Genomic DNA, 60948 nt, shown 5'->3' with positions numbered 1-60948 from the left:
CTGATGTAGTCTGTAGTCCTCTAGAATCATCCCGACATTTTAGTTTAGTGTAACAAATTTATAAATCAGTAGTGTTAAGTTTCTTAAATCAGAAAGAGACGAGTTTCTAATACATGATATGATTTTCTGAGGATTTTATGGTTGCTAGTATCGGTAAAATCATCATTGAATTATTCATTCACCAGTATTGTTTCTAGTTACAAACGTTTTGCTGAAATAAACTACAATTCACTGACATTTCCTTCCTTAAGAGATTAGACTAGTGTGGAGTTTTCTTTTCTTTTTTGTTAACTTTTGAAAATGGAAATGGTGTACTTCTTCGTATCTACTGATTTATGTTGTATAAAGGTATTTACCCTTTGCGAGTTGGACATTATCTTCTTAATTAACTATGAGGGTATATTAGGAATGCTAAGAATTCAAACTCGTTTCACAATGTGATTCTATGGAACCTAGTTATACTAAGTAACAACCATGATATATTATTGTGGGTTGCCTGATGATTTTGAGTATATCAACAGGAGCAATTTAGAATATAATTCTGGTCACATCATTTGCTCGGATGACGAGAAAGATATACAAGAACATGATGACACGGGTGAAAAGATTTAGTCAGTTCCAAGGCCACTGCAATCGACTTTGAGTGTGATTCCTTTTGGTCTTGTGGACTCTTAACAATGGCGACTTTGTAACCCGCAGCAAGGTTAGAGAGACTCTTTGTTTATTTCAAGCAATGCTCTGGAAGATGTTACAAGACGAGGAATCAGAATTCAAGGTGCCTGGAACTCTGTTCAAGAGGATTGATTTGGTAATCTCAAAGAGATGAAGAAACAGGAGAAGGTGTACTAGGGGTTGAGGTTCGAGACGAGTTCCATTACAGGGTGGAGCTTTCTGTCGTTGGTCTTCATGGACCTTTTCAGAGTGGTATTGATCATGATGGAAAGATGGTAAAATTGTGGCACCAAGTTTTATGGCTTCCGGGTGTTATGATGAGTTATGATTTTGATGCCTTGGTGTACTCTGGTCAAGACCCTTGTTTATGAATGTGGCCCTCTTTGTAAGTGTCCTCCATCGTGTCATAATAGAGTAATCCAACACGGCATGAAGCTTTTATTTGGAGATCTCCGAAACTAAGTCAAGGGGATGGGGAGTTAAGTTCTTGAAGACAATACCCTCTGGAAGCTTCATTTGTGAGTACAAGTGGAAGCTCGTCGCGGAAAAGGAAGCTGATCAAAGGACTGGAAATCACGGATATCTTTTTGATCTTGGCAGGAGTAAAAATAGCAACCAAAGTATGGGGGCTAGTATCTCTTGGGGAAATGTGGAAGATGAGGGGTTCACCATTGACGCTCTTGAGTACAGAGGTGTTGATAAATTTATAAACCATATTTGTTCAATAGCCCAAAATGTCCTGATGACAAGAGGATGCAACACATAATGCTATTTGCTGCTGTAGACATCCCTCTATTACAAGAGTTGATATACGACTCCAACTATGTGGTAGACACAGTTCATGGTTCTGTAGAGTGCACTGGAAGGATATATCACGGCATATTGCGCGAAATGGAGTATGCATGAATGAAACGTGGAAATGGCGGTGGACCTCGCATGAAAAGGAGGTGTGTATCTTGCTGCGAAGCAGAGAGCCCCTATACCAATTTCACCCTTGAGAGTTCTAAATCCATGGTATTGTTCTCTTCTTAAAGGTGCATATTGCACGTTAGTTGTTGCTTTCATGGGAATATGGCATATTGGGTTCACGTTTCCAGTTTTAACACCTCAATATATAGTCACTGTAGAAATGTTTGTCTTTTGGTTGTTCAATTGGTAGAAATTAGTATGGTAATTGATACTCCAACCTTGTTTAGTGAAATTAAACTGCCGCTAGGGTTATCATTATTACAATTGAATTTCTTTTGCCGCTCAATTTTATTGATACAACGGATATATTGATAATTGGAGCAAGGCTCCCTCTGCTCTGTCAATCCCATCTTAGAAATCTTAAATTAACGGCATCATTGGTTAGGTAATTTGATAAATTTCTAATCAAATCGAGAGTTAGGATCTGTATGCTGGGACTGTATGGTGCATATATATAATAATATCTGTGACACTTGTATGGTGCAGCTGCACATTCACATGTCTCTATTTCGTTGGTTATTTGATCGAAAACATGTGAGTTTGTGTTATATACTGCGAATTGTTTGCCAGTTTGTAAAGAACAGACTCAGCCCGTTTCTTCAAGAAGTTTCACATATTTGTGCATAAAATCAACTTGGCGACTTGGATTTGTTGGAAACAGTTGTAATATACGTTTGATGGTGGTTGCTTCTTTGTAAATGGTTATCTAACTTCTCTAACTACTGATGGAGGCATATAAACTGAAACTTCATGGAGAAAAATAATAGCTCTTTTTATTCATTCTTATATCTGTATTATGATTATCATACATATGACTTATATAAAACATTTGCTTTAGCATACATCATATTGTACTATAGAAGTTACATCCTGCGAAATCTTGATCTTTTTAGTTGATATTGTGACCATTTTATTTTGTTGTGCAGAAACCAACGGTTATCAGCTATGACAGCTCTGCGTCAACCACCATTTCCGCTTTAATTTCCTTCAGGAGAAGTGTTATAGCCACTCCCAGTGCTGTGATCACCACCATGACCTCCACTACCAGACCCTGATCCTGATCCTGATCCACTTCCAGTTCCTGCTCCAAACCCGTAGCCTGCACCATAACCCCATCCACCTGCCGGACCGTTCGGAGATCTACCTGAACCTGAACCATAACCCCATCCACCTGCAGGAGTTGATCCCCACCCCCAATTGTAGTTCCAGTTTCTACCATGACCAGAACCGCTACCCCCAGCACCAACACCTGCTGGGTTTTTAGCACTAGGTGCTGACGCCGCCCCTGATAAGTCTGTTGGGCGAGCCATGGAGGCATAGGTTAGTGAGAGGAGTAACAGCAAAATAAGATGAGCTCTGTTGGGTTTCATTTCCATTTGCGCACAAGTTCTTGATATACTTTGTATTTGTAGATTGTTTTTCCAGCTTAGTTATCGTTGTTGTTAATTGCGTTTTGTATTTATAAGTAGTTGTGTTGGTGATTGATGCCAGTCAGTGACAACAACATTTATTTTGCTCCTTAGTTGTTTGTAGGGAAGAAAAAGAATAAACCTGATATTGCCCTCCCCCACCAGATTTTTTTACCCACCGCCCCAGCCTTTATCGACACCCTTATCCACAACTTTCATAGATTTTTTACAGAAAACTTCTGAATGGCTCGATGTCTGGACATGTCAAATGCTGGAAGCTATAAAAATAGACTTTTACCGACTTCAATTCTGTTGCATGGGTTTAATGGGGAGTGGGGTCATGAAGCTCCGAGTGGAAAATCATAGTTGGGAAGTCGGCAAAAGTTTATTTTTCTTCTTTCACCATCAAAAGAAGATGTTCCTGCCTTTAGAAGTTGACTGAAAGATCCTCCCATTATCCTCTCGTGAAAGTGATATGTTACAAAACATTCCTCTCTTTTCAATCCTGTTATCCATACTACTTTTGGTTTGGCTTGAGACATTTGTGAGCTTATTTATGGTTCCATAAAAAATATCCTCAGGTAGTGGGTATTACTCGTCTTCGCATAGTGGAGTTGGCTGTTGATACTGTCTTCTCCCAGGCCCATTGTTATTGTGGTCCTTATAGACCTGCTATACAAAAATAATCATGGTGTTATCTCTCGTCTCAAACCGTTGATGGCTCACTGCCTCACAGTTACCAGGATATGCTTTTGCTAAACATATGTAGATTTCTGCAGATATGGTATCAAGTATAGGTAAACCGCAAAATTAGATTATGTACTTGAGATTGTAAAGAACATAATTATTAATTCACCTGTTTCTCTTTTTAGTTATATTCTTCTTCAAATTTCGAGTGATTTTTCTTCTTCCCACTGCAGTAGTAGAGTGGAGTCTAACCAAGCTTTCACTATAGTTCACTGCTCCTTCCACATCTAAGCCAAGCAATTTTCTTTCTTCAGTAGTTCCATACTTTGGGTCATATAAATCTGGGTTACGTGCCACTCGTTCCATGAACAAAATCTCACCATGCAAAACTCTAAAACTGGGACAACTGTTATTGTCCAGATATGGGACAATGAATGTAGACCTTTAATCATTATCTTCACCCCACTACTAACATTCCCCTCCATTGAGATTGTGCCACCTCATGTCCAAGATTTGGACCATCCTCTATTGTCCCAGCTCTAGGCGGTAGATTCTTTAAAGACCCGATAAACTTCACACGCATTGCTCTCGCAGTGGTGTAAAGTTTAGTCAAGATTCTGGAACCCCGTGATCTTGCATTACCCATACTTCATAGGTCTCTTTATTATAAGCAGGCACACAGAGGCACCCTTGCAGAATTCCCATATTCATATCCCAAGATGCTGCCTAGAGTCACTGGAAGTTGCAATTCGTCAGTTCGTCGAAACTCTCTGCACATATATCCATTGAGACTATAAAGCACGCATTACCAGATGGAAAATTTACAATCGGTCCTAACCAACGAAGAGCTCCATTAATTGAAATGCACCCCAGACGGTTTAAGAAGATCAAACTCTACTTGACTGATTGCAAGATTTTCCATGAGTTTGATTTTAAAGAATACACTTGCACTATATAACTCATCTTTTTGTCTCGATTAATCATTACCAATTTGTAATCATCCATCTTCTAATCATAACCAAAACCATGCAAATTACGGTAGCCATCATATGCATCTTCCGATAGGGGCAATCTCTTGTATTCCTTCCACAGAAAAAAGAATTCCAATTGATAATTCCAGCCATATATCAAGCCATTACATGAACCCAACTATTCGATCTCAACCTCATGTTTTGAAAGTTTGCATGGGAAATCAATTTCGACAGCATCAACAGATTTATTCCATGACGATAATGAATCATAACTTATGGAATAAAAACCATGCCCGTCACGACCTTCAAGCATTAGATTATAGTTGTTCTTTGGGGCATTAAGATTAAGCTGGTTTTTAATAAAACTAGGGCTAGAAATTATGCAAAACCAGGTTTTGCAAACACACTTACATACAGCAGTTAATTTCACTGGTACCTTTAGAAGGATCTCGATGTAGATATCCTTCGGAATACTTGACATTGCTCGAGAATGGAGAATTAGGGTTTATCTCAAACCATAAGTTGCACTTAACTTATGAACATATGTCCTTCAGAAGTATTGTCAAAAAAGAAGAAAACTTAAGGTGTATGCTCCTAAAAATGGTTGCAGCTTAGCAAACTCTGTCTCCCCTTACAAGGTATATATCTCCTCTTTCTTCTTCTCTTTTCTATCGCTGGTATATCGCATTTTTGCTTAATAGTTATTCTTATCTATTATTTTTGTGTGATGGCATGACAAAATCGTCGGCCACTACAATCGCGAATTGCGAGAATGAAATATGGAGGCCCAAACCAAACATATATTTTGGGTTCCACTTGCTGCTCTGGTAAGAGCGTGCGTGTAAACATGGGGAGACCTTTCAGAGGAAAAATTGGTTAATGCATATGAACCGCAAGTAATGAGATTAGTTTTATAAATTCTATGAGTCTATACTAGTGTGCATCACTCTGAAGTTTGGTGTTATCAGTAGTTGTCAAGACGCCTCCCATCAACTCTAAGAAAAGCCTGTTTCTGTAACATGCAACCATCTTTGGGATGACCTTTTTTTTTTTTGAAACAGAAAATTATATTGAAAAATAAAGGTTATCCCAGAACATGAGAACACTCCACAGCAACTTGATCAACAATTGCAGGTGGAGGAGAGTTATCCCAAATAAAAGAAATTCTATCTTTTCTTGCCAGATTGGCTAAGAGATCAACTACTTTATTTCTCTCTTTTGGAACATAGGAGAGTTTCCAGGAAGAAAAACTTAAGAAAAAACTTTTAATGTCTAGAACAGTATTGAGAAGTCTCCAATCAATGGCACTATTGTCAGTGTTGACAGCGTCTACAACCAATTTAGCGTCCATTTCGAAGTGTACTCGTTCAAGCTTTAAATCCTTTGCTCATTGCACCGCATTCCACAATCCCATGCATTCAACCTGTTCTGCACTTCTAGCTCTGTTCATGCTAATGCACCTTGCTGCTTGCTTGTTGCATACCTGCAAAATTTCTTAATATTAGACCAATTCCACCTAACTGCGTATTAGCATCAAAAGAACCATCACAATTTAAGGTTAAGAAGCCCATTGGGGGAGGAATCCAACAAACATTTTGACGATTAATTCTAGGAGTTAATTGAAAGGGAATAATGATCCCGTTTGAATGTTCAGAAATCACGTTCTTGCATTTCTGAATAATCACATCTGGAGAAGCCGTGCTGCTGTTGAAAACTTTTTCGCATCTTTCCGTCCAAATATTCCAGGTTATGATTGCTATATTAACTAAATCCTTTTCTGTGATGGAACCATTGTACAGACTGTCAAACCAGCTTAATATCCATTCCGAGAGAGATCCATTGTTGTCAGAAGTCCAACCTAACACTGCAAACCATACTGCTCTAGAAAAGTTACAGTGCAGTATTAGATGAGTTGCAGTTTCCTCATGCGATAGACATATCGGACATAATGTGTCATCACCCACAATTACAGTACCCAGAACGTCTTTGGTGGATAGAAGATTGGAGATGGCTTTCCACAGGAACTGGCAGATTCTAGGCAGAGTTGGAAGTTTCCATAATCTATTGAATATTTTCCTCATACTTATGTCCACTAGTGGTATGCTTGAGCTTTCCTGGTACATCTTTTTATAACAGGATTTTACAATGAATCTACCATTCTTCTCTAGAAGCCATACCAATCTATCTGCCTGAGAAGGATGGATGGTAATCTGAAGAATGTGCTGCACTAACACTGGATTAAATAACTGGTCCAACAATGAAGAATTCCATTCTACAGATCCAAGTAGAAACAGCTGCTTCACGTATGTATAGTCAAGAGCAGAAGAACACCCTATTTTTGGTTGTGGCGGACTTTGCAATTCAGGGATCCAACGATGATTCCAGATAAGGATTGAATCCCCATTACCTAAGTTCCAACAGCTGTGTTGTTTAATAAATTGAAGCTCAGAGCTAATGCTGCGCCAAGACCAAGTGGTGTTGGATTTCTTCTGAAGTTCAAAGAGATTCCCGTCCGGATAATATTTCTCCCTAAGAGATTTCGCCATGATTGATTCTTGATCTGTGCATATCCTCCATGCAGACTTTGCTAGCAAAGATCTTTTGAAGGTTTCCATGTTGCGAAAACCTAACCCACCCTCATATTTTGGATGACAGACCTTTCTCCATTGAATGATTTTCCTTCCTTTTGAACTCTTTTTGTTTCTCCAGTTGTTGAGCTCTATCCAACTTGTTTATTGTAGCATCCGGGAGCTTAAAACTCTGCATATGATGTATAGGGAGTGCATTCGAGACGTTTTTAAGCATTAATGAACGAGCCGCTTCTGACATATTGCTTGCATTCCAAGCCGAGAAACGACTATTCATCTTCTCATGTAAAACACCAAAAGACACTTGTCTGTTACGACCAACAAAAAATGGCAGACCCAAATAACGTTCTTCCTTTGGATTCATCTCACGGACTTGAAGTATACCACAAATAGATTGGCATTCTGATGGCGATAGATTGGAGCTGAAATAGAAGGCCGATTTGTTGAAGTTAATTAATCGTCCAGAACAGGCGATGAACTCTTCAATAACTTGGAGAAGTTTATTGCATTGATCAAGATTAGCCTTACAGAACAAAAGACAATCATTCGCGAAGAGAAGATGATTGATCTTAGGGGCTGATCTAGATATTTTCATCCCAGTGAGTTATTTTTTCCTTTCGCAATGGGCTAATACTCTTGAAAAAGACTCCACTGCAATAATGAACAAATATGAGGATAATGGATCCCCTTGGCGAATCCCTCGAGTTGGAGTGAAAGCTGTAGTCGGGCTGCCATTCAGAAGTACTTCAATTTGAGTTGTACTGATGCACTGTTGGATTAACTGACAAAAATTTTCCCCAAAGCCAAATTTTTTGAGAACATCAAGAAGAAAACTCCACTCTAATCTGTCGAAAGCTTTCGACATATCCATCTTAAGGGATAAGTGGCCACTGCGACCAAATTTCTTCATCATGGCCTGTACTATCTCTTGAACCAAACGCACATTCTATGAGATTAAGCGCCCTGGAACATATGTTGTCTTCATTGGGGAGATAATTTTTGTAATATGCTTCTTCATCCTCAGTGATATAACCTTGGAGATAATCTTATAAACCGTATTACACAAAGCTATGGGTCGAAAATCTTCCGGTTTACTTGGTATTTCACTTTAGGAATAAGAGATATTCTTGTTCTGTTAAGTTCTTTGAGAAGATACCCAGATTGGAAAAACGACTTAACCATCTTGCAAACTCATCTTTTACCACTGACCATTGGGTTTGATAGAACCCTGGTGGAAAACCGTACGGGCCTGGACTGGTCCATGGATCCATGGTCATCAGCGCCTTATATATTTCCTCGTCAGTTGGGATTGATTCAAGTTCGAGATTATCTGCTTCATTCAACAACAATGGGATATGTTCCATAAAGCAAGAACTATTTCTTGGAGAAGAAGAAGACATTATCTTTTGGAAGTGATTTCGAAGAAGAATTTCCAATGAAGCTTTATCAGAACACCAGTTACCATTAGAATCAAGAAGTGCATCTACCCTATTACGAGATCTTCTCCTGTTTGCCCTTAAATGAAAATACTTGGAATTCTTATCCATATCATTCAAATAATGGCCTTTAGATTTTTGCTTATTAGAGCTTGCTAGGATTTCTTCAAGATAATATATTTCTTTCTCAATTGCTAGCACCTCATTGGTATTAGTGCCTTCTTTATCTGTTGCCTGAAGCTGAGTAATAAAGGATTGAGCCCTTATAATTTTACCTTCAATATCACCAAAAGTCGCTTTACTCCACTGCGACAAAACATGTCTTGTGTTGGATTGTTTTTTTGTCAAAACAAAAGCATTTGAGCCTTGAAAAGAAGAGGACCAGGCCTTTGTAATCTCCTCAGTGCACTGATTATTTTGGAGCCAGTGCTCCCAAAATTTCTAGTTTCTTCCTGTACAACTGTTAGGTTTATACAAATCTAACAAAATGGGACAATGATCCGAACCACGTTGATCTAAATGAGACAATAGAGAATCAGGATAAGTTAGAGACCAATCGGCATTTTTTAAATCTCTATCAATCCTAGACTTGTATTTATCGGTTCCATACTTGTTACTAGACCAAGTGAATGGATTACCACTGAATTTAAGGTCTACTAAACCATCCTTATTAATAGAATCTATAACTTCTTGAGGGGTAGAATTCTGTGAAATAGAGTTTCTATCTTGAGGATCAAAAGTGATGTTAAGGTCTCCTATAATAACCCAAGGAATTTTAACTGCTTTACTAAGGTCTAAGATATGAGACCATTGCGCTGGATGATCTTTCTTATACAGGGTACCATAGACACAGGAGAGAAACCACTCACCTGTACTAGGGTCATTCGAAACTATAGCATGTATCATATTATCAGTCGAGTCCATGATATCCAAAGAAAAGTCATCCTTACATAGGAGAAGAAGACCTCCACCTAATCCCACAGAGGGTACAAAAAGTTTATTAGGGAAGTTTAAATAACTAGAAAGTTTAAGGATCCTGTTATCGTTGATTTTAGTCTCAGACAAAAAAACAATGTCTGGAGAATAAATCCTATTTAGATGTTGTAAATGTTCTCTAGTATCCTTGCCTAAGAAACCTTGGCATTTCCAGCCAAGAACTTTCATCTTGAAGAAAGAATGAGTAAAAGAAAAGGAAAAGTAAAACGAACTATTAAAAGAGGTTAACACATAAAACTGTAAAACAGATAAGTAGGTAGGGTAGGATTTATAAAAGAATTTTATCGCAACAGCAGAGGATACGTCCGGATCATGAAAATTCTCCTTCTCAGCCAGCTCCCCTTCCTCAACCATATCGTGCTCCATCACATCAGTCTCAGTAGAATGACCCTTTTCAGCATTATTATGAATCATTTCAGACTTATCTTCCTCCTCTAAAAGAGTATCTTCTGACTCGTCGCTTCTAGATCTTTTAAGTTTCCGGCTAGCTTCCACATCCTCATCATCTTTCTCTTGTGATCTTTGCTGACAGGATTCACATGTTTTCTGCACTAGAAGATTAAGATCTTCCACAATATCCACTCCATATTCTTGAGCTAAACCGCGAATGTAAGCTACATATTCCTCATTTGTGTAACGCCTTAGTTTTAGGTCATGTTCTATATTAGCACATTCATCGTCAACATGATCAAAAACATAACAATGCTTACATAGATTGTGAGTTTGTCGTTCCCAGTGATATCGAACCCAAGATACACCACCTGCTGCTGTGCTCCACCAACCACCTCGATGAAGTGGTTTAGAAAGATCTATTTTTACTCTTTCTGTTATGGTTCCACCAGCACCAGCTGGCCTACATTTTTCAGGATCAATCTTTATCTTTACACCAAGTTCATTTACAACATCATTAACCAGTGAAGGAGAATGATGCTCTAAGAGGAGTTTCTGGAATTGTACACTCCATTCTTGATGAGGAAACTTTTGGTCTTGAACTGCTATAAAAGGATCGTAAATTTTGAGATTAAGGAGACACTTGAAGACATTCCATGGTCCCTTCTTGAGAACTGCTCCCATCGTGTCTTCTGAATAGAATTTGAATAAGAAAATATTTCTATCAAGTCCTCTAACCTCTTTTACCTTATACCTTTTCCAAAGAGATATAGTTGCTTTCCTTACATCTTCAGTATCAATGGGATCTATAGAAAACAGTTTTCCAATAAGGGTGTTTTTCCATTCACTGGAAGCTTCAACAACAATGGTTTGCTTTGACCCTAGAGGACGTATCATTTGTCTGGCACAGAGATCCCGAATAGAAGAGTTTTGCATCTTGTGAGTGATTGCAGAAATCTGATTGTTAGAAGAGGAAGAAGCCATTTCGCTGTGAAGAACTAGAAGAAGTTTCAAATGAAGCAAGTAGGGTTTCTTTTTCTCTTGAGAATTTCTTTTATAGTTTTGGAGAAGGAGAATATGAAATTCATAACTGCAAATAATACTATCATCAATGAGAACAGTTGAGAATACCATATTAGCAGAGATACCCGCAGGATAATTGTTATCTTTTAGATATTGCATGGTCAACTGAGAAATAGTCGGAAGACAGCTAGAGTAATTGAGATAAAAATGGACCCTTAATGAGGAAAAAAAGCATAAAAACGAAAGAATACAAATCTCATCAACTCTTTGTTGATTGAAAACAAAAAATGCACTTCGGAATTACTATCTTCGTTCCTAAAAAAACAAAAAAAAAAAAAATTGTGTTTGCACAATTTTTAAGAGGAGTTCCTATGAACTCGACAAAATAAGGATTTGCTCATTTTGATCCCACTATGGACTCAACAGATATGAAAAACGGATGGACAAACCAACAAATTTGTTGGTTTGTCGAGTGAGTTGGAAGAACAAGCGCGTGCTCGATGGAAGGCCGGGCTGGCGTTTTTGCCAAAAACGCTGGCTGTACAAAATTCGCTCACGTCCCTACATATTTGTATTATTCAATTTTGTCTAGGAATTTGGTCTAGGCTGGACAGAGTCACAGACCTTTACTACCTAACATAATTTGGATCTGGAGCACTAGTACTACTGAATCTAATAGTTGAATGCAAACAAACACAGCAAGTTAAGAAATATAACTGGATATAGAATAGTTTCCTGCAGACGCGATATCACCCAAAATTCACTTACATATATTACGTGATGTATATCAGGTACTACACATGGAACAGAACGTAAATGAAAGAGAGTTCACTAAAGAACTACATAGAATGTAAATTAAGGAAAAGGGACTAAATAGCATATTCACTCGATTTTGTTCGTAGTCTTACTACTAAAGCCAATAGTAGAATGCCAAGAAAACACAGCAACTGCAGATGCGATATCACCCAAAATTCACTTCCATATATTACGTGATGCATCTCAGGTACTAACATAAAAAGAGTTCACTGAAGAATCACACAAAATGTAAATTAAGAAAAAGGGACTAGATAGCATATTCACCCGATTTTCTTCTTAGTCTTTCTCTTCTTCAAAATTTGAGTGATTTCTTTCTTTTTCCTTCTTCCAACAGCAAAAGTAGAACTTAATGCAACTAAGCTTTCATAATAATCCACTGCTCCTTCCACATCTAAACCAGGCATTTCTGTTTTTCTTTGAGTTCCATACTTCGGGTCATATAAAATTACGTTGCACGTCATTCGGTCCTTGAACAGAATCTCACCATTCTTAAAAGAGCCGATAAGCTTCACACGCACTGCCCTCTCAAATGCAATGGTATAAAGTTTAGTCCAAGATTCCTTAACTCCATGATCTTGCGTTACCCATATTTCATAAGTCTTCCCATCATAATCAAGTACACAAAGGCATCCTTCTACCACTCCCATATTTAAAAAGCAATTGTGAGTCGTTGGTAATTGCAGTTCTTCAATCTCTCTTCACTAATATCCATTGAGACTATCACCTTTGAGGATACTTTACCCGAAGGAAATTGGACAATCGGCCCCAACCAACGAAGAGCTCCATTAAAAAGTACTCCAGACGGTTGATTAAGATCAAACCCATACTCGATGGACTGCAAGTTTTTCCATGAGTTTGATTTTAAAGAAATGACTTGAACTGAATAACTCTCCTTACTTTGAAGTCTCTGTACCATAATGTCTTTGTCACTCCGAAAAATCTTTACCAACTTGTAATCGTCATTCTTGCAATCATAACCAAAACCATGTAATCCATTGTAGCCGCCATTATATGCATCACATGATATTTCATCATATGGTGTTCCTAATCTCTTGTATTCCTTTGTGGTTGGGTTCCATATAAAAAGAGAAGGATAGCGACTGATGAACCCACCCATATACTAAGCCATTACATGGACCCAGCGAATCAATATCACGTCTCGAAGTTTTGTAGGGGGGATCCATTTCAACAGGAACAACATCATCAGATAACAATGAATCATAAGTTATTTTATAAAAACCATACTCGCATGAACTTTTAAGCATTAGACTGTAGTTGTTCCTTTGGGTAGTAAGATTAAGATGGTTATTGACAAAACTAGGGTTAGAAATTATGTAAAACCAAGTCTTGGAAACACACTTACATACAAACGTTGATTTCACTGGTACCTTTAAAAGGATCTCGAGATAGATCTCCTCTGGAATACTAGACATTGCTCCTAGTTTCTGGAAGAACGAGAGAACGAAGAATTAGGGTTTGTCCAGAATTTCATTAGGCGGACTCATAGTTAATGGCTAGAACAAATGCCATGGTTTTCTTAAAATCCGAATCCACCAAAAGTGGAGAAATGGGTCTCAGAGTTATCCAGTGGATCTCTTCGGTTACTTTTTTTTCTTTTCATTACGCCCTTTTTGAATCGTTGTTGTGTAAATCAAAAATTAAAAGGCATTTATGTCGAGTTATTTTGCATTCCGTTTTTACAAAATTTCGACCTTCCATATTCATGCATGCACATAATATGATAATAATGAATATGAACCTAAAAATCTTTTTATCTTCCATATCAATCAAGATTCTATCTCTATAAATATTCATCCACAAAATCCTCATCATCATCATCACATTTAGTCTCTTCTTCTTCTTCTCGATTACCATGGCAACAGTTCATCATTTCTCTCTTCTCGTAATTCTTTTCCTTTCAGTTTCAATTTCTGTCCATGGAAATGGTTTTAGTATTAACATGATCCATCGCGATTCTCCTGACTCACCTTTTTACAACCCATTAGACACATTCACTGATCGATTTCAAAAAGCCGTTCATCGTTCTATGCACCGTGCAAATTACTTATCATCGGCTTTTTCTGCAGCTGGCGGGCCTGGCAACGGTCATGACACTATCAGAGCAAGTGTGATTCCTAATAATGGTGAATTTCTATTGAATATTTCATTAGGAACACCTCCTCGTCAAGTACTTGCTATAATGGATACCGGTAGTGATCTTACTTGGGTTCAATGTAAACCTTGTTCACAATGCTATAAGCAAACTACTCCAATCTTTGATCCAAAAAAATCATCAACCTACACAAACGTTCCTTGTGCTTCACAAACTTGTGAAAGATTTCACGATGTCACTTGTCAAGGGAAGCTATGCCAGTATGGTGTTGCTTATGGAGATCAATCTTACTCTGAAGGAAACCTTGCATTTGAAACCTTATCATTTGATTCAACAAGTGGTCGATCCGTTAAACTTCCGAGAATCGCAATTGGTTGTGGTCATAACAATGCAGGAACCTTTAGCCACCATGGGACTGGTATAGTTGGTCTTGGTGGCGGTGGATTTTCTTTAGTATCTCAATTAGGTTCAAGAATTGAATCAAAATTCTCTTATTGTCTAATTCCTTTTGATTCTAGCCGCTCCAGTAAGTTGAATTTTGGTAGTCATGCTGAGATTACAGGAAGAGGTGTGGTTTCAACTCCATTAATCTCTTCATCTGATGAAACAAAACAAACTTTCCATTATTTGTCCCTTGAAGGTATCAGTGTTAACGAAAACAAGGTTCCATTCCAAAGCAGCAGCATAGAGGTTAATAACAAAGGCCGTCACCAGAAACAAGAAGTGGAAGGTAACATTATAATCGATTCCGGAACGACTTTAACTCTTCTACCGTCAACAATGTATACAGAGTTTGAATCAGAGATTATGAAAGCGATCGATGCTGAGCCGATTGCTGCTCCTGAAGGTTTAAGTTTATGCTACGCAGACAGTCCGAGTTTGTCACTCCCCAACATTACCGTTCATTTTACAGATGCAGACCTTGAACTCGAACCAAGAAATGCTTTCGCTTTAGCTGCCGATGGTGTTGTTTGCTTACTGTTCGTTCCTACTGAATCTCAGGCCATTTATGGGAACATTGCTCAGATAAATTTCCTTGTCGAATATGATGTTGAGGGCAGGAAGGTTTCTTTCAAGAAAACTGATTGCACCAAGCAAAGTTAGCTTAGTACGTTATTTTTCTACTTCTCTTGGTATTTCGTATTATAGATCACGTTTGAGTTTGGGTTTCTTAGTATATAAGCTCATGTAATGATCATCTTTGTTTGCTAAATAAATAAATTTCTCTTCTGCCATATAATTCTTCTGTCCCGTCCCTTCATTTTTCCTGCTGATATGGAAATTTGTTTTATTTGGACGAATTTTTTTCTTAAATCTTACAAGAAGAAAGAAATCTTGATAATAGTTAATTCCAGATCCGCTTGAGATTAAGCCTTACAAAACCTCACAGAAATTTCGCATTTATGTTTCATCTTAAACATGGAAAGATGGTTCTAAACAAATCTTACCCCATTAGCAGAGGTGTTTTAGAATCCTCCTACAGAACCTGACATATTTTGGAGAGGCACTCCAAGGTCCATTAATCTCTACTCTTTTTAACCATTTCAAATATACAAGTTTGTTAGGGAGCCATGAATTCGCTGGTTACGTATATGTTATTAGATCAAAAGATATGTACAACAAATGCTTACAACATTACATCTTTTGTTGTTGAAAAAAATTAGAGAACCAAAATTACAAATTCTACATTTCTTCATGGAGTAGATCGAGTTTACTCTAGATGGTCCCTGCCTCACTTGTGGTGTGTCATTGGTTTCATCCTGCAAATTCGCATTCAAAGTGCTTAAGATTTAGCAAAAACAGGCAGGAAAACTTCGCAGAGCAAGAAAAAACAGTAATTAAAATTCTGCATTTTGGTGTCCAAATTGGGTTTCAGGAACAAAAAATCCCACCACTAACAAGGGGGGGTCTTTTGTTCAGATTACAACTGCTTAATAGCAAAGGAGAATCTGGGACTTCATTTTTCACCCACTGGTTTGGCGCAGTGTAGAATGTCAGATGATAAAGCTACATTAGCGGCCGAAACCGTGGGACTCCCGGGACTTAACAAAGCTTAGTTGAAGTGTGAAAAAAAATGTTGCTTACCTTCATATAAGAAATTCAATTTACAAATTTGATTTGGCTACTGGAGGTCGTGGTTTTGCTGCCCTGATTACACCCTCTTGAATCAATGTCACAATAAGCTGTAGATCATAAATTAAGAGTCATTTAACGTTTTCATTTCTGCACAATGTCAACTGAATCAGTGATCAGAGGACGTAATCCATCGCGTGCTAATTCTGAAATATACAGTAGAATATAGTATTAGCAAGTCAATTTACCTCTCCTTGCCTGTTGAACATACGACCTTGGCTGAATCCACGGCCACCACTGGCAGATGGGCCATCAATCTGTTAAAATCACAAATGTTAATGATCCCCATATACTGAAGAACAAGAATGTCTCTGAAGTTTTATATATGCTTACCACAGCTAAAATCCAATCGTCAGCTCTAAATGGCCTGTGAAACCACACCCTGCGCAAAGGAAGCAGAAGAAGGAATTGTTACATTGCCAAATATTTATCATATGAAACCTGAATAAATGGAGGAAAAATAAAGAGACTCACGAATGATCCAAACTGAGTAGTATTGGCTTCAAACCCCTTTTACGATGTGGATTTAAGCTTACTGTAAGACTGATATAATCCGAAATATATGTTACCACACATCTGCAATTCAAAGAATCATGATATCTTTTGCATATTAGAAGTGCATGAAGAAATAGTGCATGAAAGAACTGTTGGCTCATAAGGTTGCTAAGTTGTAAGCTGTCATATCATAAGGTCACTAAGTTGTATCAACTCACCGATGCAAAGCTGGATCATCTGAAAGTTTCCCCCATGCTTTAAACCAAAACATTGTACTGCAATAATTCAGCTTATTTCAGAAAACAAAACAAAGGATGTGTACGGTTAAAAATAAAAATCCAGGCTATAATTTTTGCGACTAGCAGTATCGTTATAGGAAATAAAAATATCTGACCTTGATGGATTTTTTATTTGGTGTGTGTAGGTATGTGGCTCACAAAACCTCATATCCACTGGCATATTCATGTACTTTCTGCCAGCCGCCTTGTTTCTATAATTCTTGGGAAGGCGAGGATCAAAAAGTTGTCTATCCCTCAGCTCTTCCTTCCTTAGAAGCTGCACCAAAATACTGGATGTCAATCATCTACGACGAGTCTATTAAGAGTCTTCGGAACATTAAGCAGAAAATTGAAGTTCAATTACCGTTTCTGGAGCAGGAACACATGGCATTTTTATATCCTGGTGTTCAAACCCACTTTCTTCCTTCTGCAAAACAGATTTTGGCCGTTGATTATTTAGATCTTAAAACATTTTAGGAACACCCAACCATAAATAGGACGAAATTACACGACCAAGACAGTACTCACTTGAAATGAAGCAGTCAATGTGAAAATAATTTTCCCATTTTGTGTGGCATCTACACTTCGAGTTGCGAAGCTATTTCCATCACGTAAACGACGAACCTGATATAAAATTGGCACTGACAATGTACATGGGATGGTTAGATAAGTGTAGATTTGAAGTTTTGACACCATAAAAGAGAGATAGATCGCCAACATCTAAACAGCCAGTGATGCTTAAAACCAGCATTTAACATCAAGTAGATTAGCGACATGAACAACTTTCAGAAAATTTAAAAGACACTGAACGAATAGAGAAAAATTGGGTGGAACAGATGGGAACTAGACTTACTGTTTTGATCCCCGCCAACCAGGAAATAACTGTGCAAACTATGAACAAGTTTAAAATGATCAACGGTCTTTGCTGCTGCAGCCAATGCCTACAAATAGAGACCCCGGTACCAAAAGTCAGGGATATAAAAACACTTAATGCATTATGAATACATGAGAGTAACAAGATCATTTACGCAGTCAGATGCAATTCCAAAATTGAAGGGACTACCATTTGCATTTCATTAGGTAGAAAGTTATAGAACGTACACGTACTTAAACAGCGCTAAGAACAATAAGCATTTATTTGCCCAACTGTGAGTTTCTGACATGTCCAAGGAAGTAAATCATACCTGTGCAATGATCTGGCCTCCGTAACACTTTGCATACTGTGGCGCATCAGGCGGTGTAAATCCACGGAATAAATTTACTTCAACTGGGTCCAACTGCAGTATGCGTTCTATCATGGAGTTCTCTTCAGTTTCAGTGGCACTCCAGATTGACAATGGCTCAAGCAACGTACTATACTCATTGGGCAACACCAAGCAGGTAACCTGTAATAATCAACAATGCATCAGTGATCCACTTGAGACAATACTGGAAGGTGTCTGGTAACGGGACGAACAGTATACATTCAAATTGCCGAACAATTACCTTATCTAAAGCAACTACAGCAGCCTGGTGGTAGGATGTGTCCGTCCCTATAAAAATAAAGTTAGCATGAGTGTTATCCCTTGGTGATAATGCAATACAAATGCTTTCAACAGTTAAAGCTATTTCTTTCCAAAAAAAAAAAAAAGTTAAAAGCTGGGAACAATGCTAATGCACAGAGGTAATTCAATTGGGAAAATTTCAGAACTACTTTTTGTATCTGACCCACAAAACCGCTTGATGTAATGTTGTTTTGTCTTCCTAAAAGAAGAATGAAATTTCGATTTCTCACCGTGGCCAAAACAATCGTGCCGTTTCAATTGAAATTCGGAGCGATCTTCGTGAAATTCTTCGCTATCGTTGATAGATCCTTGAACCTCAGCCTGCCCAAGTTTTAATCAACAATCAAGTTTATAACAATTTCATTTCTAATAGAAGAAAAAAAACGAAAAATATTAACATCAAATTTCATTTCTCTTACCACCCCTTCCCAAATGAAGTAAATTCCATCTCCGGCGTCTCCCACCCTAACGATGAACTCGCCCCGGTCTACATTTCAGATTAACAACAATTCAGATACAACAATAAACCCAATCAAAAATTAGAAAGGAAGAAAAAGAAACAAATCTAAAGACTCACTGTAATGTTTGAACTGTGCTATTTCTGCGATCTTAGCAAAAGATGAACCCGGTAGCCGCTGTAGCAACGGAACATGAGCTAAAAACTCAATGACTGCACTTACAACACCAACAACAACAAGAATCAGAGATTCAAGTATCAGAAATGATCAAATATTATGATATGAGGAAGAGTATGAACTTGATGAGGGTGATTACCTTGTTCAATATCCATTCGCAGGTGGATGAAGAATTCTCGATATCTGCTTTACCAAAGAAACTAGTATTATTCTTCTACTTTAAAGAGATGAAAAAATTGAACTGTTTTTTTATTGACTTGTTTAAGTTTGAATTTTGGGCCAGCAGCGCTTTGGAATTAACTAACGTTCTTTTTTTCCGTTCACGTGTATGAGACAAAATTTATATATTTATAGGTAAACATTTCCAGGACTAGGACTAGGACTAGGAGGTCCAAATCTCTGACTCGGCGAATCTATCACACGGAGGAGTAATTTACAAGCAAAAGATTTGGATATCAAGTCAACATTGACATTATTTCGGTGGTCAGTCATTTCTGCTGTCTAGCAACCACTAGATTGCTGGCTAAGTTCACATCATCTTCTTTTTTACTTTGGATTTCCAGCAGTCCAAACCAGAGTTTGTTTCATCATTTTTTTTTTTTACTATTTTATTTTTGGAGTGCAGCAGCCCATGCTATCATCATTCTTTTTTTTACTTTGGAGTGGTGCAGCCACCGGCACACATTTTTCACCTTTGAACAGAGAAACGAAAATATACCGAATTGCTGAGAAAATAAACTGTCCAAAATGCGTTGATTAATTTTTCAATATTTTAAAAGAAGATCTACCCAACCTGGCATTTGCAATCTAAAAATAATAATAATAATAATAATCTAAGTCAACCAGCTATCATTCAATCTAAGAAAGAGCACCCCTTTTTGCCCTACAAGATAATTCGATACCCATGATGTTCTGGGAAATTTGATTCGCACTCAATTGAAAATCCCCGCAAAATGCGTCATGATTTACCTCACTACTGAACAGTCACGGTTTCAGTCAAGGTGGGAAGGGTTATTTTCTTCTCTTCTTCTATATATGTTTAAATATATAAGAACAAGTCGCAACCTAGGAATCGTCTACGTTCCGGTCTTACTACCAGGAAATTGCTAAGAAAAAACAGGAAAGTCGCAAGGTCAAGATTTCAACATTTTTCAAAATTCTAATTCATTACCTACCACCTATTCAAACCACAACCCAACCACCCCCTTAAATGCAGACACAGAGAAGAGAAGTTTATCAGTACATACCCTGTAATCAAACAGAATGGGAAGAATTTTTACTTCATTCATTTTACAACCACAACTCTTTCAATGCCCATGACATTTAGCAAAATTCAGAACTTTTTAAATATTACATCTCTGACTCACTACCAAAGCTTCCAGCAAATTTGCCCAGTCAAATACAAAAGCTTCCAGAACTTATTCGATATTACAAAAACAAAAGCTTACAATAGACTTGCTCTCTAAACATATTCGCCCAATCAAATACAAAATCGTGAAGCTGGACGTTTTGTAATGAAACAACATTGACGGACCAACCAAGTAACAACACATTGATGTTTTTAATAAGGGAGTTGAATGTTTTTTCCCTTGTTTCTTAGCTATTAGAATGATTTTCCTTTCCAACAACACAAACCACCAAGCAAAAGGCAGTCAAGATCTCGGAAAAAATAAGGGGCTTGATAAATACCTTCGGTTTTCAATTACATTAGAACTCGAGAACAATCATCACCATGCTAATTACAGTTTAGACATGGTTTCCCTAAAGAGTTCCTTAGGCGCTGCAGAAAGAAGGATAATGCAAGTGTTAGGACAAAGTTAAATAGGAAAGAGGAGACAAACAAAAGAACGAGTGGAGATTGGAAATTCACCTGGCAAACCAGTGAACCTTTCATATTGTTCATATGCCTGCCCGATGAACATCTCTACCCCAGTAACTACTGTCGCTCCGGATTCTTCTGCTTCCAGCAAGAGTCTTGTCACTTTTGGTGTGTAAACGGCATCAAAAACCAGTGCATAAGCACCTAGGGCATGCTTTGGTATGGGTGTTTCTTCAATTTTCGGCTGCATCCCTATCGATGTCGTATTTGCAAGAATCATTCCATCCTCTGGACGGAAAGTTTCCAATTGAGCAAGAGTAACTGCTTCTCCTCCGACCAAATCTGCTAGTTCTCTGGCTCGCTCATAAGTGCGGTTGGCTATCACAACTCTTGCTCCCTTTTCCTTTGCACCATAAGCAAGGGCCTTACCTGCACCACCTGCTCCAATGACTACAAACAATTTGCCTGCTAAGGGTGAACCAGTTCCCTGGTAAATTTTATTTGAACCTCTCATCCCATCTTCTATGGCAGAAATAGCACCAATATAGTCCGTGTTGTAACCAATTAACTTCCCATCACTTGGTCTCCTGACAATGGTATTAACAGCTCCTATTAACTTGGCAATTGGATCGACCTCATCACAGCATTGAAGTGCGGCTTCCTTGTGTGGAATCGTACAACTGAATCCAGCAAAATCAGCAGATGCATATGTAGCCAAAAACTTTGCAAGGTCATCCACCAGAAAGGGCACATAAACTCCATTAAAACCAACAGACTTAAAGGCTTTATTAAACAAAAGAGGGCTTTTGCTATGACCCACAGGCTTCCCGATAATTCCAAATACTTTTGTATCAGGACCTATGTGTCTGAGGTTGTATTTATCCAACAAATCCTTGATTGTTGGTTGCCCAGGAGCTGATACTACTCCCTCTTCAAGAGTACCAAAAGTGAGATATCCACCATATTTAGGACAAAGTAACCGTGAGATCAAACCCCTTTCAGTCATTACCAACCCTATAAATGGAACCTGAAATTCCAATCAATCTGTGAGAACAAGTGTGAAAACATTCAAGAAGATACTAAAGTATGGCAAGAATAACTAATAGGATCTTGTAGTTGTCACCTACACTGAGAACGATAAAAAGCGTAAGATTTACTGATATGTGGAGATTTGCCTAAGTGTAAGAGCACATGTTCATGCAAATTTTCTATAGAACCTACATTAAGTGGTGTATCATTAGTTCATTAGTTCATATTAAGTGAGGGAAGAAACATATACGACAGTGAGAGAGTTTTTCACACTTGGCTATATTATAAAAGATTTTCCAATAAAGCATATAAGGAATTACATGGCTTACTTGGGAATGCACTATAATTTGAAACATGCGAGCAACATCTGTGACATCCACAGCAGTTGTTGCAATCTTCACTATGTCAGCACCAGTAGATTGTATTCTGGCCACAAGATCGCCTATTTCCTCAACTGAAGGAGTGGCATGATAGTTATGAGAAGAAACAATAATTTTAGACTTTCCACGCGTCTTCTCATCTAACGAACTAATAAACTCATGCGCAACCTTCAAGACAAAAAGTATCAACCATTATATTGCAATTTAGTAAGTCAGAATGAACATCAGTACATCACAATGGTAAGAGAAAATATTGCTACTAACCTGAAGCTCAACATCAATATAATCAGCTCCCAGTTCCATGGCATATTTAAGTGCCTCGAGCCGAATGCTATCATGACCTTCAAACTCACCACCTTCCCATTTGGGTCTTCATAAAACACAATTATATCAGTTACTAAACTATTTTTCTTTTTTAGCTAAATCATCAAATTTATTTCCAAAGAATAACAGAAACAGATTTACAAAAGTTGGAATCAAAAGAAGAAACTAGCCAGAAAATTACAGAAGCGAACCCAAATAGCTCAACAAAAAGTACACAAATTGAAAAGTAACCTTGATATTTCTGGTTTACAGCAACATGTAAATGAATCTACTTCTGATTCACACAATTTGGAACCGGAATACTCAGCACGCTGAATTTGTGTCAGCAGTTGGTGGTTTATGGAATTGTGCTAATCAGGGTCTATCAGTTTTGCAGCCGAAAGGAATTCGTAGATATAGTGATAGTGGAAGTCTACTTAATTTGAAAGAGATTGTTGTGTTGTATTCAGATGATGACAGATATGATAAAAAAAAACAAAATGCTGCTACTACTACTATGGCCTAGGGGTAGAGGAAATGTGTATGCGGATATCTGGCTGCCAGATGTTCTTCTAACTTAAAATTCAATTTTATTAGGGTGGTGCAGAAAATTTTCAATGTTTGACTCTTGCTGTGGCCATGATAAGGATAGTTTGTTTGTTCCGGAGAATGATAGTTCAAAGTCGAATAAGCTAGCTAGTGTCACAAACAGATGATGAATGGAAATGCTGTTGTTGGTTTGAAAAAATCTGGATACATTGTCCCAGAATTTTAAGTTACTAAACTAAACGGAGAATTTTAAACTCATTCAAACAAATTAGGAAGAGAATCTGTAGTACCTGTATGTGAAAAGAGTCAACATGGTACAATTTTGAATTAGGATTTGAAGATCTTTACGAGGATGGAAAATGGATAAGTAATCTAATCGAATCTCAACAATATCAACTCCAATTTCTTTAGCTTTAGCCATATCAATAAACATCTCATCAATTGTTTTCCCCATTATTGGAGCACATATTAATGTTGAATTTGTTCCCATTCCTCCTCCTCCTCCGTTATTCATTCCAATACCTGATAACTGAAAATTCATCACAAAATCAAAAAAAAAATCCAGAAAAAAAAATCAGAAAAAGTGAGTGGATTAGAGTGAGAGAGATAGAGAAATCTTACAGAGAGACTGGTTGATTCCATTAAGAGAGGAAGGAATTTGAAGATTTTGCAGTAGACTCCGGATTACTGAGTAGTTGGTGAGGGAGATGGAGAGAGGAGGCTGCTACTAGCGAGGGGTTGGTGGATTTTTCATGTAGAAATTGACGTTTAATCCCTTTTTTCAGTAGCGAGGGCTTTGGACACTCTAGTCAATTTAGTCCAAATTTTGTACGAGTTAATCGAAACTCTCACCGATTTATAATTTCCGGAATTTTTCCACTACCAAAATTAGCCTTTAGAATTATGGGAGTTTTTAATTGAATTATAGATCTCTGATTTCGGTAGAGATTCATAGAAAGAGCGAGAGCAATAGAGAGAGACCGAGATAGATTTTGGAGGAGGTTTGTCGAATTAAGTCGTTCTTCTCAGTTGCAAACCCTTAGTCCTTCGATGAGTCTCTATGCTGGATTCATTTTTTAATCTCATTGCTGAACTAGAAAATGCTTCTCATTTGTTAACAGTATTAAGAAATTCCAGAGGAGACAGATTAATTCTAAGAGACATCGTGCTTTTAGTATGAACATTGCCGAGGAACGATTCAGGAATATTGGGTTACAGATATGTGCTTCTTCATTAGGGTTCTTGAGTTGGTTTTGAATTGTTTTAATTAGGATTTCATTTGTATATATATAAGTAATAGACTATTATGTATAATCTTTACTAGGTAGTACTACGATATTAGATGGAAATACCAAGAAAATAAATCATGTGGACAAGCAGTTATTTTGATTGTGAAACTAGGGTTTTTGTTGATGTATTAGTCATGGAAATTTTGGTAGATCTTGTGATTATGTGGTCGATATGTTTCTTTTTAACTGGTTCCAATTTTAGAGCCAGATTTTATTGTCATCTTAGTTTTAGGTTTGCAAAAGTTCAAGTGGGTGATTGTAAGTAATTGATTTTGAGCTTTATACACTGTGTAAGAATCATTGATTTCGTGTTGTACATACCCTTTCAATTCAGCATGGACTTGTTCCTTGAGTATCGATGTCGGAATGAATCCCAATCAAGTATAATCATAATTTCTAATTCAAGTAATTTTGTTTTTGATTTTGAACCTACGCTAATTTCTATTTCTAGTTTGTTTAACATTTGCAAGTAATTGAGTAATACTAATTGCATATTTTTGTTAACCATTGATGATGACTTGTTTCACTCTAATTTTTGGCATATCATTTTTTTTATTAACTTATAATTGATTTGTTTCGGATTGTTTTTACTTTCACAATAATTTGGAGGATTGGGGAGTTTGAATTTGGGGTTTTTCATTTGGTGGTTCTGGGTTGATTAAGAATACTAGTTGTTATCTCTTTCACAGTTACATGAAGTATTTATATGAATTTAGGAATGTTGTTTTGGGATCTTCCTTGGCTTTATGCTTTGGTATTGTTGGACTGGTTTTTTCTTTTCATCTCAATGAAGTTCTAGTGTTTTCTGTCTTAATGCATATGATGATAACTACTAATAATACACCTGGTTTAAACAGGACAACTTTGGTAGTATTTGCAAACTGTGGCTAGTACTACTAGAACAGGACTGTTTGAGCATCTCTCAGGGGAAACTTTCAAAATGCTGATAGGATTGAAGATGGGGACATTAATTTCAAAATGTCTGACTATATATTTGGATGTCGTTTCTGAATGGGAATCTTTTCCAACTTCTTATCAGTATAATTTAAGTGGATTGATCAATTAACTAGTTTTAATATTTTATTTAACTTAGTTAATTTAGATCAATATAGCTTATCAAGACAAGTGGTGCAACCAATGGAAAGTGTCGTGATACAAGGATCGTCTCATGTGTACAACCATTTGAGAATCTAAATTTCAAATGTGTATCCGCATCCTTTGGTGTCGAAGAGAAGTTTGGCATCAAGAAAGAGTTCACTGGAACTGTCTTGACGAGGAAACATTTGTGCCTTAGAATTGTGGGGGCAAGTCTCGCAGATGCTTAATTTTTTGTGAACTATTGGTCGTGTAATTACGTTGATGCCATTAGTTGGTGCATCTCTCGAAAATACTTAATTTGGGAGATTCTCTATTATTCTTATGTGCTGCATTGAGTTGTATGTGTTGCAACGATGTTATTATGATTCATTATGTAGGTCAGCTCATTTGTTCACCGTATGGTAAGAGGAGCTGTTTTTTCCTACTTCCCTAGGGAACTTGAACAATCGCTTGCAGACTGTCAGGTAATGTACTTGATGTATATATGGGTTTGGTTTGTTGTTTCTGATGAAAATTAGACTGAGTGGGTGTTAAACCTTTTGTTAACTATATTCGTTGTAAGACTTGCCAACTAGAAATGAAACCTCTAAGCTACTTTTTGTTTTTTATAAAGATGAAAACATAAGATTGATTAATTGTATAAGTTTAACGGGAACAGAAACCAGGCTAGCTCACAAGCATATGCATAGATGTTGTCTTATGGGACCACATGATCTTTGTAGCTATATTTCATCAACTGAATAGTATTTGTGGATGAAAATATATTGAATACTAATGTGCACATAGTTGTGCACATGTTGATTCTTAATGTGTACATAGTTCTACGCCCGTCAAATATTAATGTGTACATAATTATACGCTGATTATTACTAACGTGTACATAGTTGTACACCTTTTTTTGATTTTCTTGCTTCTTTGTTTTAGCTCATTTAGAGATAGTTGTCTATGTTTATTATATTTCAGTTTGTATACTTGGTTGACAAGTGTAAGGTTCCTAAACTCCTAATGAATATTTTATTAGTATGAGTTGAATAATTTAACCGCCTGTTCACATTGTTGGACACATGTAGATTGTTCATGTGTACATAGTTGTACACTTGTTGATTATTCATGTATACACAGTTATACACCCGTTGATTGTTATTGTGTACATAGTTGTACACATGTTGATTATAATTGATACATAACTGTATAATACCCTGCACCTTTGACACCAATTTTTTAGGAGTGTACATATAGGTGCACCAATGTAATTCCCATGAAAAAGCATGTCACAAGTTCGATATGAATGACCATTTCATGCATGTAAATACTGATGCATCGGTGTATTTTTCCATGGAACAAATAACAAAAATCATACCACTGTTAGTATATCAAGTTCTCAACATTTTTTTTTATCCCAACTGCAGGTGTAATGAAGGTCAAAGATGATAAAGATGAGTTCCCAACTTATGTTGTTATGCTTGCAGCCCAAGATAATGCAACACTGTGCAAGGTATTTGTTCTAGTTGTATATATTTTGGTTCCCTTGATGATTCCTACCTTAATATTGGTCCAACCTGATAACATGATTATGTGCTTTAGCGTTTCTTAGTTGAATTTGATAAGTACAACCTTCGTTTAATGAAATAACATATTGATTCTTAAAGTGTACATAATTATACACATGTAGATAGATAATGTGTATATAGTTTTACACTTGTTTATTGTTAATATAAATGATTGGTATTGTGCATGTTTTACAGGGGTGTGCATAGTGGTGCACCTGTGTAAATCTTATGAAAAAGTATGTTTTCCTTGTTTTAAAACGGTGTACGTGTACCTGTGGGAAGTAACTCCCATGAAAAAATAAGTTTGTGTACCGTTGTGAATGATTAGATTTATGCATGTTTTAAGCGGTGTACGTATCGGTGCACCTCTGTAATTCCCATGTAAAAGTAGGTTTGTGTGTGGTTATGAATGATCGTTTTTCTGCATGTTTTGCAGGGGTGTACACATTGGTGTACTTGTATAATTCCCATGAAAAAGTGTTCCCAAGGGTGAATATAAATGATCGATTTTATACATGTTTTGCAGGGGTGTACACATTGGTGCACCATCGTTTTTTCAATGAAAAAGTAGGTTTGTTTGTGGCTATGAAGGATCGGTTTTAGGAATGTTTCACACGGATGAATGTATTGATGCACCAATATACTTCTATTGAAAAAGTAAGTCTGGCTGTGAGTATGATTGATTTGTTGTGCATGTTAGTAATCTTCTTTTTGGTAAAGTGCAATGAATCAGTATACTGGGATGTTTGGAAACCGTATTTAGTTTCTGTAATAATGCCCACGTGGATTGTGTCTCTGACCATGAACTGACTAACTTTTTATTTTAATTTTTTTCTTGCTTTGTTTTCTTATGTGTATGTTGGTGAAAGGATACTCACTTTATTGTCAAGCTGCGATTTCTTATGTTCATTTCTTTTTCCTCGATGTAGGTTATAACTTACCTTTGCAAATTTTGATGTTATCCAACTGGAGCTTGGCGTGGTTGGTATTTTTTTCAGTATGTGCGGATTAGGTGGCAGTTTGGCTATCATGGATTCTGGATCTTTGCGGGCGGTGTACATAATTGTACACACCTATGTAAATTAAAAAAATTTAAAAATGAAAACCATATAGTCATATGGGTACTCTTTTTTTAGCTCTCGGAAAATGCTTTCCAAATATATAAAGTTTTTCGATTTTGGACGAACGGTTCAAAAGATAAATTGTTTTTAATTATTTTTTATATTATTCAAAAGTGCTGACATCATCATGAGTCAGTTTGGACTAAATTGCAAATATTTGGACTAAATAGTAAATAATGAGGGTTATTAGTGTACTTCCCATATTTTTGGACTAATTTGTACCTAGTTGACTCGGACTGGACTAAACTATACCTTTGGATTGATTTTTGGACCAAACCGTATTTTTCCCATTTTTCATTATATCCCAACTGAGCATTAAATCGGATATACCTCGGCATCAGCTGTCCTAGTCCGGTTTTATTTCCTCGTGCCAGTTTACAATTCCTAATAATCCGCAACCTAGAAGTCATTCTGAACAAATGACTTTTACTAGAAGTAAAAGTTAACTTCCAAGAGGCAAATAGTTTTTGCATTTCTGGGAATGATTGTTAACCAAAAAGTTTCTACAAAGCAAATTGCTTTTGTTTTTGATTTATGGGAATGACTTTTAGAAGAAAAGTTTCCACGAAGCAAACTGTTTTGAAGCGTGTTTGGGCATCTCTAGAAGTAAAAGTCAGAAATAAAAATATTTTACTTCTTGAAAAGGTTAACTTTTTTGTTTCTATAAGTCATTTTAAGGGAAATCATAAAATGGTCATACTTTTTATAATTGGGTTACAAAATGATCATACTTTTTAATTTGGATTACAAAATGGTGATCATCCATCCGATCTAACAGTTTTAATAAAAATGGTCTTGAATGTTCACTCATATACCCTTCCCTTATAACTCAAGAAGCTTAACCATAGTTTAATCACATCTAGACCCTGGTTCTGGAATGGTGAACCTTTAAGAGCCCATGGTGGGTGTGTTCTAAATGCCATGGACCGGTACTACAGCAGCAACCATTTGGTCCATTTCTAACTCCATCAATATCTCCAAAACCCGCAGCAGCATCTAGCAGTTAGCATTTTGATCCATTTTCACCTCCATCAACATCTTTAAAATCACCAGCAGCATCTTCAAAACCACCACAACAGCAACAACAACTTGGTCCATTTCCACCTCCATCATAATCTTCAAAACCATCACATTTACCAGTAAACATTTTCTTGAGAAATTATTTCTTAACACAAGCTAAAACATTTTTTTTGGGAATCCATTAAGGAAGAATTAATCATTGTCATATCAAAGAAAAATCAACTTAATTAATCCAAACTAGTGACCACAGACATGGACTGGCTATTGTAACCATAAAGAACATTCAACACCATTTTTAGACTGTGTGCACATATTTCATCATCAAACACGTGTATATAGGAACATACGTGGAGAGCATGCGGACAAAGTCATCAAAGCATGATGACACGCGCCCACAGCCAAGATGCCCATCCCGCCGACGTTGGATCTTTGCCCGAACAAATCTAAGGGCAGAAGTTAAAAAGATGTACCGGTAACACGATGTACTGCGGAGCACCAAATAACTCCCGAAGAGTTACTTTATCTCATCCCCAAAAGAAGCCAAGATCAACGGTGGAGAGAAGGTGAACTGACATGGATGTGACAGGGAAGAAGACACTTGCCTGACACGAGCAGGCGCCTCAACTACCCGCATTAAACACTCTGAGCAGCATACGTGTCGATCAACCCGTGGAAAGAACGAGGACGACTCTGCGTAATGAAGTAATGAACGAAGACCCCCGCGTGATGGACACAAAACACAAGAAGATAAGGTTCCAACGGCCCTCAGAGATGGGTCCCACACTCTAACCCTATAAATACCCCCTCTCCACCAAGAGTAAGGGGATCGGAAAATTGTGGAAGAGAAGGAGAGAGAAAGATTGTGAGTGTAAGTTAGTCCTTTACAATATACAGATCTATGTAAACCCCAAAGTCACTCGGCTATCTTTGTAACTATCAAGTATATAGTGAAACAACAACCCCGTGGATGTAGGCCTTAGTGCTGAACCACGTAAATCCCAGTCTTATTTACATTTCAGCACTTTATATTTGTCTAACGCTCCATGAATTTTACTTTTATGCTTCGTTTTCTTGATCTTCCCCTACGTAAACGCCCCTCGCGATGTTATTAGATGAGGCTATGATAAACCGGAAGGTTTGGATCCAAGGAATCAATGCCATTGTATTATCAGTGAGAGTCTGTACCTAGAGTGCGAACATTGTTTGTGGACATATAGATTCCTTTGTGATTTACGTGTTCACAATTTGGCGCTAGAAACAGGGAATTCGTCCCGGTAAAAGATTTATCTTATCCTGTGATTTCATATTAAATTAGCATATGATTGCTCTATTTCATATTAAAAACGCACCCGTTATCTTCGATGGTCCTGGCAGTATCTGTCGAAGCAATTTAAACTGGTTAAAATATTTATCGCTTAGATCCATGGATTTACATTTTTTAGATCTCGTACGGACCTGGCTTTCCAGTGGGTCGCTTTCAAAAAATTTCAAAAAGATCTACGTGCATTTTCAATGGGATCCTTTCACGTTCCCGCGTACCTTCAATGAAGCCGCATTTTTAAAAGTTCTCTGTGGCCCTCGGGCAGTTTTTCCCGGTCTTGGAGTAAGGAATTTTGTAAACTAACCCGATCCGCACGGACATTTCTGTTTCTCGCTGTTTGAAATTCCCTTGTGCAGAAAGAAAACGAAAGCGACAAAAGGACCCACGATGGAAAAGATGCAGGAAGCAGGAAAATCCAAAGCCACGTCAAAGGAAGCACCAAGGACAACCCCGGTCATCACCTGGAGCAAGCAGAAAGGAGACAAAGCCAAAATGACCAGTCAGAGGAAGGACACTGCGGAAATCACTTCGCCTATGAACGCTAACTCCGTCGCAGCCGCGGCCCTCAGAGCAGCGGAAACAAAGTATAGTACAACAGCGGCAGCCCCAAAGGCTGCGGAAGCCAGCAAAATTTTTGCTACGAATCAATTTCACCAACCAAAAGAAAGGGTGGATGAATCCAGAACACACCAACCCGCGCACCCGCCGACCTTCGGAATGCCATCAACAAACGAGCAGAATCAAAATGTGTCGGCGGCTCTAATGTCGCAGATGGGCACTCCGCCCGATTTGGAAATGCCAACAATCGAAGCTGAACCTCCCCCACCTTTAGTGCAAACCATAGAAGAAGGCGGCACCATGGCCGTAGTAGCACGAGCTGGGACTCCCAATCAGGGGTCGAACCAATCACATCGATTGATGGCCGAGCTTGAGGAATTGAAGAAGAGCCAGAAGGTTTACGCAGATGTTGTAGCTCTGTTGGCCAGAGAAAACCAGGATTTAAAAGACCGGATTGCCCTAAGCACAAAGCCGAGCCAACAACTCGATGAAGCAAATTCAAAGGCACCAGAACCAAACCGAGACCGAAGAGTCATCGTAGCAGCTAATGGAAACGCGGCTAGGGGAAGTAGCGCATCCGACCCGGATTATAACGACGGAGAGTCAAGCTATCACGAGCAGAAGAGCGTAGGGCACCACCGAGCGATGGAAGAGCTGCGTGATGAAATGATGGCAGAGATAAGGCAGTTAAAAAGTAGACAAGGCGGGGGAAGGTTAGAAGAGATCATGAGAGAGGCTAACTCCACGCCCCTAACTCATCGCCTGGCCAACACCCCTATTCCACTCAAGTGCCCTGTCCCGACATTCGAATGCTATGACGGATCCAGTGATCCCGCTGCACACATTCGGTATTATAACCGTGTCTTGGCTAGATGGAGTCAAAACGACGCAGTACTCTGTAGATACTTCCCATCGAGCCTGAAGGGATCGGCATTGTCTTGGTTTGATAATCTGCCGCTAGACTCCATCCACTCCTACGACCAACTCGCAGAAAAGTTCTTAAGAACTTACATGTACAACAAGGTTGTTAATACTGGAATGGATAAGCTCTTTTCGCTGGAAATCGGCTATAAGGAAACCACGAGGGAATACACTAACATATGGCACAAGGTCTGCCAAGCCATAGGAAGTGTGGACCCGGTGGTAAGTATCAACTGCTACAAGTGGGGATTAGACCGAATGAGTCCACTATTCGTTGAGATTCATGGAAGCGTACCTAAGACAAAGGGAGATCTTCGAATAATTATTGAAAATCACGCTCGTCTTGAAGAAATCCAGCGTGAAAACCCGAGGGCGTACACGCAGGGGTCTCACCGTACCAATTCAGCAGAACAAACCAATGGGGCCAAAAGGAATTGTTCAGCGGAGCGGCCTCACGAAGACAGGAAGGAATGAAGGGACGAACGACGAACAGGCGACCGAAAATTCGAAGATCAAGTTTACACGAAGCTCAACGCTAGCTATGCTCGGATCCTGCGAGAGATCAAAGGAAGGGAAAACCTGGAGTTTCCATGGTCTAAGGGAAAACAGCCCCCGAGAATCGAGAAGTCTAAAGATTACTGTGAATATCACTGCTTCAACGGACACCAGACCGAAAAATGTAAAAACCTCAAAATAATGATCCAAAAATTAATCGATGCTGGCGAGCTCAAACATTACATACGAAAGGATGTCGCCGAGGATAGATCCAAACGAACCACGCCAGTCCAGCTTCCAGAAGGGAACCGCACAATCAACACCATCTCGTGTTCTGAAGCCGCAAGGCCCTCACTTACAGCACAGATAGGAAAGAGGTTACGGAAGCAGTTCGAAGACCGCTGCGAATTGTATAAGATCGATGGGATAGAGGTGGACGAGCACGAAGAGTGGATGGACTCACCTATTATTTTCGATGCTGAAGATATCGAAGAAGATATGGAAGACTATAACGACCCCCTGGTCCTCACACTACCAGTGGCTGGATGTAACCTCAAAAAGATCCTCATAGACGGGGGAAGCTCAGTAAACGCTCTATTCTACGACGCATTCAAACGAATGAAACTCCATGAAGAACAGCTGATGACCTCTTATTACACCATCTACGGATTCAATGGGGCACCCACGAAGCCATTGGGAGACATCGTGTTGCAAGTTAACGCCGGACCCATGAAAGTAGAAACACGATTCAGCGTGGTTGACGCCCCATCCCCCTACAACGCCATTATCGGACGAAAGTGGCTACATAAACTCAAGGGAGTGGCGGCAACGTACTACCAATATCTCAGATTCCCTACACCTGAGGGAGTAATGGAAATCAAGGGAGATCGGGTCTCTGCAAGAGAGTGCCAAGCCACTCAGGATCGCATCAAAAACGAACAAGAAGAGCAGCGAAAAACCCGAAGAATTAAAAATAAAGAAGCCGCGAAAGAGAAGGCCATAGACCTGTTCCTCAAGGAAACTACAGGAAGGGGTTTGACCAAAGATGATAATGTCCTAAACACAGAGACAAGTACTTCAGCAGCCAACGAAGGACATAAACATACCAAATAGCAATCAAAGAACGTCCCAGTTCTCGGGGATCCGAAGTCGGTGTTCACGCCAGTAGAGCCCGTAAAAGAAATCAACATAGGAACAGAAGAAAACCCGAAGATGATCAAAGTAGGGACCATAATGGACGAAAAAAGAGAAGATTCTCTAACCAAATTACATAAAGAATACGTGGATGTATTCGCCTGGAAATTAGGAGATATGCCTGGGATTGACCCAAAAGTAATCCAACACGAGTTGCGCATCAAACCAGGCACACCACCTTTCAGGCAAAAAATAAGAAAAGTTGCACTGGAGTATCATAAGGCAGTGGAAAAAGAACTTCGGAAACTACTAGACGCAGGTTTCATCAAGGAAGTCAAGTACCCTACGTGGATCTCCAATATGGTCGTCGTTCCTAAGAAAAATGGAGGGGTTAGGATATGCATCGATTTTACTAACCTCAACAAGGCATGTCCAAAGGACATCTATCCCCTGCCAAGCATAGATCAGCTGGTAGAAGCAGTAGAAGGATATGAAGAACTGTCGTTCATGGATGGACATTCTGGCTACAACCAAGTAGCTCTGGCAGAAGAAGATCAGCCACACACGGCGTTCTACACGCCACATGGCCTTTATTTCTACACTAGAATGCCCTTCGGACTTCGAAACGCAGGGGAAACATACCAAAGAATGGTCGATGCTATCTTCAGGCCATGGATTGGTAGTACCTTAGAAGTCTACGTTGACGATATGCTCGTCAAAAGTAAGCTGCGCAAACATCACCACCAGGATTTGAGAGATATCTTCGAAGCAATGAGAAAACATCACATGAAAGTGAATCCAGAGAAATTTACTTGCGGTGTCACCTCGGGGAAATTCGGCATTGAGGTAGACCCAGTAAAGATTCAGGCAATAGTAAAAATGCCATCCCCTAAGAATTTAAAAGAAGTGCAGAAACTCAATGGGTCCATAGCAGCCTTGGGCAGATTTATTGCCCGATCCTCGGACAAATGCAAACATTTCTTCAATATTCTCAAAAAAGGGAGCAAGTTTGAATGGACCGCAGAATGCGAAGAAGCCTTCCAAAAAATCAAAGAATACCTAGCTTCAATTCCGATCCTACAGAAGCCGGATCCTGATGAAGTTTTGGCATTATACATAGCATCAACAGAAGACGCAGTCAGCGCAGTGTTGGTCAAAACCAATACGAAGATAGAACAACCTATCTATTACGTCAGTAAGACTCTCAATTCTGCGGAAAGGAACTACACAAAGATCGAACAGCTTATCCTAGCATTGGTATGGGCTACTCAAAAGCTGAGAACTTACTTCCTAACTCACTTCATCCGGGTCCCATGCAAAGCACCACTGGAAGCAGTCCTCAAAATCGCGGGAAAAGTGGGCAGAATAGCCAAGTGGAACACCCACCTAGACCAATTCAACATCATTCATGAAACTCAGCATTCTCGAAAATCCCAAGTTTTGGCGGATTTCTTAGCAGACCTCCCCCTGGACAACGACGAAGAGATTGAGGGAATACCAGAAGCCGAGGAAGAAAGCAGGATTCCAATGGATATCCTCGAACCTGCGAGTCAAATATAATGGGAAGTCTTCGTCGATGGTTCCAAAAATAAGGAAGGAGTAGGAATAGGCATTGTCATCACCACCCCAACCGGAGAAAGGATTGTACAGGCACTCAGGTTAGAATTCAAAGAGCATACCAACAACATCGTCGAAAACGAGGCAGTCATACATGACCACCGTGTAATAATAGAGATGAGGGTAACTGACGTAAGACTAACAAGTGATTCGCAGCTTGTCATACGGCAGATAGGGCTCGAGTACAATGTGTACGATGACACCCTCTCAGCTTACATGGCCTTGGTCCAAACATTGGCATCACAAATTCCGAACATCAAGTTCCGGCACTTATGCAGAAGGGATCTCTGGCACGCGGATGCCCTAGCATATATATCATCCATGCTGAAGTACGAAAGCGTCGAAGCTATTAAAATAACAAGGGTATACGAGCCTTCGATTGCATCTCAATTCTCCTTCGCTACCAATCAAGATACAGTGGAAGAAAATATCGAAGACCAGGTAGGAGAAGACATCCATAACGATTTTGACGAAGAATATATCCTGTCAAGAGCAAATCAAGACGAAGACTTCAGCAACGAAGATGATTGGAGAATGGTGATCCATGCGTTTCTCGAAAAGGGAAGTTTACCCGCGGACCATAAACAGGCTAGGAAAATACTCTCCAAAGTAGGAAGATATGATCTTCGGGATGGGGTCCTGTACAAGAAATCCTTCCTCGGATCGTTACTACGTTGCTTATCTCGGAAAGAGGGGCATCGAATTATAAACGACATCCATTATGGCGACGCAGGGAATCATAGAGGTATGAGATCACTAGCCGACAAATCAAAGACGCAAGGATATTACTGGCCCACGATGATACAGTATGCCGCAAGAATGTCCCGACGATGTGAAGAATGTCAGCGTTTCGCCAAAAAGATACACGCGCCGGCAAAAATGTTAAATTCTGTAGATAGCCCGTGGCCATTTGCAAAATGGGGCATAGATATCGTCGGGCCTTTCGTCGAAGGATCAGGGAAAAGACGATTTTTGATAGTAGCCACGGACTACTTCAGTAAATGGGTAGAAGCTAAAGCCTTAGCCAGGATCATAGACGTGGATGTGTTTACTTTCATATTCCAGAACATCATTTGCAGGTTCGGCATACCAGCAGAAATCGTGTCTGATAATGGTAAGCAATTACAGGGGAAAAACATAGACATGCTCTTCGATACTTTCAAGATAAGGAAGAACAAATCCACCCCCATATACCCTCAAAGCAATGGACAGGCGGAAGCCACTAACAAGACCCTCGCCCTTATCCTCAAAAAACAATTAGACGAACATAAGGGGAGATGGTGTGAACAGTTGCATAATGTGTTATGGGCATACAGAACAACAAGAAGATCTGCCACTGGGGAATCCCCGTTTCTCCTCACTTATGGAGCTGAAGCAGTCATCCCAACAGAGATCCTCATGCCAACCACAAAGACCGAAGCATGGGAGAAAAATCTCACAACAGACATGATGTTAGAGAGATTGGACGATCTAGAAGGAAGAAGGGAAGCAGCATTGCAGAAGATGGAAAATTATCAACGAAGACTAGCAAGGGAGTACAACAAAAAAGTAAAGCTTCGAAATTTTGTAGAGGGGCAGTATGTATTGAGAATAATCCCACAGTATCAACGAGAAAAGAGATGGGGAAAGTTAGCACCTACGTGGGGAGGACCTTTTATAATACACGACATTGCGGGAAACGGTTCCTACTACCTTCGCAATCTGAAAGGCGAGATCCTCCGGCATCCTTGGAATGCTAAGTGGCTTAAACTATATTACCCATAGGAGCAACGCAGCTTTGCATCTGCGTGAAGAAGACCAGAAGAAGAAGGCAGCGTGACCGCTCTACATGTTTCTATCTCTGGATGAGGAATTGCAGGCCTCAACCTATCAATCAAACAAGCTTTCTAAAATTCAAGTAAACAAACCTATCAACAATAGTGGGGAAAGTAGTTAATCTACAATCTCTCAGGGCTCCCCCATCAGTGTCCATAAGTGTAAGACCAGGGGGAAGGCACCCAGCAGAAAGAGATACCCAACCAATCTTAAGGCAACAGGTCGACGGAATGGGAGTATGTAAATATTTTAACCCCATATCCTAGAACGTTGCCTCGGCCCCCACCGTCTGGGAATCCTCTGGCCAAGGGTTCGCCAGCGGGGTGACAGGTCTCAAGCCGATCACGAAGGTACCTCCCTTCGGAATCGCACCCAAACACTTAAAAAACTCTTCTTTTGTTTTTAGCGTCTTTCATCACAATGCTTAAAATAAACAACAAACTGATATTGCAGGTATATCAAAAAAATGATCCATTTCATAAAGGTTGGTTACAAAAAGCGGCAAGGCCAATACAAGGAATACACATCAAAAATATTCTTTTTACAAAATACTAGCAAAATCTAACGGAAGGATAATGATGTCGTGGTCTCTACTTAGATGATGCCGCCCCATCAGCAGGGTTGTTCCGAAGAGTTGAAGGGATGCTCCCACCAGATGAGGGTCCCGAGGAGCCAGGCAAGGAAGCAGGCACTGGACGACGCGGATAACTCTTCACGAGGCCATGCTCGGTATTGAGGCCAAGCTCAATCTTCTCCAGCATCTTGTTTGTCTCCTCAGCCAATTAATACCGAGCCTTATGCATAATAACTGTCGTCCGCTGTTGGGCTTGGGATAACAACGAAGATAGACGATTTACTTCTTTAGAAGCAGCACCAACGACCTCCTCGCGGGATGCCGCCAAACTCTTAAAATGATTAGTTTGTTCTTCCTGCTGCGCTAAGGAAGATTGGGCATTTTCAAATTTTTCATTTGCAATGCGGAGTTGTCCCTCGAGCTCTGAAAAAGACAACACCAGGGAGTTAGCACAGAAAAGAAACAATCACACTCGATGAAATATGGTTATACCTTCGACACAAGCCGAAGCCTCTTCATACTCATTAACAACCGCATCTCGCGCTTCATCAAGATGGTCATATTCCGTGGATAATTTCTTATAATCTAGTTGAAGGTTGGTGAGAGTAAATTGACTGGCATCTAATTCTACCTGCTTCATCGAATCCATGTGACGAAGGTGGTTAACTCCGTTGTTTATCTCTGATACCCCTTTGCTAATTCTGTACATACATACTTCAAGATTTCTCTCAGACTCAGCCTGGCGAGCTATTTCAGCGCGAGACGTAGCAAAGGCCTTGCTTAGAGCCCCAACTTCGGCTCGGGCATCGTCCCTTTCTCTGGTAAGACACAACATGCTCTCCTTAACTCTCGGAAAAGGAAGGGAGTGAGCCTTTCGTAATTCCTCTTCCAGAAGATGTATCCTAGACTCCAACAATGAAGTGCGCTCACGGGATTCCCGCAGATTCTCACGCTTCCACAGCAGTGTACCATTGAACAAAGTATGGTCATGGTTATACAGATTTTGCATATCAACCATTTGAACATGCCTTGCGTGCCATACCTCATCCCGAGCGTCCCACTTTTTGGCTTCGCTCTTAATTTTCTCGACCAGCTCTTTGATACGAGACTTTTGTCGTGCCCTTTCGTTTCGAAGCCATATCAGCTTGGGGACGCCACCCACTGGAGATAGGGTGGGGAGACTCAGACAGAAGAACTAAGTAATATAGAGGAATTACGACGCACTGCAAGGGTAAAAGAGGAAAAAGAACCAAACCTGTGAAAGCTGAAACTTGTCCGCGAGTTTGCTCTAACTCAGCGCGAACGGCAGCAAGCTCTGAACGAAGACCAGCCTCCGCTTCACCCAGCCTTTCTTTATCTTTAAGGATTTTCTTCAGTTCTTCTATTTCCACCTCAGCCGCAGACAATTCCTTTTCTCTGTGACGAAGATTAGCCTCCATCTTCAAAGATTTCGCTTTAAAGAACTGATACATCACATGGTTACAATGCTCACTCCTCATCATCTACACATCAAAACAGCGAACATTATTACACCGAAGGATTCAATCGTCACGAAGACTTACCTCCAAGACACGCTGCTGAGGAAAACCATATTGATACCCATCGGCTATGGCCATCATATCCGCGACATAAGTAGGAGGCTCCGATACGAGGGAAGCTTCGGGAACACTCAAGCTTTTCCCCCACATCTCAGATACCCGCGCCTTGGAAGATAGTTCCATCATCCGACGGGTATACGCATCAGAATCCTTTTCACCAGCAACCACCGGGGCAGGATGAGGGACAAACAGCAGACCCTTTTTATTGAGCCAATCCATTATGGCGTCCTCACCCTCAAACGTCAGCGAATGAGGGAAATCCTCGGAAGGCGAGTCAACCACGGACTTCCCCTTTGCTGATATTGCCCCATCAACACAAGTTTCGGCATCAACATGCGCATCGTGATCATCCGCGCCTCCATCCTGAACAGCAGCGTCTTCCTTACCAGACCCCCCGAGCACATCCCAATCATCATTGGGGTAAAGTAGAGAGAAGTCTTCAGGAAAATCAAGAGCATCGTCAAAGAGTTCCCCTGCGGAATAAACCCTGTCAAAAGAGAACTCTTGTGAAATTGTGGGGAGAGTTTCCGCAGCATCACCAGCAGGAACAGACATATCAGCGATAACACTGCCGTCAGCTACCGTGGCATTATTTATCCCTACATCACCATCACAACCCGCACCAATCTCCTCCTCCGCGGCATTAGTATCAGTACGTTCTTCCCCATCAGAAATCTCCTCATCCTCGGCAAACTCTTCGTTTACCGGACTGGTAACTTCTTCATGAACCTCAGCCTCACCCATCACAATGGTAGAAGACTGCTTCAGCCCAATCTTTTTCTTCTTCGAAACCTGCAAACCAACACATGTTCCACAGAGTTAAGTCACCAGACTTGTACAACGGCAGCATAAGGCCCGCCTTGAAGGCTCCAACCGTAGTCACAAGTGAAATTCATCAAACTGTACTTCGAGATGCGCTCGTAAGTAATATCATCCTCAGGGCATAGAAACGAACTCGAAGGCTTGAAGCTCATGCTTTCTCCTTGAAAACTTCAAGGTCATATGTTTAAACGTTGACTTTCTTCTTGCTGACCGAAACACTGCGTATCACCGGGGTAGCCTCATCCCCTTCCGCGGGGATCAGACGAACCAACTAAAGCTTCGGAAGCTTTTCTTTTCAATGGAGGATTCTTAGACGATTCGGCTCTCGCACAACACCTTTGGAGTTCTTCCCTTTGAAGAAAGTACTGGGAGGAGGCGGCAGAGGGTGTGCACGGGCACTACTGAACGCAGAGGCGGAACATCAAAGGAAACAGCACGAGGAGGTGTCTGCGTACACCTAACGTCATCACGAGGATGAGAAACCGCACGATCGGCAGCGTTTCGAGACCCGGAAGGATTTTTGAGAGACCCTCTTCCTAGGAGGAGAGGCCTTCGCCCCAGAAGAAGAAACTCTAATACCACGGGGATCCATTTGAGACTCTCTGCGTGGAGGGATCTCGGTAGACGAGAACCCGGAGTTTGATACGGAATCCGCGGACGGTCAGACATGGCTGCGAAGAGGTACAACATAAACAATTAGAAGCAAAACACAAGGACATCAACAAGATCAAAAACCACAAAAATAGCAGTCCTCTCAACATAGCACAGAAACCCTAAAACTAGCATACATGTTTGAAATTCCCCAAAACCCTAAAACCTTAAACTCAAAAGTCCAATCAATACAAGTAAAACAATGGCCTCCTCGATTTGAGATGAAGAACAGGGGCAAACTAGCATACAAGCATTAAAAGAGGTTCTTCATCACAAACAAGGGACGACAGCAGCAGAAATGGGAGGCTACAATACGATCAACACCAGAAAATTTACAATCAACACATCTTAAAGCAACAGGAACAAAGAAAAGAAACCTTACCACCACAAACAGCAGCAAAAAGAGGACAACAAACCAGAAACAATGAAGAAGTGAGCGTGATTAATGCTAAGACAGAGAATTTAATGGTTGAAGAACAAAGAATGAAGACTGACAGAGAATGAAATTAATTTTCAAGGAGAATGAAATTAATTTTTCTCCCCTCCTTAATATACTCGAAAGAAAGAGAAGGAAGTTAAGGGAGGAATGGGAAACGTGCCCATTAAATGAGCAGTTAATGCACGAATAAGAAACATTCCCAAGTATCTAGGAGAAGTTATTAGGAGAGAGGAAGAATATGTAACGACTGTTTTCTTCAATGCTCCCACTAAACACTCAAGCCCGAAGAAAAGGGGCAAATTGTGTGCACATATTTCATCATCAAACAAGTTTATATAGGAACATACGTGGAGAGCATGCGGACAAAGTCATCAAAGCATGATGACACGCACCCACAGCCAAGATGCCCATCCCGCCGACGTTGGATCTTTGCCCGAACAAATCTAAGGGAAGAAGTTAAAAAGATGTACCGGTAACACGATGTACTGCGGAGCACCAAATAACTCCCGAAGAGTTACTTTATCTCATCCCAAAAAGAAGCCAAGATCAACGGTGGAGAGAAGGTGAACTGACATGGATGTGACAGGGGCAGAAGACACTTGCCTGACACGAGCAGGCGCCTCAACTACCTGCATTAAACACTCTGAGCAGCATACGTGTCGATCAACCCGTGGAACGAACGAGGACGACTCTGCGTGATGAAGTAATGAACGAAGACCCCCGCGTGATGGACACAAAACACAAGAAGATAAGGTTCCAACGGCCCTCAGAGATGGGTCCCACACTCTAACCCTATAAATACCCCCTCTCCACCAAGAGTAAGGGGATCGGAAAATTGAGGAAGAGAAAGAGAGAGAAAGATTGTGAATGTAAGTTAGTCCTTTACAATATACAGATCTATGTAAACCCCAAAGTCACTCGACTATCTTTGTAACTATCAAGTATATAGTGAACAACAACCCCGTGGATGTAGGCCTTAGTGCTGAACCACGTACATCCCAATCTTATTTACATTTCAGCACTTTATATTTGTCTAACGCTCCATGAGTTTTACTTTTATGCTTCGTTTTCTTTATCTTCCCCTACGTAAACGCCCCTCGCGATGTTATTAGATGAGGCTATGATAAACCCGAAGGTTTGGAGCCAAGGAATCAATGCCATTGTATTATCAGTACGAGTCTGTACCTAGAGTGCGAACATTGTTTGTGAACATATAGATGCCTTTGTGATTTATGTGTTCACATAGACAACAACCTATGTAGGCCCTAAGAGCATTACTGATCATTCCCCCTTGATTAACATCATACATTCAACAAACGGAAGCAGGTTCCAACGAATTAATGAGGTTAGTGTGATATAGCTATATAAATTGAACATATAAACAATTACTAACACATAGTTTTCTGATAGTTAATCCCACAACAACAAATTTAACATTACTAACACATTCAGCCATTTCATTCAGCCATTTCATATAAGTGATGATTTGCAGTAGCTATTAACCAAACTTTAGATGGACTGAAATCAGATAATCTGTTCAACTAAGAATCGACTCTCATTTTCAGTGTCAACCCATTCAAAATCACCAACATAAATAATCAGTTCATTTCCTAATTATGCTAGATACATGCAATCAGAATAGATTGAAATGTAAACTCAAATTAGGGTTTCATGAAAAATCCCCAAATTCAAATTCCAAATTGAAATATAAGGTTTCTTAAAATACCCAAATTTAAATATCAGGGCTTAAATAATTACCTCTTTACGTTTGCTAACATCGCTGCATTTTCCATCTTCATCATCAACTGCCTTCGAACACTGAACAACAATCAGTGATAACTAAACCTAAAGCTGAACACGAAAAACCAGTAAAGAAAAATCTAATCACGAGCTCCAATCTTCAATAAAAACGAGCTCTCCTGTTCATACCACCGTGATCTCCATCTTTCCTTAGTTGCAGACTCACAAGTTAGAGAGAAAAAGAAGAGAAACGGCGGCCTAATGCAGTGAGAATGTGAGATCTTATTAGGTTTTAGGGCCATTTACACAAACTATGTGCTCTTACAAGCATCTGTTAATGACAAAACTCACTAGAAATCTCTCCTTCCCTCAATCGCCATTGTTGCAGAGCTCGAAGAATAGAAATGGAGAGAGAAACGGCGGACAATAACCAAGAAGAAGATGAGAACCCTAGCTGTTATATTGATTTCCTTTGACCAATCTTAACCGTTGAAATTATCCTCGCGATTTAACATTAGCACGATCTATGATTACAGATTTGGATTAGTTAGTTTAGGGACAAAAAGGTAAATCCATCACTCTATTTAACTCTGATTTTGTGGGACCTACCGACTTAACACCCTAATTAATGGAAGTGTGATTGTTTTGTAAATGGTTTGTAACTATATGACCATTTTGCAAATCGGGTCTTAATAGTGGGACTGTTTTATACATTTCCTTTATTTTAATTCCACATTGTTTTTTGACTTCTACAAATGAAAAAGTAATTTTTTTTTATATGCATCCTTTTTTTGCTTCCGACTTCTGCGATTTTGTGCTTCTGTTTGGGTAAGTCAAAAACTAACTTTTCGCCTTAATTAATTAAGTCGAAAAATCATAATTAGGTTAGGAACCAAATTTTTAATGACTTCTATGTCGGGATAAAAATAATTTTTTCTTTCTTTATTTTTATTTTTTATTTTTTACTTTTATATTTTTTTCTGCTTTTAAACTCCTTAAGAAACTACATTGTCTATAATAATGAAAAACTACATCTGATTTCAGTTGCCAAAGAAGTGAACTGAAACAGTGAGTAAAAGTGTGTTTCCAGTGAGCTAGATTTTTATCTACATTTGACGCTTAAAAATTTTAAGAGGAAAATAACGCACCACAAGTATTTTGTTGGGGATGTTTATTTTAATCAACAAGAATCTGATGGACAAGGTCGGCGAAGTTCGAAGGCAGGGAGATAGAATAATCCTCGTTAGACTTATGGTAGAGAAGGTGGCGTTGAACGTTATTAGTGTGTATGCTCCCCATGAGCATACTCGTGAGGAGGACAAGAAGAATTTTTAGGAAGCCCCAGATGGATTGGTAAGCGGTGTACCACCAACCGAAAAGTTGTTTATTGGAGGAGCCTTTAATGGACATGTTGGCGTGAGCGGGAGGGAATACGAAAGGGTCCATGGTGGACTTGGCTAAAGGGACAAAAACCAAAGTGGTGAAGATTGTTGGCATTTATGTGTTTTGCGCAACAAATTTCCATTTATTTAAACTAATCTTGTTTAAACTACGTTAAGTCGGATTAGTCTTAATCCGCATTAAGGGATGTTTATGGTATTAATCATGCATTAAAGACTAGCTTAAGGTTAATGCTAGATAAGGTTGAGTCTAAGCATGACATGTCCTTTAGATTGACATGTCATATGAGGTTCCCAATGTAGCCATGCAGATGTCCTCCAACTCATGATGGAACGGTTGGAGTGACATGTGGAAAGCATGACTAGGACACTCTTCTAGCCTCACAAGTTTTCTTTAAAAGAAAATTTGTTTTGATTCCATCATGAAGTGATGTGAGGAAATAGAAGTTGATAATAAATCATGAAAGTCTAAGTGTTTCGTGTGTTTTATTTCCTTGTACTACAATCTGATTTGGTATGCATAATACGTAATGTTCTTGTTACATGTAGTGATGTTTTCATGTGTTGTTGAGTATGTTAATACTAGGTTCAAGTCTGTTTTCAGCATAAGGTTAGTTACTACAACGTTTAGGTTAATTGTGGTGTTATTGGTGCTGAATTTCCAACACTCAACTTCTATTTCACCTAGAAATTACATATTCGGCAGCTAGGGTGATTGTGAGGATGAAGTTTTGGGTTGTTTTATTTGAAAGGTTGTAGTTCTTCTCATATATGGCGGTTTGTTACTTCATGTTTGATGGTGTGGGACTGAAAATTCAGGACAATAAGTATTGGAGCAGTTGCAGAAGGTTTGTGTATCATAATCAAGTATGTTCACATATTCAGTAGATATGGACTTCTCAACATGGAGGTTTTGTTGTAAGTTTCAAGTCTGGATTTTTCTGTTTTGAAAAATTGTAACTTGTAATAGTTTGTAGCTTCCATTACTCGACTAAGTGTTGTCAAAGTGATGCTTTGAGAGTGTGTAGAAGTGTTTGAATAAGAATTATGTGATTGTGGTGGTTTGTTTTGATTCATTTAAAAATTGTAAACACGAATCTTGCCCAACGGTGTTTTGTGTTTATAAAATTCGATGTGAATCAAGTATCATATGAGTGAAAGCTTTTCATATGAGAATCTGTCATAAACTTATTAAGACTCATTGTATGTCGTATTTTCTTCCCAAATGTGATTTGCGATGATACCGAGTTTTGTTTTGAGTTTATGATCTTATTGTTCTTGCTTATTGATATGCTAACTATATGCTTTGTTAGTATTGCAACATAAAGTGATAATAATCATGTATTGTGTTTGATGAGTGCTAAAAAGTGCATATTTCTATATATTTTTCTTGGCATTTAACTCATCTTTTGTGCATTAATACTACATTTTATCCCATATTCTGTATTTTCATTGTTTTCAAGAATAAATATTTTTCTTACTTAATTTTGCATTTTTAGGTAATAAATAAAGTATGGATGAATTGCGGAGCGGAAAAGAGCTGAAGAGTGGTGAAAAGCCGGAAGAAATTACGCAAGGAAGCCGCAAAGAATGGTGCGCACAAGACCAAAAAGCTAGGAATGGGCTCAAGAAGGAAGAATTGTTCTTAAAGAAGATATGGGCTTGGCATACCCAAGGCCCAAAACCCTCACCCAAACCCATTTTCTATATCCAAGCCCGTCTCGGATTTCAGCCGTCAGATCGAAGCATTTCAGCATCCTACGGTCGCTCCTATGCCTGTGCATCAAATCCCGATGATTCCGCTAAACACTACAACACCTAACCTAATCTCGCACCGTAGACTTCGTTGTATTTTACATCCTACGGTCGCTACAATGCTTCTTCCTTAGCCGTCCGATCCACCTACCATCTCCATATCCAGCGGCTTCAGCTCGTGGTACACACATCTTGATACACCCGCCTAACACACTAATACTCGAACCCTATGACCTAGCCAAACAGATCCCTACCCTAACCCATATCGACCTCCACCTTCTTCTCCCCCCCCTCTCTGCAACAGAAACACCCATTCCACCACCATCACCTCCACCTGCTACTTCCATCATCCATCACTCATGTCCCACCATCACATCCACCATCTCCATCATTACCGACACGACCCATCCCCCTAATTCGAAGCGCTTTAACCTCTCTCACCAACTGACCTAGGTGAGGGTTGATAAACACCTCAAATTAGGGAATTGTAGCAATTGGGAGCAGGAGAAGAACCGAGAGAGGCAGAGAAGACATGGGGCGACGTCAATTCAAAGTTTTGGTGAGTAAATTTCGGAAATTGAAAACCCTAATTTCAATTCTAGGGTTTCGGAAAATTGGGTATTTGGTGATATAAATAGGGGGTGATGTAGAGGGTAGAGGGGGATGATCTCTGGACTAGCCAGAAAAAACATTTGTTCTGTTTTATGTCACAATTTCAATTTCAGTTACTGCATGACAGTTGATAGTGAATGTTTATATGTTTTGATTTTTATCTTCAATGTTGAGAATGTTTTTTTCATCATATTATGAATGTTATTGTTAACATGTGTAGTATGAGCTAATTAGCAACAAGCTAAGGCTTTGATGAAGCCTTGGTGCACTGTCAAATGGTAAATTGCTAGGATAGGATGCCATATGCTTGTTTTTCTTGTGCATTGGGAAGAAAGCAGTGCTATGATTGCTTGTGATTGATTGTGCTGTCAAAAGACAGTCAATACTAGGGGTATTTCTGTTAGCAAGCTGTTTTTCTTTCCTTTCTATTGTATGCATAGGACTCAACTCAACCTAGGAATATGCTATTTGATTAGGACACAAGGTGGAATCTAAGCCTTAGCTTAGCCACAATTCCTTTCTTCAGTCATTTACAATTCCGCTCTGCTTTTATTCACTGCTTATTACATTCCTTTACTGTTTTGCTTAGTTCTTGCATTTTGAAGCCTATTGTGCACTGAAGTCAGTGCACAAACTCACCTCTGCCCTTGGCTTCCAAGCCTTGGTTCTTAGCTGTTTTCTTTGCTGCTTTGCTTTACCTTGCTGCTTTGGTTCTTTACTTCTGCCACTTTGTATGCCATATTGCTTTGTCTTGCTCACTGTCTCCATTGTTAGCTTAGGTTTCTCTTATAGTGCTCCCACTCCCTGTGGACTTTCCCCTGCTTTCCTTCTATTCTATAAACTTGGCCTTGTATACTTGCAAGTTTCTGTGTGTTTTCCATTGGCACACCAAGTTTTTGGCGCCGCTGCCGGGGAGTGGTGTTGCCACTGCTGAGTTCCATTAGCATCTCTGCCTTGCAATCATTGCAGGCCTGCTTCACTATCATTGCAACCCTCTGCTTGCAATCATTGCAGCAGATCATTGCATACTTGCCTGACTATCTTTGCAGGGTTGGCCTGACTCATCTTGGCTGACTATCTTTGCACTCTGTGATCATTGCAGGTACCACCTTGGCTGTGCTGCTGCTGCTGGTGCCTTCTCTGCCAAGCTGTGCTGTGTTGCTGCCAAGCCAAAGCCTGCTGCTGCCAAGCCTGCTGCTGCCAACTGGGCTGCCTATTTCTGTTGCTGCTGGGCTTGTGCATCTCTGCTGCTGGGCTCTGAACCCTGAGCTGGGCTTGAACCAACTGAGCTGGGCTTGCAACTTCTGCTCCTGGGCTTGCCTTTCTGCTGGGCTTCGCTGCAGATTCTGCTGGGCCTGTGTGCTGAGTCACTTCAATTGCTGCTGGGCTTGACGTGAGCTGCTTAGGACGATCCTAAAGCCCAACTGGGCTGTGCAACTAAAAGGGGACTAAAAGCCTATTTTTGGGCTTCCCTCCAAAAACAAGTAAGCCTAACCCATGAGTTAACCCACTTGGGCCTCATTTAAATTCAAATTCGGGCTTGTAATAATTAATTTAATTATTTATTTGGGATTGTAATAATTTTTTATTTTTTTTTTTTTTTTTTTATTTGGGACTGTAATTATTTTTTTTTTTTTTTTTTTTTTTTTTTTTTTATTTTTTTTTTCTTTTATGGGCTTGTCTTAATTATTATTATTGTTTTTATTTTCTTTTATGAGTTGTGCTAATTTATGCTAGGTTTAGTTCAAAAATTTTCCAAAGCCCAATTTTAAACCAAAAACCAAAATCCCTTGTTAGTCCAACACCCATTCAAAACCAAATCTTCATAACCCTTGTGGGCCAAATTGTTTCCGATTGCTCTGTCTGACCAACATGTTAGTTAAGGTACCTACTAGGACATGATTGTGACCTACAGAGACCAACAAACAGACTTGTTAGAATTAACCCAGACGAACCTATCGAAATTCTAAGTTCTGAGGGAGACAGTCCAGATCAACCAGAAACAATGGGAGAACCCCGTACCCTCAAGGATTATATGTACCCAACTAGAGCCAGTCAACCTTCTTGTATTGTGCTACCCGAGGCTAATGGCCATTATGAGCTGAAATCAAGCACAATACAGATGCTTCCTATTTTTAGAGGTGTTGAGAATGAAAACCCGTACCACCACGTGAGAGAATTCGAGGAAATTTGTGGAACTCTGCGTTTCACTCAAATGTCCGACGAAACCCTAAAGTTAAGGCTTTTTCCTTTCTCCCTGAAAGATAAGGCAAAGGCCTGGCTCTATGCTTTACAGCCTCAATCCATCATGACATGGGATGACCTCATAAAGGAGTTTTTCAAAAAGTTTTTCCCGAACCACAAGACTGCGACAATTCGTCAAAGTCTGAATAGCTTTGTGCAATTAGAAGGTGAGACCTTAGCTAGATACCTGGAGAGATTCAATGAATTATTGCTCCAATGTCCCCATCATGGTTTTGAAAAATGGAGACTTGTGCAAATTTTGTATGAAGGTCTAGATGTGTCCACCCGAACAACGGTTGAGTCGATGTGTAATGGTCTATTCGTAGACAAAACTGCTGATGCGTCTTGGGACTTCTTGATTGAAGTAGCTGAAAAGACGCAACAGTGGGAATCCATCCGTGAAACCAGAAAGACTACATCCGAAGCAAAGGCTTTTAGGATTGAAGCGGATTTCGAGGGAAGAGCAAACATGGCATCAATAGTTAGGAGATTAGAAGAGTTAGAACTACATAAAAATTCAAAACCTTCCACCACTACTCTCCGAGAACATGTCGCTTCGTCTGTTTGTGCCGCTTGTAACGATCCCAACCATCAATTCCAAAATTGTCCCGATTTGCTTGCAGTCCAGGAATCTAGGCTTGAACAGGCACATGCCATGTTTCAAAAACCAGAGCATAACCCTTATTCACAGACCTACAATCCAGGATGGAGAAACCACCCTAACTTTTCATGGTCAAAAGGACCCACTCAGGAGGACCATCTCAACCCAATCAGAGCTATCAAAACAATCAGGGATATCAGAACAATCAAGGTTATCAACACCCGAGAAACCCTCACAACAATCAAACTCTCAACAACAATCATATCCTCAACACAATACCGACAAGAGATTATCCACCCTAGAGGAAATGTTCCAGAGTTTGATGCAAAGTCAGAAAAATCTAGATCAAAAGATGGATCAAATGTGTGAGAGAGAAAAGGGTAAACTTCCGAGCCAACCCCAACAAAATCCAAAGAGGATATTTCAAACAGGCACAACATCCTGCACTGAAACCTCACCCGATCAATCCATGCCATTACCACCCTCCGAAGTGGTAAAGTCATCGAGAACACGTGGGCGAACCTAATGAATCTGATACAAATTCCACGCTGTCTCCACAACCCCAGAAAACCAAAGAACCTGAGCAAGTTGGAAAATCTGACAATTCTACTGCTGTGAATGTCCCTTTGCCAACTCATTCTCCTGTTGCCCCATTTCCTCAAAGATTGATCTATCAACAGAAAAGTACCCATTACAATGAGATGTTAGATCTGTTCAAGAGAGTCAACATCAACATTCCTTTTCTTGAAGCAATCAAGCAAATCCCTGCTTATGCCAAATTCCTCAAAGACTTGTGTACTCAAAAGCGCAAGCTCAATGTGCAAAAACGTGCTTTCTTAGCTGAGCAGGTGAGTTCCATCATTCTGAACAAAACTCCACCCAAGTTTAGGGATCCAGGATGTCCAACAATTTCTTGCACTATAGGAGAACACACGGTCAATAAAGCGTTATTAGACCTAGGTGCAAGTGTTAACCTACTGCCATATTCTGTTTATGAGCAGTTAGGTCTTGGGGAGTTGAAACCAACATCTATCACTCTACAACTGGCAGACCGATCTGTCAAGATTCCTCGTGGAGTGGTCGAAGACGTTTTGATCAAGGTTGACAAATTCTATTTTCCCGTAGACTTCATTGTCTTAGACACTCAACCTGTACAAAACCCAGACTGTCACATTCCTGTCATCTTAGGACGTCCTTTCTTGGCTACGTCCAACGCGATCATTAATTGTCGTAATGGAGTGTTGAAACTGTCTTTTGGTAACATGACGGTAGAATTGAATGTGTTCGATATTAGTCAACAACCTGTGAATCTTGATGATGATGATGTGCATGAAGTTAATATGATTGAAGGATTAATGCAAGATTCGTTGACTAACATTCTATCCGTCGACCCCTTTCAAGCATGTATGGAGAACTTTAACCCAGATTCCTATGATGATGCATACTGTAGTGACGTCCTATCTCTGCTCGAATCTGTACCTCAAATGGACATCACTGAAAGGAAATATGAAGTGGAACCACCCTTACTCTCTGATTCCAAGCTTATTCCATCCATTGTTGAGCCACCCAAGCTTGAATTGAAAACATTGCCTAGTACGTTGAAGTACGCATTCCTAGGTTCTTCTGTACTTTATTCTTATCTCATCATTATTTCATCATGTTTAGACACGGAACAGGAAAGTAAGCTTTTAGAAGTACTTAAGGAACACAAAGAGGCCTTAGGATGGACCATCTCAGATCTCAAAGGAATTAGTCCCACCATTTGCATGCACCACATTAACCTTGAAGAGAATGCCAAACCATCTAGGGAAATGCAAAGGAGACTTAATCCTAACATGAGAGATGTAGTCAAAGGAGAGATCCTGAAACTACTTGATGCGGGTATCATATACCCAATTCCCGATAGCAAATGGGTTAGTCCCATTCAAGTTGTGCCTAAGAAGTCAGGCATTACTGTAGTTCAGAACGACAAGAATGAATTAGTCCCTACTCGTACAACCACAGGATGGCGAGTATGCATCGACTACAGGAAGTTGAACACAGTAACAAGGAAGGATCACTTCCCGCTCCCTTTCATTGACCAAATGCTAGAACGTGTGTCTGGACACAGTCACTACTGTTTTCTAGATGGCTTTTCCGGTTATAACCAAATTCACATTGCTCCAGAAGATCAGGAAAAAACTACATTCACGTGTCCATTTGGGACGTTTGCTTATAGACGTATGCCCTTCGGGTTGTGTAATGCACCTGCTACTTTTCAGCGTTGCATGATGAGCATTTTTTCTGACATGATAGATAGTTTTCTCGAGATCTTTATGGATGATTTCTCTGTTTTTGGTTCCTCGTTTGACGAATGTTTGAAGCATCTTGCCCTCGTGATATCCAGATGTAAAGAAAAGAACCTTGTTCTAAATTGGGAAAAATGCCATTTTATGGTGAATTCAGGAATAGTTCTAGGACACATCATCTCAGAAAAAGGAATTGAAGTGGATAAAGCTAAAGTTGACCTCATTCAACATCTACCACAACCTCTCTGTGAAGGAGATCAGATCATTTCTAGGTCATGCTGGTTTTTACCGGCGATTCATCAAAGATTTCAGCAAAATCTCCAGACCTCTGTGCAGTCTTCTCTCCAAAGATGTTGCCTTCAATTTCGATGCTGCTTGTGTGAAGGCATGGGAGGAATTAAAAACCCTTCTCACCACCGCTCCTATAGTCCGACCACCCGATTGGAAGCTTCCGTTCGAACTTATGTGTGATGCCTCTGATTATGCTGTTGGTGCTGTTTTAGGACAGCGAGTTGATAGACTACCATATGTGATATACTATGCTAGCAAAACCCTTAATGATGCCCAACTCAATTATTCAACTACCGAGAAGGAATTGCTTGCCGTCGTTTTCGCATTAGACAAGTTTAGATCTTATCTGATAGGGTCTAAGATCATCATATACACAGACCATGCGGCTTTGAAGTATCTTCTTTCCAAGAAGGATGCTAAAGCTCGCCTTATTCGATGGATACTTATTACAGGAATTCGATCTCGAAATCCGTGATAAGAAAGGTTGTGAGAATGTGGTTGCTGATCATTTGTCTAGATTAACTTTAGAGTCTATTGATGAATTTGAGCTGATTAGAGAATCATTCCCAGATGAACAGCTGATGTCTATCTCAGACCTTCCTTGGTTTGCTGATATTGTTAACTACCTCGCTACAGGTAGGATGCCCTCACGTTGGTCGAGACAAGACCGCTCTAAATTCCTGGCTGAAGTTAAACATTTCCTTTGGGATGACCCATATTTGTTTAAGTACTGCCCAGACCAAATCATTAGGAATGTGTCCCCAACACTGAACAGAAAGATGTGATATCTTTCTGTCATGACCAAGCATGTGGAGGCCATTTCAGTGCCAAGAAAACCGCTGCAAAGATCTTGCAGTGTGGATTCTATTGGCCATCATTGTTCAAGGATTGCCATGATTATTGTGTTGCTTGTGAACGCTGTCAAAAGCTAGGAAGCATTTCGAGGAGAAACATGATGCCATTGAACCCCATTTTGATTGTGGAGATTTTTGATGTTTGGGGGATAGACTTCATGGGTCCATTTCCCATGTCTGACAGCAAGTTGTACATCCTAGTCGCAGTTGATTACGTTTCTAAGTGGGTAGAAGCCATAGCAACCAGAACAAATGACCACAAGGTGGTACTTTCATTTCTAAAGGAAACATATTTTCACGTTTTGGTACCCCTAGAGCTATCATCAGTGACGGCGGTTCACATTTTCGCAATAGGCACTTTGAGTTTTAGTACGCAAGTATGGAATAACTCACAAGGTTGCTACTCCGTACCACCCTCAGACGAGTGGACAAGTGAAGTTTCTAATAGGGAAATTAAGCACATTCTGAGAAGACGGTTAACCCGTCTAGGAAAGATTGGTCATTAGATTGAATGATGCTTTGTGGGCCTATAGAACAGCTTATAAGACACCAATTGGCATGTCCCCCTATCGTCTAGTGTATGGAAAGCCGTGCCATCTACCTGTGGAATTAGAACATCGTGCTTACTGGGCAATCAAAGAACTGAACTTTTCTCTGGACGAAGCTGGAATTCAAAGGAAACTTCAACTCAACGAGTTGGAAGAATTGAGAAATGAGGCTTATGACAGTGCCAAGTTATATAAGCAGAAGATGAAGATGTTTCATGACAAGCGTATTCTACGCAAATCCTTCACTCCTGGTCAGAAAGTCTTGCTGTATGACTCCCGATTACATCTTTTTCCAGGAAAACTGCGTTCCAGATGGAAGGGTCCGTACCTAGTACGCACAGTTTTTCCTCATGGAGCTGTAGAGCTGGAGGATGTTCCAACAAGAACGTTTTCAAAGTCAACGGGCAGAGATTAAAGCCATTCCTTGAGCCATTTCCCCCCGACATTGAAACAACCAACCTGGAGGACCCGTCTATGTGGACTAAACTGGTCCACTCTTTCCCTAAATAACCAAAAAGTTTTCCAAATCTTTCCCTAAAAACCAAAATTTGTCTTTTTCCCATCAAAAAAACCAAATTTTTCCCAAAAAGTCCAATCCCATTAAAAACCAAAATTTTCTTGTAGATAATGTGTTAGTTAAATTTCCTTTTGTATATATTTTGTGCTCATCCATTGTGACTCCTAATATGATGGATTTTTGCCTTGAATAACGGAGTTTTCGCCGTACAATCGGGTATTCTCTCTCCTTTTACTCTACTCAGCATGTTCCTCTTCATATATTGTTTTATAATTCTTTCCATATTTTGAAACATTGAGGACAATGTTTAGTTTAGGTTTGGGGGTATAGAGTAGATACCACGATAATATGCTATAATTGAAAACGAACTCCTTCTTCTTTTGAAAAAAAAAAAAAATTCAAAAAAAATTAAAAAATGAAAAATCATAAAAATGGAGCTCATTTACCTTGAAATGTTGACTCTTGTGCAAATATGTAATTATTAGGAGTCTTAGTCTAGATATTTAGGCACCCTGATTCTAGCACAATTCACATAGTGATAAGAAATTTGCACGCGCACGATCTACCAATACATGTATGGCCTCGATCTTCAAGGTGTTTGATAGGAAGTTACGATTGCCAATCACTTTAGAATACTGAACGAAACTTGACTAGCTTGTTCTTTGGTTGGTTGGGATAGAAGGTGGAGGTTACATTAAGAAAGACAACCATCGAATTTAACTGGGTGCATCAAAAAGGGCTACCTCTTGCAAAGTGTCATGTAATCTTTTGTTTCCTTTTTATGTATCAAAAGTGTTTCCTTGTCAAAAAAAAAAAAAAAAAAAAAATTCAGAAAAAAAAAAAGAGAAAAAATATCAGAAAAATACAAAAAAATCAAGTATTTATCAATTCCATCATCTCTTGTTCCAAAAATAAAAAGAGAATAGTCAATGTAAATAAGAGTCATGTAAAGAGTCATTTTGTTGTTTCTTTGTAATAAGCAAGGAGGGTGTATGCCATTGATGTACAACGCGGGTAATTGTGAAATACCTCCAACTCATTCACAATTCTCGTAAAGTCCGGACAGCTAGCTAGATTTCGACCTCGGTTCTTAGCCTGAGAAACTATCTCTTGGTGATTAGTAGTCATAACTTCAGATCTTTCTTTACACATGTGTAGATACACTTTACACTCTTATCACATGTCTTTTTTTTTGTTATCAGTGCTAGGATTGTGCCTTTGATAGCTAGATTGACATCTCCATTTTGCTGTGAGCTTAAACTGTTTTGCACATGTCACATTTGATGGAATCTGAGCTTATATTTTGACCTAGAACTTTGTAGGTACGTTCTAAGCAAACCTTCACGAGACTTCAACTCGTCCACTAGGGACACTTAGTGGTTTAAAAGGCTTAGTGCATACGCTAAATGCATTCGAGAGACCAGCGACAGTGGTATAGTTAGGATTTCCTTAGTTTTGTTTTACTTGAGGACAAGTAAAATTCAGGTTTGGGGGTATTTGATGAGTGCTAAAAAGTGCATATTTCTATATATTTTTCTTGGCATTTAACTCATCTTTTGTGCATTAATACTACATTTTATCCCATATTCTGTATTTTCATTGTTTTCAAGAATAAATATTTTTCTTACTTAATTTTGCATTTTTAGGTAATAAATAAAGTCTGGATGAATTGCGGAGCGGAAAAGAGCTGAAGAGTGGTGAAAAGCCGGAAGAAATTACGCAAGGAAGCCGCAAAGAATGGTGCGCACAAGACCATAAAGCTAGGAATGGGCTCAAGAAGGAAGAATTGTTCTTAAAGAAGATATGGGCTTGGCATACCCAAGGCCCAAAACCCTCACCCAAACCCATTTTCTATATCCAAGCCCGTCTCGGATTTCAGCCGTCAGATCGAAGCATTTTAGCATCCTACGGTCGCTCCTATGCCTGTGCATCAAATCCCGATGATTCCGCTAAACACTACAACACCTAACCTAATCTCGCACCGTAGACTTCGTTGTATTTTACATCCTACGGTCGCTACAAGCTGCTTCTTCCTTATCCGTCTGATCCACCTACCATCTCCATATCCAGCGGCTTCAGCTCGTGGTACACACATCTTGATACACCCGCCTAACACACTAATACTCGAACCCTATGACCTAGCCAAACAGCTCCCTACCCTAACCCATATCGACCTCCACCTTCGTCTTCCTCTCCCCCCTCTCTGCAACAGAAACACCCATTCCACCACCATCACCTCCACCTGCTACTTCCATCATCCATCACTCCTGTCACCACCATCACATCCACCATCTCCATCATTACCCGACACGACCCATCCCCCTAATTCGAAGCGCTTTAACCTCTCTCACCAACTGACCTAGGTGAGGGTTGATAAAACACCTCAAATTAGGGAGCAATTGTAGCAATTGGGAGCAGGAGAAGAACCGAGAGAGGCAGAGAAGACATGGGGCGACGTCAATTCAAAGTTTTGGTGAGTAAATTTCGGAAATTGAAAACCCTAATTTCAATTCTAGGGTTTCGGAAAAATTGGGTATTTGGTGATATAAATAGGGGGTGATGTAGAGGGTTAGTGGGGGATGATCTCTGGACTAGCCAGAAAAACATTTGTTCTGTTTTATGTCACAATTTCAATTTCAGTTACTGCATGACAGTTGATAGTGAATGTTATATGATGTTTTGATTTTTATCTTCAATGTTGAGAATGTTGTTTCAATTAGCATATGTGATGAATGTTGATGCTGTTAACATGTGTAGTATGAGCTAATTAGCAACAAGCTAAGGCTTTGATGAAGCCTTGGTGCACTGTCAAATGGTAAATTGCTAGGATAGGATGTCATATGCTTGTTTTTCTTGTGCATTGGGAAGAAAGCAGTGCTATGATTGCTTGTGATTGATTGTGTTGTCAAAAGACAGTCAATACTAGGGGTATTTCTGTTAGCAAGCTGTTTTTCTTTCCTTTCTATTGTATGCATAGGACTCAACTCAACCTAGGAATATGCTATTTGATTAGGACACAAGGTGGAATCTAAGCCTTAGCTTAGCCACAATTCCTTTCTTCAGTCATTTACAATTCCTGCTCTGCTTTTATTCACTGCTTAGTTACATTCCTTTACTGTTTTGCTTAGTTCTTGCATTTTGAAGCCTATTGTGCACTGAAGTCAGTGCACAAACTCACCTCTGCCCTTGGCTTCCAAGCCTTGGTTCTTAGCTGTTTTCTTTGCTGCTTTGCTTTACCTTGCTGCTTTGGTTCTTTACTTCTGCCACTTTGTATGCCATATTGCTTTGTCCTGCTCACTGTCTCCATTGTTAGCTTAGGTTTCTCTTATAGTGCTCCCACTCCCTGTGGACTTTCCCCTGCTTTCCTTCTATTCTATAAACTTGGCCTTGTATACTTGCAAGTTTCTGTGTGTTTTCCATTGGCACACCAGTGTTGTGATTGAATCTGATATTCAATGAGAGTGATGTTTTTGGTTTTGTCATCATGTTTTTGCTTATTGACATGTTATTACTTGGTTTGTTTTAATAGTTGTATAAGTGATGATAAACATAGTTTGATGTATGTTGTGGTAACATTTGAAGTTAAATGGGAATATGATGTTTATGGCTTTATCGTCATTTTTTTTTCTTTACTTTTGTAAGGTGTATATGCTCATAAAGTAGTCTCTTGCATGAGACATGTGGTTCTCATTCGATATCATCAATGTCCTATAGTTCTTCGTCTCATTATGAATACGAGCATAGTGCTTAATTCGAGCTAGACAATGGGGATATCAATAAGGAGAAAAAGCTGGCGGAGTAAGGGCATATGTGTGATGCTTGTATGCCTTTATGCCAAGCCAATAAAGGTACAAGTGCAATTCAGTTTTTTCATAAGGTTAAGCCAAATAAAGTCTTTAAAGTTTAGTTTGGTTTCGGCATAAAGCCAAGCCAATAAAATATTTTCTGTTTTGAAAAATAAAATGTTTTACTTGAGAATAGTAGGCCATCTAGTTTTCTAATTGTAGAAATGGCTTACGCATGTTAAATATGATGTGTGGGTCTTTGTAGTCGAAGGCTAGCGTACTATTTGACTTGAGTGTGCGGCTAGCATAAAAATTCTTTTATAAAGTTTTTTAAGAAAATTTTTGTTACTTAAACAAGTGGGAGATGTTGGCATTTATGTGTTTTCCGCAAAAAATATCCATTTATTTAAACTAATCTTGTTTATACTATGTTAAGTAGGATTAGTCTTAATCCTCATTAAGGCATATTGATGGTATTAATCATGCATTAAAGACTAGCTTAAGGTTAATGCTAGATAAGGTTGAGTCTAAGCATTACATGTCCTTTAGCTTGACATGTAATGCGAGGTGCCTAACATAGCCATGAGGTGTCCCCAAACTCATGATGGAAAGGTTGGAGTGACATGTGGCAAGCATGACTAGGACTCTCTTCTAGCCTCACAAGTTTTCTATAAAAGAAAATATGTCTTCATTACATCGTGAAGTAATGTAAGGATATATACGTTGATAATCAATCATGAAAGTCTAAGTGTTTTGTGTGTTCTATTTCCATGTACTACAATCTGATTTGGTATGCATAATATGTAGTGTTGTTGTTACATGTAATGATGTTTTCATGTGTTGTTGAGTATGTTAATACTAGGTTCAAGTCTGTTTTCAGCATAAGGTTAGTTACTACAATGCTTAGGTCTTGATTGTAGTGTTATAGGAGCTGAAATTCCAACAAATATATTTTGAACTTCGCAGTTGCATATGACTTTATGATTGCAAATACCTTCTTCCAGAAAAGGGAATCACTCGGGGTTACCTATGAGAGCGTACATCATGCGACAAAAATCGATTATACTCTTGCTAGGAGGAGTGGTAGGCAAGAGTGCTCTGATTGCAGGATCATTCGGGATGAATGTGACACAACATAAACTCCTAATGGAAGTATTTTTTCTAAAGACGGGTTTCTAGCGGAAAAGAGGCACTAACCCACCAAGAACTATATGGTGGAATCTCAAGGATGATAGTGCACGATTTTTCAAGGAAAAAGTACTTTCAAACGGTATATTCTGTGAGGAAGGTGAGGAGGAACACATGTGGAAAGAAATCGCCAGTCGAGTTCAACAACTAGGGGTGGAAGTCCTAGGAGAATCGAGAGGAGGAGGAAAACAAGATCCGAAAGACACTTGGTGGTGGAATACATAATTGCAACAAGAAATCAAAGATAAGAAAGACTGTTTCAAGGAGGCCTAGGTGCATGAAAGCGAAGAGAACCTACAGCAGTATAAGGCGGCTAAAAGACTGGCAAAATGGGCGGTGAGCGTTGCGAAGGCACACGCATTTGAGGACTTATACCACAAGCTTAGCACAAATGAGGGAGAGAAGAATATTTACAATATTGCTCGGTTAAGGGAGAGGAAGACGCGCGACATAATCCAGGTTAAATGCATTAAGGATGCAGACGGTCGAGTTCATGTGGAGGATGCAGAGTTAAATGAGCGTGGAAGGAGTACTTCGACGTGCTTTTCAATGCAAAGAGTTGTACTCTTACGGCCGATCTTGGGGCCATATCGACCTTGCGGACACGAGAGATGACGTCATTATATGAGACATCCTCGTGACTGAGGTGAAGGACGCTTTAAGAGGGACCAAAAGTGTGAAGGCGTTGGAACCTGACAACATTCCTATTGAGGTGTGGAAGTGTCTGGGATATGAAGGGACAGCTTGGTTGACCAAGCTGTTCAATAAAATCTCCAGTCAAATCAGATGCCTAATTATAGGCGAAGAAGTGTTATCGTGTCGATCTTCAAAAACAAAGGGGATATCCATCAGTGCTCGAGATACATATGAATTAAGTTGATGAGTCATACCATGAAGCTTTGGGAAAGGGTTCTTGTTAGAGCATAGCTCGGTTGAACTCACCAAGCATTGGTATGTCAAGTTTGGTTGTCATATTTTAGTGTGTCAAAACTCTAGAATTGAAGGGATTCAGACTCAGTAGGACTAAGACTGAATACCTGAGGTGCGACTTCAATGATTCCAGACTAGATGTTGGGGATGTTTTGCTTGACGGATAACTAGTGCCTAAAAAGGATTCCTTTAAATATATGGGATCGTTGATCCAAAGCGATGACGGGATTGAAGAAGATATTCGACATCGTACCCAAGAAGGTTGGGGAAAATGGAGATTAGCATTGGTCGTCTTGTGCGACCGAAAGTCCCCCTAAAACTGAAAGGAAAAATCTACAAAACGGCGATTCGACTCGCGATGCTTTATGGCGCTGAATGCTGGGCGACAAAAGACCGGGACATCAGACAACTGCACACAACTGAGATGTGTATGCTGAGATGGGCATGCACTCATACAAGGCATGATCGTATCAGGAATGAATACATACGCAAGAAGTTGAAGGTAGCACCAATTAAGGATATGCTCACCCAGCATCGGTTGCGCTGGTTTGGGCACATACGACGAAGACCTCCTGATGCACCGGTTCACATAAGACGCATATTGCGCAGAGGGTATAATGAAACGTAGAGGCCGACTGAAACTTACGTGAGACGAGTCGGTGAAGTGTGACATGAAGAAGCGGAATTTAAAATAGGAAGATGTGTTGAATAGATAAAAGTGGAGAACGTCGATCCACGTCGAAGAGGTAGGACTTCTGTACTTGGATTGAGTCGGCCCCATTCACTAAAGCATGTTCACGCACAGCGTGTCCTATCGGAACGATTTTTCTTTGGAGCCCGTGCTCCTCTTGTACTCAGTGGTATAAGTTGCTAGTTCTTTCGAGACGATTGTTGCTCGACGAACAATACGTGTTGGCGTATGAGTGGTGTTTGGTTC

At 39.6% G+C, this 60948-nt stretch overlaps 4 protein-coding genes across 6 annotated transcripts; 1 reads left to right on the top strand and 3 right to left on the bottom strand.

The window, feature by feature from the left end:
- Nucleotides 1–2388: 2388 nt before the first annotated feature.
- LOC113274567 (putative glycine-rich cell wall structural protein 1) lies at nt 2389–3145 on the bottom strand. Its single transcript, XM_026523948.1, has one exon. The coding sequence runs from the start codon at nt 3015–3017 to the stop codon at nt 2619–2621; it is 399 nt and encodes a 132-aa protein (XP_026379733.1). The 5' UTR covers nt 3018–3145; the 3' UTR covers nt 2389–2618.
- Nucleotides 3146–13830: 10685 nt separating this feature from the next.
- LOC113274492 (aspartic proteinase CDR1-like) lies at nt 13831–15174 on the top strand. Its single transcript, XM_026523870.1, has one exon. It carries the CDS (start codon nt 13831–13833, stop codon nt 15172–15174), a length of 1344 nt encoding a protein of 447 aa, XP_026379655.1.
- A 462-nt stretch (nt 15175–15636) lies between these two features.
- On the bottom strand, nt 15637–19467 carry LOC113273414 (acyl-coenzyme A thioesterase 8-like). Its single transcript, XM_026523137.1, has 16 exons — nt 19295–19467; nt 19098–19190; nt 18940–19007; nt 18751–18841; nt 18462–18508; nt 18161–18361; nt 17830–17917; nt 17505–17617; nt 17341–17403; nt 17093–17253; nt 16917–16973; nt 16678–16779; nt 16537–16585; nt 16392–16460; nt 16156–16253; nt 15637–15830 (listed from the first exon to the last, which is right to left on the bottom strand). The coding sequence occupies exons 1-15, from the start codon at nt 19308–19310 to the stop codon at nt 16176–16178; spliced, it is 1296 nt and encodes a 431-aa protein (XP_026378922.1). The 5' UTR covers nt 19311–19467; the 3' UTR covers nt 15637–15830; nt 16156–16175.
- Nucleotides 19468–20404: 937 nt separating this feature from the next.
- On the bottom strand, nt 20405–24023 carry LOC113274566 (bifunctional 3-dehydroquinate dehydratase/shikimate dehydrogenase, chloroplastic-like). 3 transcript variants are annotated; one of them, XM_026523944.1, is made up of 6 exons: nt 23857–24023; nt 23526–23764; nt 22648–22753; nt 22324–22551; nt 21026–22001; nt 20405–20935 (listed from the first exon to the last, which is right to left on the bottom strand). In XM_026523944.1, the coding sequence occupies exons 1-6, from the start codon at nt 23875–23877 to the stop codon at nt 20895–20897; spliced, it is 1611 nt and encodes a 536-aa protein (XP_026379729.1). In that variant the 5' UTR covers nt 23878–24023; the 3' UTR covers nt 20405–20894. The 3 variants fall into 3 exon arrangements, with proteins under 3 accessions (XP_026379729.1, XP_026379731.1, XP_026379732.1); XM_026523946.1 differs by having other exon boundaries at nt 22333–22551; nt 23857–24020; XM_026523947.1 differs by having other exon boundaries at nt 23526–23757; nt 23857–24015.
- Nucleotides 24024–60948: the final 36925 nt, after the last annotated feature.

This window comes from Papaver somniferum, chromosome 4 (assembly GCF_003573695.1).
Source record: "Papaver somniferum cultivar HN1 chromosome 4, ASM357369v1, whole genome shotgun sequence".
In the NCBI taxonomy this organism is placed as follows: domain Eukaryota; kingdom Viridiplantae; phylum Streptophyta; class Magnoliopsida; order Ranunculales; family Papaveraceae; genus Papaver; species Papaver somniferum.
The sequence above is the reverse complement of the archived record's forward strand: the minus strand, read 5'-3'. Positions and strand labels throughout refer to the sequence as shown.

Excerpts from the sequence above, each read along its gene's own strand:
- LOC113274567 (XM_026523948.1), bottom strand. The coding sequence starts at position 3,017 with ATGGAAATGAAACCCAACAGAGCTCATCTTATTTTGCTGTTACTCCTC.
- LOC113274492 (XM_026523870.1), top strand. The coding sequence starts at position 13,831 with ATGGCAACAGTTCATCATTTCTCTCTTCTCGTAATTCTTTTCCTTTCA.
- LOC113273414 (XM_026523137.1), bottom strand. Across the intron at positions 18,842-18,939 it reads ACTTCATTTGGGAAGGGGTG|GCTGAGGTTCAAGGATCTAT; the intron begins GTAAGAGAAATG and ends AAACTTGGGCAG. Across the intron at positions 16,780-16,916 it reads GATGATCCAGCTTTGCATCG|ATGTGTGGTAACATATATTT; the intron begins GTGAGTTGATAC and ends TTTGAATTGCAG.
- LOC113274566 (XM_026523944.1), bottom strand. The coding sequence starts at position 23,877 with ATGGAATCAACCAGTCTCTCT. Across the intron at positions 23,765-23,856 it reads TGGAATCAACCAGTCTCTCT|TTATCAGGTATTGGAATGAA; the intron begins GTAAGATTTCTC and ends ATGAATTTTCAG. Across the intron at positions 22,552-22,647 it reads ATATTGATGTTGAGCTTCAG|GTTGCGCATGAGTTTATTAG; the intron begins GTTAGTAGCAAT and ends TTTGTCTTGAAG.